The sequence below is a fragment of the Podarcis raffonei genome, chromosome 2 (assembly GCF_027172205.1).
Source record: "Podarcis raffonei isolate rPodRaf1 chromosome 2, rPodRaf1.pri, whole genome shotgun sequence".
NCBI classification, from domain to species: Eukaryota; Metazoa; Chordata; class Lepidosauria; order Squamata; family Lacertidae; genus Podarcis; species Podarcis raffonei.
Window position 1 is genome coordinate 94504099 of NC_070603.1, and position 72089 is coordinate 94576187.

A 72089-nucleotide genomic window follows, 5' to 3' on the forward strand; every position below is an offset into this window, starting at 1 on the left:
AGAAGAGGAAAAGGTTCCAAATGACTATAAAAAGAAAAGCATTTGGTTTCCTTACAAAAGAACCATGCAGTCTTTGTGTTAGCTAAGATGCAAGTGGTAAAAATCTCCCTTTAGATAAATTTTATTCACATGGTTTCCCTTCAAGATGGGAGCTGTTCCACATGGCCCTTTTCTTCAAAGAAATAGCAGAGAGAGAGAGAGAGAGAGAGGAGGAAAAGGAGGAGGAGGGAAGAATAGGCTTCTGGGAGCCTGCTAAGCTGCACCCACTGGCAACTTGAGCCGCGGGCTCAGGTTAACCCTTTCATGGATGCAAATGTGAGTCACTAACTGTACTTTACAACATTATTTACCATCAGTAATATACACTGTGGCCTTACAAAGCTCACTAGTCCCCATGGTATGGTCTCCATACCAAATACTGATTATCAGAAAACATGGCTATTTCATATTAAGAACATAAGAATGTAAGAAGAGCATGCTGGATCAAGCCAATGGCCCATCTCGCTCAACATCCTGCTCTCACAGTGGCTGACCAGAAGCCTGTGGGAAACCAGCAAGCAGGACAATAATACTCTTCCCTTCTCTTAAGTTTCCAGCAACTGGCATCCAGAAGGATTGTTGTCTCCAAATGTGGAGGCTGAGCATAGCCTTGATAACTATAGGTATTACTACTACTACTACTGTTACTCCTGCTACTGCAAATAATAATAATAATAATAATAATAATAATAATAATAATAATAATAACTTTTATTTGTATCCCACCCTCCCCGGCTGAGACCAGGCTCAGGGCGGCTAACATCAAATAGCAAATATTCACTGCAGCGCTGTATAAGTTTGGTTCTGTCAGTTCTTCAGCAGCTGTTTCAGGCATGTGTGAGTGTGTGGTAAGTGAATCCTAGCAATGATAGTAAATCCATATCTGAAAAGGGGTGTGAGAGATAGCAAAGGTACCAAACCACATTAGGCAATCCTTGTTGTTGTTGAGGAAATGATTTGAAAATTGAAAATAATGCCCTTTTGACAGGAAAGTGAATAAAAAGCACTATTTAACATTATTAAGATTAGTCAAATGCAGGTCACTTTAGGCTGAAGCTACCATTTCTGGCATTTGATCGATTGAATTTATATCCTTTTCTTCCTCCTCAAGAAGCCCAGAGTGGAAAACAGATAATATAATTTAAAACCAAAAAGAAAGCAAATTCTAAAATAGTTCAGAACTTTCTAAAACCAACACACACACACACACACACACACACAAACACAAACACACAAACACACACAGCACACACACACACACACACACAGCCACACACTATAGTGTAAAACATTCTAAAAGCAATTACAATCAATCACAAACTTGTATCCAGTGATCTTGAGCTTGTCAGGTACAATATTCTTCAATATTGTATTACCCATGTGGGAACTGTCCTTGGGGGACTACTGTGTTTTTCACTAAGTCTCTGTTTTTCTACAGGAAACTACAGCATCAATGAGACAGACCAGAAGTGTTTTCTGTCCAGAAAACTGATTAAACAGTGGCCAATCACAATTTCCAAGTGCATGGGTTGAATATAACAAAGTCATTGCATGAGCTTAACAAGGTTCTGTTTGCATATCCCTGGCTCTTCTTTGTCTTTGTGTCCCCTGACCCCCCCCATACACTCTTGGTGGTTGGGGGTACACCCAAAGCAGATTTCAGAGGATGCAGGTTGGAGGAGGGGGAGGGAATATTCTGTGACTTTCGCCTGCAGAATGACTTCATTGAACGCAACCCCATTTCTGTAACTAATATGACATTAAAGGGGGGTGTATAAAAAGCTTATTTAGCTTATTTACCATGAATACTTGTTCTGCCTAGAGGAAACATGGGCCAGCTTAACTTAACACCAAATCAATCATTAATGCTGTCTTGCAAGTCCTCCACACACCACTTTAAATAAGCTAGTTTATCATTATTCGGCCTCTTCAAGGGAAGTATTAAGGACTCTAGAGATGTGTCCAAAGTACTTTGCTTGTTATACATGCTTTCTTTTCCAGGGCATTGGAAAGCAGTTTCATAATATTGGCACAAAATCATCACTCATCTCATGCTTCAGGAACCAAAGTAGATGCTCAGGGAACGTTCTTTTAAATTTGAGCTTTATGAAGTTATGGACTAAAGTTAGGCATATTGTTCTGTAAATATCCCTTCTGGCTGTATTCCCTGCACATATTGTTGGACTACAAGTCCCATCTTCCCTGACAATTGGGCATGCCAGTCCAAAACATCTGAAGGGACCCAGATTGAGAAAGGCTGCTCTAGAAGAATATATGACCCACATTTTCAAGTGAGCAGAACTTTGACATCTGGAGGCACACAAGCCAGTTCTGTACTTTAACTGAAATTTGCATTCAGAAAGTCAGGCTTTTAAAAACTTCTTGTCAATAAATACAAGGGTTTCCTTTTAACAGGAAGATGAGGGCCGAGTCCTGGTATCAGTGCAAAAATCCAGGCTGAGACCTGGGATAAAAACCTCTTCCAGTTCCATTAAACTTTTAAGGTGTGGACATGTTGCCACCAAAAAGCCACCAAAAGAAATAATAATAATAATAATAATAATAATAATAATAATAATAATAATAATACTCTGGGTGGCTTCCAACAAAACACTGAAATACAATAACCTATTAAACATTAAAAGCTTCCCTAAACAGGGCTGCCTTCAGATGTCTTCTAAAAGTTTGGTAGTTAAAATTTGGTAGTTAAAATTCAGTTGCTTCATAGATGGATGCGTAAATAAAAGGCAAAATGAGCCCTTTTAACGCTTCACATACTAAGTTAGTCTCCACGCATTATAAAACTTCATGCTTACTGTGATTTCCTTCCCCTGTGTGAAGCAAGTATGCAGTGCAAGGACCAGAATGCTGCTCTGTGTGAGATGGGTGGATGAAGGTCCATACTGACCTTTCATGAGCTGAGCCAATTTTGTGGCTACTATTTGCCTTGCAGAAGTTGAACGCATAGAGCAGTTATGTTCAAGTGGGGGGAAAGCTAATCTGGCTCAATTCCATCCTTGATGGGTGGCACTGGTTGGCAGTTAAAGTTCAGCCATCTTAAGGTGGCAGCAGCTAGCCAGGTGGTGCACTGAAATTTAAAAGATGAGAGAAAGCTACCAGTGGGTGGTGACTTAGGAGGTTGGGGCACATGGTCTCCTTCTGGCAAAAGATGCCAGGGAATGGGGGAAGAAGTGATAGGCTGGAATCAGCACCTTGGAGAAGGCAACCACTTCCTGCCTTTTATCTCCCACTTCACCTGCTATCACTGGATTCAGGGCTGGCTTTCATAAGTGAGTATTGAAAAAAGCACATGGCTGCAGTCAAGAGTGTGAGCCTAACCATGCCTGCTCAAAAGTACTTCCTATGGAATTCAGTGGAGCTTACTCCCAGTTAAGTGACGTTAAAGCTTTCATCAGGTCCCTTAACTTCATGCATTTTCATGTTGTTGTTGTTGTTGTTGTTGTTGTTGTTGTTGTTGTTGTTGTTAGTACTCCTTCTTTTCCCCTGACAGGGACTCGAGGCAGCTTACAGATAAAAATAAGAGCTAAAAACTTATAGTGGGAAAGCAGTAATAAAAAACACACACTGATATAATTAAGACTAAACACACACACACACACACACACACACACACACACACACACACAGAGAGAGAGACACTGTCAGGATGCGGTCAGTGGCCCCCGGCTGGTTGCCCAGAAATGTATAAAGACAAGGAAAAGTTTCCTATAGTCCTTTTTTACTTCAAACTTTACAGAGAGAGGCTATAGAACTCAGCCTCTTGGATAATGGCATTATCCCAAGTGAATCTCCACCCCCCTTCTCTCCCACTTCCTCATTCCTCATCATCAGCACCTCCTCTATGGGTGCTGCTAAGTGCCCTCTGTCTTTGAGCTCTCCTACTTTTAAGGCTTACCAGGACCTGGGGGATGGTGGGTTTGGGATGCTTTCTATTGACGTGTCAGGCAGCTGCTGCTCCAGCTCTGCCTGCTCCCCCCACCATTATTTCCCAACTTTTCCCCTCATCTGAGCTGTGACCTCCCGCAAAAACACTGTTGTTATTCTAAACTGTCTTCCTCTTCCTCCTCCCTGGAAGGGTCAGGTTAGGGAAGTAGTCTCCACCACTCCTCCTCCTCTGCCCAGTCCGTGACATATACACACATTAAAAAAAAATTAAAATCATACAAATAACTACAATAAGAATAGCACATCCTAGCCCTTTCATTAAAAGCAGTCAGTTCCTGTTGGAACAAGAAAGTATTCATCTGCTGGCTGAAGGACAGCAAGGAGGGAGCCAGTCTAACTTTTCTAGGGAAGAAGTCCCAAAGTCTGTGTTAACTGTTTTTCACACATATGTCATATATTTCTAGGATAATGAGAGGGAAAACTAAGCCAGACATAGAAACACTGGAGGGTGAAGGCTGTCTTGGCATTCAGTTTTGAATCTGAAGGACCTGGGTGGCAGGTTGTACCCAAACAAGTGGTTTCAATTTCTGATTTCCTGGGCAGTAGTCAATTTGGGTAGACATTTAAGAGGGTGCTCATTCTGTGTGGGGAAAAATGAAGCCTGCTCTCTTTTAAGGGCTTGATCATTTACAAATAATATGTGTGGAGCATGCAGGAGCAGGCCGACACTCTCACAGATAGCACTTGTGTGTTTAGAGAAGCACCATTTCTGCCAGAAGCAATAGCATACTCCTGGAAACCCTTGGAGTCCTTCATGCCACACAACCATTAAATTCAGGCTACATTCAAAACTGCCAAAGTTTGCCATTCAGTTCTCACCCAAGTAGGGTGTGTGTGTGTGTGACCAGCAGGTAGAAGCTACTGCCCATCACGTTAGCCAAGCTTCAGCTAGGAAATTGGGTTTTTAAAGCTTTTGAGAGAATAGTATTTTGCATGTAGAAACAGGGTACAGTGGTACCTCGGGTTACAAACACTTCGGGTTACAGACTCCACTAACCCGGAAGTAGTATCTCGGGTTAAGAACTTTACCTCAGGATGAGAACAGAAATCATGCAGCGGCACGGCGGAAGCAGGAGGCCCCATTAGCTAAAGTGGTACCTCAGGTTAAGAATGTTTTCAGGTTAAGAACGGACCTCTGGAACATGTCCTGAAAATCCTCCCCCTCCCCCAATCATCTGTAGTGATAGATCTACTATATGGGCTTGCCAACATTTGGCGTCCAGTGGGCACATTTGGGATATTAAGGAAGTGTTTGCCAGTCACAAAATGGAGTTAGGACAGGCTGAGCCAGTGCAAAGAGGAAGTGAGAGCATTAGAACAAACAGACTCTAATGCATTGTGGATTTCTGAGGGACTTTTTCTGCAGGCACCACAGGGTGTGCTGGCAAGCATAATGTCTTCTATTTTGCCTTGCAACACTTTTGATGATGTCTTTCCTATCTCAAATTTACTATGTGAGGGCAGGGGAAACGTTTGGTGGTAAAATTCTAGAAATTGTAATTCCAGCGCGCATGTGTTTGTGTGTGCACGCACGCACGCACACACACACACGCACACACGAGTACATGGTATGATTTGAATAAAATATAGATATTATCTCTTTCAAGCAAAGCAATCAGCATTCCTGCATTTATTTTTCTTCCCCACAGTAAATATATTAAGAGGATATGGTTGTTTGGTACATGAGTAATTTCCCATTGAAATTCTTTTTATGACTTTCAATCCTAAGAGAGTAGGATATGATTGTGGGGTGGATGTAAATTTTTGAAAAAGAAAAGAAAGCTTTAGCTTCCTTACTGAATACTACCTGGCTTTCTTGCTGATTTACTCCAGTTATTCTTCATCCTATAAATCTTCACCTGACTTTCTTGCAAATGATCTTCTCCACTTGATGGAGGTTAGCAATTCAGAAAAGCCATCTACTTCCACTTCATTATTGTGACATATATTTCGGAAGCTCCGTTTTCTTTCCTGTAATTTACTTCACAGCTAACATTATTCTTAACCCTGAACCCATAAAGGAAGGCACCAATATCATTTGTGGCAATGCAAGATCCCTTGAATAATGACATTGTGCTGTTATAATTCCAGTCCAAATCACCCCACAATCCTCCCAGGCATATTAGAAGGAGGACTAATTTGGTCCCAGAAAGGGACACTCAGTGAAATGAGAGCTCAGTTTCACACTGATCTAAGCATCATTGACTGGGAAAGGTGTCAGTTATCTCACTCTTCTGCTTGAAGGCCAGAATGCTTTAGGACTACTTGAAGATTAGAATGCCCCTTCCCACCAGTTCTGCCCTTAAACCAAACCAAGTGAAGGCATTACCATGCATAACCATATTTTTCATATTTTCTCAGTTGGTTTCCCCCATTGAGACAGAATGGCTTTGACAGCGTTGGCTGGTTTTTGTTTTTCACTTTCCACTTTCCCAAATCTGTTTGGAAGTTTTGGATTCTTTTGCTATGATTTGTCACACCATAACTGGTTGCTGTTGAGGACAGGTTGTATGTACAGTGGAGTCTAAGGTTAACTGGATTGAATTGAGCTTGATGGGTGGCGTCAAATAAGAATGGTGGGTAAGTTTCAATTCTGAAAATGATTTGACAGAAGGCTGGTTCATCAGACCCAGGTGGCTTTGGGAAAGGATGGGAACAATGTTGTGGGACTTCCACATCCCACCACCCCCTAACTATGGGTCATGCTGCTTGCTGGAGCTGATGAGCAGTGGAATCTAATGCCATCAGGAAGGCCACGGGTTTTTCAGCCCCAGATTAGTATGTAACAGAAGCCAAATAGGGACATAGGAACTGCTTTATACTACCTTAAACTAGCCGAGTGTTATGTACTCTAAGCATGGCATCAGTTATCCAAAGTCAACAACACCTGCAAGCTGAGCCTTTCTTCACTGTAGATGCCAGGAGTAAACCTGAGACTTCCTGTATACAAAACATATGCTTAGCACTGAGCTGCCCATGGAAGCTAGATTCTCTTAAACAAGAGTGTCTCCAACTTAAGAATTTATTTTTTGTATGTATGTGTAAAGTTAAATTTGTAATGATATTAATGAATTTCAATAAAGTGAACTTTGTTTGCAAAAACAAAAAAACAAGAGTGTCTCAAGGAATCAGTGTCTAACTGTCATAATTGCAAGATATTATGGAAGCAGAAAGTGAGGTAAGGTGGAAAGATGGTTTCTCAGTTTCTTATTTTTCAGATTGTAGGTTCAGTTCCCCACATTTCTCCATCAGTTTATTTTAAGTGCTAATAAAAAATTGTCAGCATATTAGTGTGAATTTTGTGTAATATACACATTTTTGCAAACCAATTTTCCTAATTTTGTGTGTTCTACTACCACAAATATTTGCATTTTTATGAACACTTTATTGCAATATATACATTTTTGTACACATTACTTGCCTTGGGAACTGTATTGCACAATCCAGTGATGTGCTAATTTTTAAGGATGACTTCATTTCATTTCACATACTGTTTTTGGGAAGCGAAAATTCTGTAGGTTCACCTTTAAATGTAAATTGAATTGAATTTTCCCCCATCCCAAGAAGGGAAACAAGGATTGAATCAAGTCAAACTCTTTCCCTCATTGGCTAGGACCATTTACATTATGGAATCAAGTTGTTTTGTACAGTGGTACCTCGGATTACATACACTTTAGGTTACATACGCTTCAGGTTATAGACTCCCCGAACCCAGAAATATAAGGGACACGGGTGGCGCTGTGGGTTAAACCACAGAGCCTAGGACTTGCCGATAGAAGGTCGGCGGTTCGAATCCCCACGATGGGGTGAGCTCCCATTGCTCGGTCCCTGCTCCTGCCAACCTAGCAGTTTGAAAGCACGTCAAAGTGCAAGTAGGTAAATAGGTACCGCTCCGACGGGAAGGTAAACGGCGTTTCTATGCACTGCTCTGGTTCACCAGAAGTGGCTTAGTCATGCTGGCCACATGACCTGGAAGTTGTCTGTGGACAAACGCCGGCTCCCTTGGCCAATAAAGCAAGAAGAGCGCCGCAACCCCAGAGTCGGTCACAACTGGACCTAATGGTCAGGGGTCCCTTTACCTAACCCAGAAATTTTACCTCGGGTTAAGAACTTTGCTTCAGGATGAGAACAAAAATCATGCAGCGGCAGCGCAGCGGCAGCAGGAGGCCCCATTAGCTAAAGTGGTGCTTCAGGTTAAGAACAGTTTCAGGTTAAGAACATACCTTCAGAACGAATTAAGTTCTTAACCCGAGGTACCACTGTATATGCTAAGTCTTGTGGAATATTATTTAATTCTCAAAACACCCACATTAGCTCTTTTCTTGGGATTGGTATTATTTATTTTAAAACCAAATATTTTTGCTGTGTTCCTGAGATATTGCATTAAGTTGTCTGGTACCTTAATGGTTTTTAAATGATTAAACTGCCTCTAAGATTACCTTGTTTAATCAGAATTGTTAATTGGTCACACTAAGAGTGTCAAGGAGTAACTTCCGCTATTGTTAGCTTTGGTGTTGTGTGGTGATAAATCAGTCTTGGAAATGTTTGAATTTTGGACTTTGCAGCTTGGGAAGTAACAGAGGTAGAATACCCAAATCCCCTCTGGTACTTCATATGCCATCAGTTTCTCATTGTGCATTATACTGAATTATAGCTTGCCTAAAAATATTGAATCCCATCATATTTCACCACTTCTGTTGAAAAATATGTCACCAGTTATTTTGCCACCCATTAATCCACCTATGTTCAATCCGCTGAGTTGATTTATAAATGTGTATATTTCTTACTTCCTGCTTGCAGTCATTCCATCCAGCATTCTTCCTGGCTTTCTATTTTGTGTCCAATTTATTACTAAATTCTAGATGGGGAAATATGGTCATTCTGAAAGAAAAACTCCAGGGTCTTTTAGAAGCCCTTCACTTCTTGAGAGAGTCACAAGTCACTGAAAGTAACTGTATATGACCAACCCTGACCACACTGGTGGGTCCAGGAAAATCTGTTGACCTCAGGAAATGAGTTTTTCAAAATGAAAGGGACGGAAAGGCATTGAAGCAAGTGCAGCAAAACCTATATTGACTTCCCTTTTTACAGGTTTCTTATATAACCTCCTCAGATTGATATTAATAATGTTTCGGCAGGTGCCTTCTGCATTAATTTTTAAACCTTTGAAGAAAGCGTTTCTATGCCGCAAGGCTTATACAGACAATTAAAGAAAAAAAATCTTTTTGTAACAGATAGCCAGTGATCTGTGAACTGGATTTTTATGTAATTTTATTCTATTTATATTGGTTGTACACTGCTCTCATTTTTTTTAATGCAGTATATACGCATTCTCCTAAGTAAATAAAGAAACATTTATCCATCTCTTTTACACCAAAGTGACTCAGTCATTGATCATCCAATGAGTAGAGAGGAGGCAATTACCCTCCCTCCTCTGCTGATTTGCACCAATTAGGAGCGCAGGGGCTGAGTGTGTGTGCATGTATGTAAGGTGCCATTGGTTTTGAAGACACTCAAACTCAGGACGCAAGGGAGATATGTGCTAAGAGGAAGACACACTTGGCAAATCCACACCGTGATCAACTCCCACCCGGAAACCAATGTCCCCACAGTGGAAGGATGTGCGGATCCAGAATTGGCCTCCACAGTCACTTATGGACTCATTGTTAAAACTGTGTTTATGGAAGAAAACCTTACTTGGCTACGAGTGATCGCCAAAGAAGAAGAAGAAGATGCATGCCCACTTAGGGTTGATGCGGACTTCGAGCCAACAAGGTTGGTCACTGCTGCCATTGACCATCTTGTTCCATACAGTTAATCAGTTTTGAATGGGAACCACCCTGGATCAGAAACTGTACATGCAAACATGTGCTGTACGTGTGGTTCTCAGGACTGGACTGAATACATAAAGCCAGCAGCACCATCATCTTCCAAAGGAGAAATAATCCACTAAATTGTAGCTTTATTCTCCTCTGGGATGGTAGGCTCTCTAAAACTTTACTATGCTGATTGCTACACAAACACGCATCTTTGCAGTGTGCAGATATATGCTGGGAAATCTGGATTGGGCCCAATAATCTGAGTCAAATAAATTATCTTGACTGGTGTACGTACACCAAATGAAAGGCAAGCCCATTTGCAATTGCATGCACTTAACAGATGTGGCGAAGTAAAGCAGCTGTGCCTGTGGTGAACTTGCTATTTGGCATTATTCTTAATGCGGCAATTATATTTCTTACTGTGGCAATTTATGTAATGCATGGCTCATCCATGGACTCATTAAACCAGAGTGATGAGACTCTGCTAAAATTTGTGACAATATAGTATTGCTGGCATCACTATTTGTCTTTTAAACTGCACCATCAATACTTAAGAGTGTTTCATGGAACAAACCAAGGGTGCTTTCAGATGCCTGTGATATATCCAAGTTTGCAGCCTGGCTGAGTGAACTGTCTGGAGTTGGGGAGCTTTAGACACAGCTACACTTTCAGAAATGAGCCTAAAAATTCAGACTGGACTAAGCTTGCATTGTTTCCAGGGCCACTGGAAGCCACATAATTGTACAAAAATTGAAAGGTTGAATCCTGTCTAAATTAGTTGAATTTTAGGTCAATGGGACAAGTCAGTCATGGCTTACTTCACATTGAAATCAATGGAGCATGAGTGCAAGTAAGTTATTCTGAATCCAGTCCAATAAAGGCATCAGCAGCAAGGAGCATATTTTAAAAATGTGGGTGAATAAAAGAGCCATCATCATGTGTTTAAAATATATTAGGCTTTGCACCAAATGAATGTCAATGGTGAAATGTTCCACAGCCAGGGCACCGTGGACCACATGGTAGCATGGACACTTCTGCAAATAGTGTTTGTCTTGGACACTGATCATTGCATAGAGGCAGTAGACACAATCTTGCTCTTCCATTCTACACAGATGGGTCCATAAAGGAGTGCAACTCCCTTGCAAGAGTAAGAGTTGGCACCCCATGTGAAATCAGAACAAAAGTGTGATGTATGTTACTCAAATATAGCATGTTAAATATTAGTTGCAGGGTATTAAATGTTGTATGGCAAGTATTAGCGCATTCCACTATCAGAAGCTGCATGTCACATACCATAAAATGCAACTATAGAAACCTCCAAACACTCAAGTCATGAGGGAAGAATAAATATGTCATCACTTTCCCACTATTATTTTTAAAGCTAACAAGTCAAAACTCAAAGGTATTCTTGGGGGGAAAATGTGTATGCTGTTTTTTGTTGATCATGCTGTCTATGTGTGCGCATGCACGTGCGCATGAACACACACACATCCCTTCTCCTTTCTTCCTTTACTGACTACCTTCACTATGTTTTCCTTCCAGTTTGTCCTGGAAATTACTTCATATTATGCCATTTCTTCACTATATGGAAAAAAGAGTATAAAATGATGGGATTGGGTTGGGTTGGGGACAGCATCAGAATTCATTTGCCTTTGCTAATTCAGTTAATCTCCATCTAAGTCATGCTGCAAGCTACTGAGTGATTTATCCACAAATCTGCTCACAGCTAATGAACGTATTGCCACCAAATTAGAATTAAACCCCTTGATCACTCAAATTTAATTATTTCCTGCTGTGCCCTTTCTGTTGCTTAGAATTGGCCTTCTCGGAAACATATTTGGCAGTCTAACTCTCCATCCTGTTTTTCCTCTACTAAATATTTCCTCCATTCTTGTAAAACATGAGTTCCATGTTGAAAATCCAGTTCTATACCTAGTTCTCAAAAACAATATGCTTTACAACAATGGATAATTTACTAGAAAAATAAAAATGCATATGTAAACCAATAGGGCTGTCGGCCATTTTGTTTGGGGGTTTGGGCTGTAAAATGTGGGCTGTAAGAATGCTTTCTTTTTGTTTTTCAGGCTCCTGACAGTGGCAGACTTTGGGTTGTCAAAGTTCAGTGATGCCCTGTGCAACACTAAAATTCAGCTCCCCCACCTCTCATGCTTTGTTCTACAGCATTGTTTTGGCACCCCCTACAGGGTGGCACCCAACGCGACTGCAGTGGTCACAATACCCTAAAACCACCTCTGCTCCCCAGAAAAGATTATTCACATATGTGACGACAGCAGTGCAGATACTACTGGCCCAGAGATGGAAAGAAGATAAAGTCCTGACCAGAGACGAATGGTTGATAAAGATGATGGACTATGCCAAAATGGCGAAAATGACTGGGAAAACTAGAAACCAAGAAGATCGAAACTTTAATAAGGAATGGAAAAAATGTATAAGTTACTTAAGAGAACACTGTAAACAACTAAACACTTTGGCAGGATTATAACAACACATGTAATGTAACAAAAACTAAGGTAAAACAAATAGGGAATCCTATATGTTTATGGTTATGACTATTGCTTGAATTCAAATGTATAATGTAAAATTGAATAAAATAATTATTTTAAAAACCCCACCTCTTCTCCCAATCAGAACTGAGGAGGGTCCAAAGTTCACAGGCGGTTAAAAACACAATGGGATGTTTTGCTCAGAAAGTTGTTCACCGGAGAGGCAAATATTTAATAGAAGTTATGCACAGGAGGGACAAAGTTTCATCCTAGGAACCTGGCAATTAAGTATATAAGTCAAGCTATATGTGGAGTCAGTAACTTGAAGAGCTAGAGAGAAAGAGAAATGGCTGAAACACTTCAACATTTTTCAGAGTTATTAATACTTGCTGTTGTTGTTGCCGTCTATCTATCGATCTATCTATCTATCATCTATCTGTCTTGACTGTCCTTCATCTGCTGATCTCAGGGCAGTTCACAACATAAAAACACAATATAAAAGCACACACACACACACAAACAAGAACAAAACCCCCTCCCACAAACCAATAACTCCCCTCAGCCACCTCCTCCCACAAACACATTTAAAAATACCAAACGATACCAAAATAGCCTTCTAAGCAGTACAAAGAATAAAAAGTTTCATGAACATTAAAATATAAATATTCATACTCAAAAACATAATAAAACAGTACCATTAAAACAATATAGTGATTAAAACAGGACACTCAATTAAAAAAAAGAAAGAAACCCAAGAAAGTGCCTCTGTAAACAGGTGTGTGTCTTCATAAATTGGTGGAAAGTCACAACAAACGTGTCACAAGGATAGACAAAAATCCTCCAGAGATTGTTCTAAAGTACAAGTCAAGCTTCTTTATTGATTGCAGAGTGCAGCTTTTTCCAGCTCGCTTCATCCTTAGCAGCAGAGCAATATTCCAAGCAGTTTATTAACATCTTCGCAATGCAATATACATTATTTGTGCATTGCTATATCAATAGCATAGATAAATGGCAGTGCCACTTGAAAAGTACTCTTTGAGAGAGGTAAAAATATAGGGTCATTATTACAAAAATTTGATCCATTCAAAGACTACAGCTGTAGTTGTTTAGTAGTCATTAAGTTAATCCAAGCATTTATGTATAAAACTGCTGAAGTGTATACATGAGTATTTATCAAGATGGTTTAGGTATGGTGGGAGAAGTGTTTATTTGCACTGGTTCGATATAAATGTTACATAGAATAAAGATTAAAAATCTATCACTTTTTTATTATACTGAACCAACGTGTGCATTTAAACACTGTATCAAATGCAACAGAAAATAAAAACAGTGGTACAATAAAATTGTATAAAGAAGGTTGTCTGTTTGGAGCCGGGTTTCACTCCCTTTGAAGGATCAAGTGCATAGTCTGGGGGTAGTCATCTATCCATCATTATCACTGGAGCTTCATGTGACCACTGCAGCTAGGAACACCTTTTACTGGCTTTGACTGGTGCACCAGTATTGACTGTTAATGCCCATTTACTACCAAGCCAAATGTAAGGTTGTTTTGTTGACTTATAATGCTCTACATAACATGGGATATGGATTCCTGAAGAAATACCTTGTTCTGTACAGGCCTACCAATGTTCCAAGATCCTCTTTTGCTTGTACTACAGTCAGCTGAAGTCCATCTTTCAAACCCAGAGACTCATCCCCCTTCTGATGTCCCCCTTCTGATGTCCACCATATGGACCTACCTCCTTTCCAGAGTAAGGCGAGCACCAACTTTGATGTGCTTCCACTGCTTGCTAAAGACTCATCTGATTCCCCAGACATCGTTGGCTATCAATATGCAGGGCCTGGGAGATATCTGGCCCATCTACTGTTGACTGTGATGAGTTTCATTGTATCAGCAGGATGTTTGTTCTTTGGAGCTGTTTTTATTGTAATGTTGTTGGCTTTTAATTTGGGGTTGCAAGCCACCTTGAGCCTTGGAAAGGTGGGGCAGTTAAATTATGAGATGCACATTTTGTTAACAGATAAGCTATGGAAAGAAAGAAGGGAGGAAGTCGTCTCGCTGAAGAGCCGTGTTCGTTCAATTTTGGCATTCAAGCATATTATATTGTGAGCTGAAAGTAACATACATTAGTTGTGAAAACCCAAGAATGACAGTGTAATCGGTTCCAGCCTGACAATGCTTATCAGATGATACTGAAGCCAGATATTCAGACCATTCTGACATATTTGCTGAAAGATAAAATAGCCTTCATAATCTTGCCATCATTTGTTGGACACATAAAAATAGCTCAGAATCTAATCTGAGGAGTTCAAAATGAGAACAATGGTAGACCTGCCTGAAACAACTTTCTTTCAAAGTGAGGGTATGGAACACCTTTTGAGTTTTCTTCTCTTTAAAGTTGAAAGGTCGTAAGAATATAGCTTGTGAAATGTACAGCAATAAAAATTCCAAGTTGGGATGAGTCTTTAGCCATCTGATGGCACCATTTACTTTCTCTTTGTGGGTAAGGTGAACATTGGCCCTGTTTTGTGATGCAACCAATCTAACCTTGCCAACACACCATGGAAGAAGACTTGAGAGACAGAGTAACTGTGGAAAGGTCATGCCTTATTTATTCAAATATAACAATCAAAGACCAGCCAAACAATGATCAAATTATGTATGCAGGTGGGTTTAATTGACACACATGAGGGAACCACCCCTTCACACCCAGACATGTAAATAGCTACATCCATGGGTCCCCAGCCAATATCAACAATCACAAACATCTTTCACCATCCATTTATTTAATGCTGTTTTGAAATGTGCATGCTTCTGGGATGCTGTAACTCAGCAATCCTTTTCTGAACTTCTTTTAGGAGTTAAAAACTGCCTGATCTCTATTCTAAATGCATTAATGTACAATTTGTAGTTATTACCGCTTCTTTCCATAGTCTTTAATTCAGATAATTTTCTCCCCTCTGCTAGGTTAACACCTCTAATGTATTAATGGAGTGCAATCATGCTCCCTTTCAACCTCTTACTAAACTTAAGACGCACAGCTCTTTCAGCCTCTTCTCTGATATTTCATCCTGTCAATCGTTCTAGCTGATCTTAATTTCAGGATCCCTGAGACTGACTGGTAGCTGCTCAGTGTCACACATTGGGAATCAGATGTTCTGGGGAACTATCACAGTTCAGTACTAAATGTGGCATTTTGTATTACTTATGTGATAGCTGAGACATCATGTTTTGCTAACCTACTGTCCTGAACAAAAGAAAAGGGGCACGGGAGATAATCAAGTGTCTTGTTTTCTGGGGCAATGATTTTTTTTTTCCTTTTTAAAAGAATGATGCTGACTTATATCCATTTTACCACAAGTTTTAGACAATGCAGCAATCCAATATTTTCAGAAGAGTCATACTAAATCATTTGTTGGCACTGAAGGAAGATACCTTGTTGTACTGACAAAATCCTGAGCTTAGTGCAAAAGTAGGATTTTGTAGCATCCCTGGCATCCTTCTGAGAAACATGTACAGCAAATATATTGGGATCAGAGGGACATGGAAAGCTGCCTTATACTGGGTCAGGCCATTGGTCATCTAGCTCAGATTGTCTACACTAGCTGCTGTACCTCTTCAGAATTTCAGACAGAGGTCTCCAAAAGCTATCTAGAGATACTGATAATTGAACCTGTGACCTCCTGCATGCAAAGCAGATGTTGTCTTGTTGAGCTTCAGCCCTTTCCTTTATCATCCCAAATAAATAACCTAACCCAAAAGTTGAGCCTCTTAAAAAGAATTGGGATTAGGAAAATTGCAAGGATGTCATAAACTGATATTGATGAGATATGCCAGGAGCAGTGAATCCTGGCAAACCCCAGAGATAGCTGAGAACTAGGATACTTCACAGCCCATCAACCCTTCCATAACTGTTCACTAGTTGCAACTGGTCCCAACTAGGAGCTAAAAGGGGCTTTGCAGTCCCTCTTTCATGAGTCCAACTGTACTGCAATGACTGGAGGCATGTTGTATCCATCCCACCTTTGCATGAGGGAATGAAACATACTATTCAGCTGCAGCTACATTAAAATCCTGGATTTCACCCCCCCCACACACACACGAAGAACCATGCTAGCATGGGGTTTATAGCAGAACTGGAAATTAGGCATAGCATGTTGGTCTGGCATTGAGTCTAATAATCAAGTCAATAGGTGAGGGTGGTTGAGCCATGGGAGTTGGGAATAACATTTCAGTCTGGTGGTGAGTCTAAAAATTAAGTGCAGGCTTGAGAGTGGTAGAGCCATAGAATGGTGAATAATTTCATTAAGGGAGGGGGGAGAGAGAGAATTTGCTGCTTTAGCATATTATGTCTGAGGTGTGAGCAGTAACTGAACCAGGAAAATGCACCCCATAGTGTTAAAATAAAAACAAAAACTCCCTGTGATATAGCCTGTTCCTGACAATATAGCGATGAAATGCTGGGGTTCAGGGCTAGCAACCCCGAAGCTTTTAACTGTGTACAGCTCAGCTGGGAAAGGTTTCAGGAGGTTGGAAAAGACTCAATACATTATCTGCCAGACAGCAGGTTGAAGCCCTGAATAAGGAGCTCTCCTGTTAGGGCTTGGGAATGGTCCCCACTTATTCTTTCAAATATTAAATTCTGTTCATGGCACTTGAACTGTGATAGCTCATTTACTCACTCAGGTAATGAAGTCCCGGGGTATGGGCTGAAGCTAAACAAATCTGGGTCTGATCAATGCCTGGATTTGTGACTGTGTAGAAACAAACTGTATACTCACTTGTGTTCCAGAATGCAGGAAAGGGGATGGAGAGAGAGAGAGAGAGAGAGAGAAATGATGTAGCTAGAGGAAGGGATTCATTTGATCTGATTTTCACACTGGTCTAAGCTGAGCTGATGCTCCTGAAATTACATGGAGGCCAGGACACAGCTATCAGTCAGATTACGCATTCCTCTGAATTTTGCATTGCATTTTCGATGTGGTAAAATGTGTGGACCAAATTGTGTCTTTTATTTTACTGGTGAATGTGTTGAAAACTGTGCATTTTACATTAAAGTGCATGTATTATGTAGAAAGAAACGTGTTACAGTGGAAAGGCATGCAACAGAACGGAATAGGATTCAGCGGCATGCAACGGGGTGGAATGGAAAATGACGGACCCAGCAAGACCAAAACAGGGTGGAATTAGCTGCTTAGTGATTTAGTGATGAACACTTCTGTATGAAATGGTTTCCACAGAGGATCCTTCACATAAAGAGAACAACAACATGTTGCTGTTTTCACAGGCATGCTTTATTTATGGGAAAATTTGAGGGCTGCCTTGGGGTATACACATCTGCTGGGCTATTACTGATCCCCTCCTCCTCCTCCTCCTTGAATTCTATAATCTTAGATTATAATATTAGATTCAATATTTAACAAAATGGCACTTAAAAATGAGGATACCAGGAACTTGGCTCTGTTTCCCCCCTATTAAGATGAACTTGATTTTCCCACCCTAAGCAATGAGGTAGTTATTCTAGTATGAGTCTGTTAATGGCTATCCAGGGAGACATAAAGCCTTGCAGTGAACCATTCCCTGTCAAAATTAGACCTGACCTGCATATTTCTGCAATTCGTAGATATATTAAGCAGTCAGCTCAGGTTGTTCCTTGACCAGTTGTTCACCCCTATCAATTGCATTAGCATTTAACCTGTCACTTTAAATTACAAAGGTAAGAAAGGTTGAGGGAGGTGGCAACAGATTCGATGGGATACAAAATGGGGAAAAGAATAATCTTAAATTACCTACCAAAGGGAATGTAAGGAGTGTTTTTTATACTGACATACATCTTTTCATCTTCTAGGAATGTCACTATTTTACATCATCCTTACACTTACTACCTACCATGTATAGCAGGCATGGTCAAACTTGGACCTCCAGCTGTTTTGGGACTACAACTCCCATCATCCCTAGCTAACAGAACCAGTGGTCAGGGATGATGGGAATTGTAGTCCCAAAACAGATGGAGGGCCATGTTTGGCCATGCCTGATGTATAGATAGTGCAGTGAAATTTTTGAGGTCCAGGAAGTAAGAGGAAATTGCTATTATATTTCTCTCTTTCGCTCCTTGCTAAATAGTCATATTTTGTTTGTATTTCATTGCTACAAAAGACAGTGTTATTTGTATAGATGAAAAAGAAATATTTCGCATGGTTCCCACATCCATTCATACCCTGTGCTCCGAGAACAGGGAATCTCTTTCATGCCAAGGGTTTGTTCCCTTTGGGACAAAATTCCAGGCTCAGAAGCCAGTATGGGACAGGAGATGGGGCAGAATGTCAAGGTGAGAGTCAGGAGCTGGTCAGCAATAATTCACAAGGTGTCAGTGAAGTTAACTCTTTATTCAAAGAAACAAAACCAGTCATCGCGATCTTGCCAACTGAAGCTGGTAAAAGGCACTCCTAGCCACCTGTGCCAAAGATGAATCTAGTAGCACCCCCAGACTATATGCCAGTTCTTTCAGAGGAAGTGAGCCCCATCCACAACAGGTAAGTGACCCACCTCCCAGCAGTGGCATAAAGGGGGCTGGAGCTGGGTGTGTTTGGCCCCAAGCAATTCTGGCTTAGGCATGTGAGGGAGCTGTAGAGACAGCTTCCTTGTGGGATAGCCCAATGCCACAAGCCACAGCTTCACTCCCAGGGGCAGAGAGGAGGAGAGTTGGCAGCAACAATGGTGCCCATCTCATCGGCTGGGCTGAGGCTCACAAGGAAACTGCCAAGGTGGCTTTTTCATGCCCGGCCGTAGCTCCACTCTAGGATCTGACCTGACCCTGGGGTGCAGTGGCCTCCCTCCTCACCCCACCCCCTAGGGTAACCCTGCATGCCTTCCCTGGATGGCAGTAGCATGCGCTCCACTGCTGTCTCCCAGACATGGAAACCAGTCACCCACATGGTCACTCTTTTTCCAGAGCTTCAATTCAAATTATTGGCTCTTGTCCAGGTCATGGCTATGGGCAGACTGTGGTCCAGAACCAGCGCAGCCACACTTGATTCAGATGTTTTGGATAAACAGAGATTTAATACCCCCCCCAATAACCATTTCCAATGGCTTCGTGTAATTAAATAGCGACGGGGACAAAATAGTGCCCTGTGGCATCCAGATGCAAAGGGACTGAGGAGCATTGCCCCAGTGCCACTCTCTGGAACTGACTCTACAGGTAGAACCAGAACCACTGCAAATCAGCGCTCCTCCTAAGCTGGACCAGGAGGACACAATGGTATCAAACGCTGTAGAGAGAGGGGGAGCAAAAGAAGCAAGTTTGCACTCCCCTTGTCCCTTTCCCGACAGAGGTCATCCATCATGATGATCAAGGCCAATTCAGTCCTGAAACCAGCTCTGAAACAAGGCTAAATTGGGGGTAGAGATGATCAGTTTCATCCAAGAATGCAAACAATATTTAGTCAATTAAGGAGTTTTTATGGATCAGTTGAAGATGCCAAAGAGAGAGAAAATGCTTTCATTAATAGTTTCACAGAAGTACAAAGGTTTTCATTTAATAAACACCCTCTTCTCACATGAGATGTTTCTAAGTATCAGTCGATTCCCAAGAAGTGTTTCTCAAAGTGCAAGTGTCAAGATGGAAAATATTTCCAGTGACAAGACCCATTCAGAGCTCATTGATGAAACACATAATATTACTGCTGCTGAGCAGAGACAGATTGCTCTAAAGTTGCATGTCAGACTTTATTAAAAAGTGCAATTGGAATTGTCAAACATCTTTGCACCCATCAGGGATTCTTCTTGCCCAGCTTTTAAAGACACTTAAGATAAAGCTGGGTAAGGAATGGAGGTTTAAGGGGTTTTTCTTTTCGCTGCATTGTCAGAATTGGGTACCTGCTTTTGTGTACACTATCCTTCCCCAACCTGAATCTGCCCAAAAACTTGCTCCGACCATAACCCAGTAAAAATGGTAATGAAACAAACAACAACTGGCACTTTTAGATGGAGAATGAATGACAACTTGTTTAGAGATCAAGAGGTATATAAAAAGGCCCAAAAAACCCTGAGAGATTATTTTGAAATAAACATGAATACTAATGTGGAGAAAAGAGTAATTTGGGACGCAAGCAAAGCCGTAATGAGAGGATTCTTGATACAACAAAATGCAATCCAAAAGAGAATGCAGAATGAAAAAAAAGACAAGATTCTGGAGAAGATAAAGGATGGAGAAAAAAGATTAAGATCAAAACCAAACTCCCAAGAGATTTTGAGAGAAATTAAACTTTATCAAACACAATATATGGAATTGATGAATCAAGAAATAGAGTGGAAAATCAAACAAATGAAACAAAAGACATTTGAATCAGCTGATAAATGCGGTAAACTTCTGGCTTGGCAATTACGTAAAAGACAAAAATTAAATATGGTCTCAAGTCTAGAAGTGGAAGGAAAGAGTATTCATAAGCCCAATGAGATTAGAAATTGTTTTCAAAGATATTTTAAACAACTATACTCACAAGGGCCGCAGAAAGAAGAGGACATAGACCAATTTATTGAAAAGTATGGATTACAAAAAATCTCTCAGGAACATAAAATTGTGTTGAACCAGAAAATAACTGAACAAGAAATAGAAGGGGCCATTCAAAAGATGCAATTGGGCAAATCTCCAGGACCAGACGGACTTACTTCCAAGTACTATAAGATGTTGAAGGAGTGGATTATACAACCAATGAAGGAAGTTTGTAACGAAATTTTGGAGGGAAAAAGGGCACCGGATTCGTGGAAAGAGGCCTATATTACACTAATACCAAAGACGGAGACAGAAAAGACTCAGCTTAAGAACTACCGTCCCATCTCGCTATTGAATGTGGATTACAAAATATTTGCTGATATTTTAGCTAACAGACTGAAGAAGGTTTTGACAGAGGTGATTCATGGGGACCAAGCGGGCTTTCTCCCGAGAAGACATTTGTCAGCTAATGTAAGGAACATTATAGACATTTTGGAAATGTTAGAAGTGAACATAAACACTAAAGCTGTCCTTATATTTGTTGATGCGGAGAAAGCTTTTGACAATATTTCTTGGAGTTTCATGAAGAAAAATCTTCAGGGGATGGGGGTAGGCCAAGGATTTGAAAATGGTATTGGTGCAATATATTCAGAACAGAAAGCTAAACTAATTGTGAACAATGTGGTTACAGAGGAATTTAAGATAGAAAAAGGAACACGTCAGGGGTGCCCAATCTCTCCATTACTTTTTATATCGGTCCTGGAGGTTTTGCTAAATAGGATTAGAAGTGATCAGTTGGTTAGGGGGATTCAGGTCGGAGTTAAACAATATAAACTGAGAGCATTTGCAGATGACTTAGTACTTACTTTACAAGAGCCAGAATCTAGTACAAAAAGGGTTTTAGAACTAATTCAAGAGTTTGGTCAAGTAGCAGGATTTAAACTGAATAAAACTAAAACTAAGGTTTTGGAGAAAAACTTAACACCTATGGAAAGGGATAAGTTTCAGAATGAGACAGGTTTAACGGTGGCTAAGAAAGTGAAATATCTGGGGATAAATATGACAACAAAAAATTTGAACTTATTTAAAGACAATTATGAAAAATGCTGGATAGAAGTGAAAAAAGATTTGGAAATTTGGACGAAATTGAAGCTTTCCTTGTTGGGTCGAATTGCAGCTATAAAAATGAATGTATTGCCTAGAATGTTATTTTTGTTCCAAACTTTGCAGATTGTGGATAAGATGGATTGTTTCAAGAAGTGGCAAAGAGATATTTCTAAATTTGTCTGGCAGGGCAAAAAGCCCAGAATAAAATTTAAGATATTAACTGATGTAAAAGAAAGAGGGGGATTTGCCCTGCCAGACTTAAAACTTTATTATGAATCAGCAGCTTTCTGCTGGTTGAAGGAATGGCTACTACTTGAGAAGACAGATATTTTGGACTTAGAAGGATTTAATAACATTTTTGGGTGGCATGCATATTTGTGGTACGACAAGGTTAAAGCCCATAAAGCTTTTAAAAACCATATTGTCAGGAAAGCATTATATAATGTCTGGACAAAATATAAGGATTTGCTGGAAAATAAAACTCCTAGGTGGTTATCGCCTATGGAGGCAAAGGCTGTGAAAAAACTTAATATGGGGCTGAAATGGCCGAAATATTGGGAAATTGTGGAACAGGAGGGGGACAAATGGAAATTGCAGAGTTATGAGAAACTAAAAGATAAAGTGCGGGACTGGCTTCATTATTATCAAATAATGGAGGTCTTTAAGTCAGACAGGAAAAATGGCTTCCAGGTGGAAAAATCAAAACTTGAGACAGAATTGTTAGAGTCCAAAACTAAGAATTTGTCAAAAATGTATAACTTGCTGCTGAAATGGAATACACAGGATGAAACAGTTAAATCAGCCATGATTAAGTGGGCACAAGACATTGGTCATAACATTATGTTTGAAGACTGGGAACGGTTGTGGACCACCGGCATAAAGTTCACGGCATGTAACGCCTTAAAAGAAAATATTATGAAAATGATTTATAGGTGGTACATGACCCCAGTCAAACTTGCTAAGATTTACCACTTGTCTGACAATAAGTGTTGGAAATGTAAAGAGAATGAAGGTACATTCTTTCACCTCTGGTGGACGTGCCCAAAGATTAAGGCTTTCTGGGAGAAGATTTATAATGAAATAAAAAAGGTATTTAAATATACCTTTCTGAAGAAACCAGAGGCCTTTCTCTTGGGGATGGTCGGCCAGTTGGTGCTAAAGAAGGACAGGACATTCTTTATGTATGCTACAACAGCAGCAAGAATACTCATCGCGAAGTATTGGAAGACAGAAGAACTACCCACCGTGGAAGAATGGCAGATGAAAGTTATAGACTATATGAGACTGACAGAGATGACCGGCAGAATCCGAGACCAGGGAAAAGAGACATCGGAAGAAGAATGGAAGAAATTTAAAGACTATCTTAAGAAACATTGTAAAATTGTGGAATGCTGAGACGTCTGTGGATTTGGAAAATATGAGGTTGAATGCTGTAACCATTATGTTATATGAAAAGAAAGGTTAAAATTTATTTACTAGAAAATAGGGAAGGATTTGTTGATCATAACTAATTAAGGATTGGAATGCAGTAAGGGGAGGTATGAGGAGGTCGGGAAAATCTTTTATGAAAAAAGGGTTTGAAATTATACATGTGGTGTTTTTTGTGTTTTGTGTGTGTTTATGCTTTTGTTTTGTTGTGATTTGTGTTTTTATAATCTGTGAAAAATTAATAAATATTTATTAAAAAACAACAACCTGATGCCCTCCAGCATGGCTGTGCTGACTGGGACTGATGGAAGACTAAAACCAGTTTGAGAAAGTTTAGTCCTACATGAAGATGTTGTAGCTGGGCTTTTGTTTTGTTTGTTTCATTTTTGCCTTGGATTTAATGCTTGCTTACAGGGACAGCAGAACTAACGTACTGTGCTTGGGAAGTCTCTCAATGCACAGTAAACACCTGTTTTGTTACACAATCAGGCATCATGCTTGCAGGTATGGCATGTGATTAGAGTACCACTGCTTTCCTTTTCTCCAGCCTTCCTCTATAATCTGCTATAGCCTGGTGGGAAGTTGCTCAATCCATATGTCTGCATGAAAGCATGCCAGCACAGGTATATTTTGATTCCTTCCCAACTTGCGAAACAAAGATACCCACTGTTTTAGATGATGTACTTGATTTGATAACACCAAGTTCCTTATTTAATAAGTTCCTGGCATCCCCCAAAAGAACAACCCCCCCCCCGAAGCCTTAGAGAAGATAAAAACCACCAGGTAATTGATTAAAAAACAAACAGATAAACACTGACTGGGTAATAGTTGCAATTTTATAAAGCCTTCCAAACACTTTCTCTGAAAGTTTAAATGTTTTCATGTTTACTCGGGAGGTTTGAAAAAGTGAGAGAAAGAGACAAGCTTGCAAAATGGCATGTATTAGCTTACTTGTCTTTTAAGATTCTTACCCTATCAGGCAGTTTATAGATACTGAGTTGAAACAGTAAGATTTTGGAAATGCTAGTGCAAATGCAGTTATTAATTCAAGAAAGAATGAGAGAGAGAAAGATCAACTCAAAATCTATCCTGCCATCTCACTGCATCCCTCCCTCAGTTCTTCTCCCATATAAAATTTGTAAAAACACAATGCCATTTATCTCCTATGAAATAAACCCTCTATTATCAATCAATATCCAATGTTTGTGGGCATAGCAGCAGAGGCACTGAAAGCAAAATCTTTATGCTGACAAGACCCATTCAGGCTTCCTTGACATAATGTGTAATATTACTTCTCTTGAGCAAAGACAGATTGCTCCAAAGCTATATGTCATGCTTTATTAAAAAGTGCAATGGGAATTGTCAGACTTCTGAAGTTTAACATGACATCCAAGACCCCAGAAGGCTCTTGTTCTCATTCAGAAGCTCAGGAATCTCTTCTGTGGAATGGAATTAAGAAAATAGCAAAAGATAAATCCCACTTTCATTTTCAGTGCAGGACTGAGTATGCCATTTCCATCTTATGCAACATGGGCAATGTTTTTGGATCTTATTGTTAGTGGTAAAGAATTATAGGGCCTATCTTGCAGTAGGGAACCAAATGTTGTACTCTTGTCCCCATCAGCCCCAGTCAGTGTGCCCAGTGATGATGGGAAATTTGGTCTAACATTGTCTGGAGGCTCACATGTTCTCTACCACTGTCATAATGCCTGCAGCCCATTGGGACTAGTAGGGATGGAGCAATCAGTGCACCCAGAGCCCATCTCAGGCAGAGCCACCCCCTGACTGCTTGTAAGTAAGATGGCAGGCAGGTGGGGGCTGGCTAAGGGAGCACTGGAGTTGGTGTGACAATGCCCCATTGTCCCTAACAGAACAGCTTGCACTGCTTACAGGCAGCCTCTAAGCCATGGGTAGGCAACCTAAGGCCTGGGGGCCGAAGCCAGCCCAATCGCCTTCTCAAACCAGCCTGCTGATGGTCTGGGAATCAGCGTGTTTTTACATAGAATGTGTCCTTTTACTTAAAATGCATCTCTGGGTTATTTGTGGGGCCTGCCTGGTGTTTTTACATGAGTAGAATGTGTGCTTTTATTTAAAATGAATATTTGTGGGGCATAGGAATTCGTTCATATTTTTTTCTAAAATATAGTCTGGCCCACCACATGGTCTGAGGGACGGTGGACCGGCCCATGACTGAAAAAGGTTGCTGACCCCTGAGTCTAAGCTGTGGAAATCCCTCTATACACTTTTACTTCCAGGTTTTTGGAGTTTGGAAACCAAAATGTTTGGCTTCTGAGACACTCGAAAACTGAGTTACCACTGTACCATTAGACATCACAATGGCCAAACCTTTTCTCCTCCTCCTCTTGAGAGACACCTGGCAGCATGTGGTGCCAACGCAATGTGGGACACTGCTGCTCCCAACTTGCCCAGCATGTTTGTTTGCCATGGCAACAAACCCACCTTTGTCAGGTGCAAGTGTAGAGGTGTGGAGGTCAAGATAACTGGTCCAGGGTTTGGGGGTGTTATGTATTGAAGTTCTCACCCTGGGCCAGCAGGGGGATACTGTAGATAGTTATGCAAATGAAGGATCAAAAGTGACGTTCGGTGATTGGATAGTTTGTATGCAAATGAAGGATCGAAAGTGACGTTCAGTGATTGGATAGTTTTAGAAAGTTGCTACAGTTACGTTGTTCTGGAGCTCTATATAAGCAGGCTGACTGAGCTCTTCAGTTCAGTTCTGTTCTGGCCTCTGAATAAACAAGAGCTGTTTGAAGAATCGCTGTGTTGTCTGATATGTCTGCCCACAACTTAACAGGAGGAAGCCTCCTGAATATATTCAAAATAAGCAAGATGAAAGGAACTGAGTAGACATATTGCACATGCTGGTCTTAAGGAAGTGTGGGTCTTTCCAAAACAATGTCACATCTAGCCTTAACTACTACAGAATTAGAGCGGTATGGGATATTATGAGACAATCACAATAAAACAGAAGTCAAAGAATAAAAATGTAAGTTGTTTTAACTGTTCTTATATACATAACAGGTTTTTTAAATATTTCATTGTGTTGTAATGCTTTGAGATGCCTCATGGCAAGTGATTCATAAATGAAATAAAGGATGATGATGATGATTAGTTATCAGCTGAAATTAGAGAGCTGCATTTGGCTAATGTCACCTTCAATCTATGTGTTGTTGTTATTGTTGTTGTTAATTTGTATACCACCCTATATACCCACAGGTTTCAGGGCGGTTAGAACATAATGAAGGCACCAGCCAAACTTCCCTGGGGAGAGCATTCCCACAAATGGGGAGCCACTGCGAAAAAGGCCCATTCTCATGTTGCCACCCGCTGGATCTCACGGGGAGGAGGCACATGAAGAAGGGCCTCAGAAGATGATCTTAGGATCTGGGGAGGTTCATCTGGGAAGAAGCAGTTCTTGAGGCATTGCAGTCCTGAGCCGTTTAAGGCTTTATAGGTCTAAACAATGCTTTGTATCTTTAGTACTTTATGCTTAGTTTTGTTTCCTATGGTAGCTGACACAAAAGCATGGTGGCAATGCAAATGCTTATACATTCCTTTTGGAATATGATAAATGAATATCTATCGAGAAGATAGCTCAGGGTAAGCAAAATAGGATGGGCGGTGGCTTTGAAGTTCCAAATAATAAGATGTTTGGGGTTTTGCACCCCGAACATTTATTTTCAGTGGCAAAATGATAATACAGATAGATATTTGAGACCTGCCATCATGTGTCAAGGTAGGCAAGTCTGAAAAGAACTAGATTCATTCATTGATGGTAGGAAAGAAATAGCTCTTGGATTGTGCTTTCTCATTCTTTAATTCTCCCTAGAGTTTTGAATAGTATAAAGACATTTATTGCTGCACTATTCTGTCTCTGTAGCATTTTATCTGTTCATTCACAGAGACAGGATTATCAGGTTAAATAAGGTACTAATGTGTGTTGGTGGGCATTCTGGACTCTTTTCTTATGATTTTTTTAAATATAAAAACCCCCGCTAATGCAGTTCATACACGGATGGAGAGTCTGTGCATGTGGTTTTATACTCTCTGGTCATTGTTCAGTCATCATATCAAAATTCATCAGAAGTGCTTCAATGAATTCATAGGCAAATGTACTTCAGTTCATTAGATGCAGGCACTGTGGATAATATTGTGTAGTCATATGCAGTCAAATACTTCTTCATTATCTACTGTCATGTTTTCCCTCATTATTATTATTATTATTTTGAGCTTCTTCTTCCCAAAGCAGTGGAAAGCTGTAGGCAGCCTTTTACTGGGTCAGTTTTCTTTTGGAAAGGGTGAAGACTGGACCATACATAAAAGCATCAGAAATAATATTGCTTCAATATTAGCCTTGAGCAATTAGCACTTATTGTCCTGTATTACCATAATGTTTACTTATTATATTATTTTACCACAATATGAAACCCATTGGCACGTGCTCCTTGAATTAAGAAATACAAAAACATATTGTGTCAGGATATCCATATCTACTATTTTTTTTTGGGGGGGGGGGCTTTTTAAATTAAAAAAATCATTAAACTAATGTTTTCTTATTTTTGCCATGGAAGGAAACATCTTTTTTTAAATAGACAAATCTCCAAAGTCCTCTTTACAGAAAGAAACTCATGCCCAAAGGAAAACAAATTCCTCTAGAACTACCAACCTGTTTTCTTCATATGATATTCACTACTATATTTGTACAAAATTCATACATTTTCAAGCTCCAGTGAACACTGAGAGGCACTGTGTGCTTCCACAGACATGGTGTAATTGAGGGATCCTGCCTGCTGAAGTGAGATTTGTTGTGACTTTTCAAAGCAAAAAGCTAAAATCACTGAAGTTCTCCAGAGAAAAACTCTGGCTAAGGTCTTCAAATTAATCTCAAAACGGACATACTTTTAATTGGATACATTTGCATATTTTATTTTTAATGGCACTAGAGAAACTAGAGGAGTTTTCTAACCTCTAACAAGTTCCTCTGGGGCGGATTCTGATGTCATTCACAGTGGTGTAAAGCTGATAGGAATAACTTTCTATAACAGCACAGATAGCTAAGATCAGAATATATCCCTCTGTCTCCAGTGTCACTGAGAAATCCCATGATATTAATCATCTTTTTGCTCTCCGAAGAGAAGTCAGAGGTTCGAACACAAGTCAGTATATGCTCCTTTTCTCTATCTGGCATGTTTATGTAGTTGAAGAAGACAGTTAATAACATTAAGCACAGCAGGAATTGAATAATATATCTGATGTGTGGGTTTGCATATATACAGTTTCATTATAGCTGTAAGGAAAAGAGATTTAAACAAGAGACAATCTTCATGTTTAGTATTTAATTATGCCCTGTCAATGGCTGCCAAGAATGTTACTCTTAAATAATGCAGGCATGCAATCATTCTGTTAGAAATATACAATGGAATCTTCAATTTTAAAACATATTCGGCTGATCCAGACTAAGTTAGTTGCACTTAAATTCCACTGAAATAAATAGGACCAAAGTGACCCATGGCACCAGCTTTTCACATTGATCTCAATGGGAAAGTAATGAGATTTATACATTTCTTTTTTCTCAATTTGAACTATAAAATGGAGATTTTCCTGAGTCAAAATGAGAGTACCCCTAAACATTTTTTTAAAAAATAAAAAAGCACTGGATTTATATAGTCTGGATCAAGCCTATTGTGTCAACCACACTGAGATTCTGGGTTGTGTAATGGTTTTAACCATTCAGAAATCTGGTGGCCCATGTATTAAAAACAAAAAACCTTTCAAAATGCATGAAAATTGTGCAGTGGCAGCAGTGGCGTAGCGTGGGGGGTGCAGGGGGGGCCGCCGCACCGGGCACAACATCTGGGGGTTAGGGGCGCAAATCCATGGGTTAGGGGGCGCAAATTACTTGCTTTGCCCCAGGTGCTGACAACCCACGCTACGCCACTGAGTGGCAGCAACCCAAATAAGGTTCAAGGGAGAGTTACGAAGCTACCCAAATATTTTTATTCTCCTAGAATACTTAAACAGCAGCATGATTGTTCAATTGTTTCGACTGAATGTGGAGGGGGAAGTACATAGAAAAGACTCTAATTAGCATGCAATGAAAACATCTTAAGGTTGTTAGAAAAGGAAACACTTTTGTGCAAATGTGCCTTTCCACAGTACTCTTGAAATCTAAGCCAGACTGTCGAAGTCACAATCTCACGTGATCCCCGGAGAAGGAGGTACATAGACAACCAACACTACATATATTGCTGCCTGTATCTCAATCTCTGAGCAGCGAGGAAATCTAGGGGTTCCGTGTTTTGCCCAAAGTCCTAATTCCTTGGAATGAAGGTCAATGTAGAGACTGTGGTGTAGGTAATATGGTTTTATTGACACACATATATAACTTGAGCGTAGGATGGAGTAGCACACAGGATTAACACCCCAACAGATCTTGCCTCTGCATTAGGTTTCCAGGGAAACCCCAAGCCAAACCTTTGGGTTCAGCACAGAGAAAGCAAGCCTCTGTGTTTCCAGCTTCCAGCACCAGCCAAAACTTACACAGAGACTCAGGGCTACTGTTCTTCTACTTTGCAAGTAGATGTTGCTTCCAACCAGGTGCGTGGAGAGGAGAGCTACCCACAGTTGTCTCTATGTTAAGAAGACAACTTATTTGGACATGTAAAAGCTGGTGCCAGCTAACTAGCCAGCTAAGGTCATTATTTTACAAAGAAACTGGTCTGACTTGTTCATTGACCTCTACTACTACTACTACTACTACTACTACTACTACTACTACTAACAATAATTTATTATTTCTACCCCACCCATCTGGCTGGGTTTCCCCAGCCACTTTGGACGGCTTCCAACAAAAGATGAAAAATACATTAAAATATCAATCATGAAAAATTTCCCTAAACAGGGCTGCCTTCTACTAGGTTCTAAACCTCATTGATTCAGAATCACAGGCCTGGAAGGAATCCATGGATATAATCCAGACTGAGCCACAAATCTAGAAAAACCCGTATTCGCAGGCAGGGAAGTTTTTAATAAGGGGAAGCAAGGAATAAAGTTGTCAGAAAACTCTTTTTTTTTTTTAATGAGAGAAAGAAACTTTTAGCCGAGCATCCCAGCTGAATCAGTGCTTATGAAAACATTTGTCACCAAAGTTCAAACATAAAGACATTGTTATTGGGCTCCCTATTATATGTAAACCTGGATGTTTCAGGCTTCAGAACATTAGCCCAAGAGTCAAGCAATCCAAGGCTACAGTTCTATTATCATGCCTTGCACACTGCAGTTTGTTAAGCCATCAAATCTACCCACAAAATACACGATGTGCCGTCACCTACAAATGGCCCCAAATGGAGTTATTTTAGGAAGGAAACGTTTCATCATTATAAGGTAACAATCATTTGAATTGTTCTGAGAATAGCTTCTTATTGATGGTCACTCAACTGGAAAAAAACCTCACCAACCCTATTGAGGCCATTACTGCTAGCTGCGCTGTGAACATTTGCCACAGCAGTATAGCATAACTGTAATGATTCCGTGCTGCTGCAGATATTAAAATTGGGGGGGGGAGGGCTTGCCTGTACTAGAGCCCAGAGTTATAACTTATACTTTATTTATAGCTTGTAAGTTTTAAGATGTGGGGGGAGGGAATGACAAATTCTAAACTACAAGTAGAGTTTAAAACATATAAGGAACTGTGTGTGTGCATGTGTGTTTGTACTTTTTAGCTAATTCTTTTTTGTTTTTACTTTTAATAGCTAAATACAACTGTGGTGGCAGTATAAAGGTTAAATGGATTGCCTCCCAGCCCTGTGAGTAGCAGTGGGAACCACCAGGAGAGATGCTTCTCCACCCCACCCGGTTCATGTGCTGTCTATTTACTGCAAAAATGAAAGGTGGAAGACCATTCTGCAGTTGATGTGTGCCTGTACTGTATCAAGGACCATCTCTTGTGTCCTTGATTGGTTTCTAATGGCCAGTGATGGCCAGTTGATATTTCTGGAGATGCTCCTTGCTAACTTTTCTAGCTGGCAGATGTAGAGCCAGTGGTGACTGTCTTAGGCACACCTCACATGTTTGGGCAGAGGCTGGAGAAAGAATAATGTAAGAGTTGCAGTGGAGGGGGCAGTGGACAAGAAAGAGTTTGGAGTTTTGCAGTGGGCTGAAATAAAGAGTCACAGTGGTGGTTGGGGGCTCCAAGTTGCTTCTGTTTTCTTTGGGGGAACTGATGCTCAGGGAGTATATCTGGAAATGAACATTTGTTATGAAAAGGTGCTGTGATCAGGGCCAGATTTAGGTTTGATGAGGCCCTAAGCTACTGAAGGTATATGTCCAGCTGTCCTTTGTCAACAACAAACTGCCGCTGCTTTTTGTGTTGAATGTATGCTATATGGTAATGTATGGACCTAATAGGCATCTGAAGCCATTTGCACATAACAAAATATGTATTTTATCAAAGTACAATTAAGAAGAAGTATATTAATAGTGAGGGACGCGGGTGGCGCTGTGGGTTAAACCACAGAGCCTAGGACTTGCTGATCAGAAGGTCGGGGGTTCAAATCCCCGTGATGGGGTGAGCTCCTGTTGCTTGGTCCCTGCTCCTGCTATCCTAGCAGTTCGAAAGCATGTCAAAGTGCAAGTAGATAAATAGGTACCGCTCCGGCGGGAAGGTAAACGGCGTTTCTGTGCGCTGCTCTGGTTCTCCAGAAGCAGCTTAGTCATGCTGGCCACATGACCTGGAAGCTGTACGCCGGCTCCCTTGGCCAGTAAAGCGAGATGAGCGCTGCAACCCCAGAGTCGGTCACGACTGGACCTAATGGTCAGGGGTCCCTTTACCTTTACCTTTTATATTAATAGTGAAATAATTATTAAGCTCTAACTTAAAATTTTGGAAAAGTACATCCAGGTTTTTTTCCTTTAATTTTTTTTGGGCCCCCCCAAGAGAGTGGGGCCCTAAGCTACAGCTTGTTTAGCTTGTACATAAATCTGGCACTGGCTGTGATAACTGACAAACACAAGGCCACTTTTTAATGCTATTAAACTAAAAGAATTTTCTTTTAACTTTAATATAATTACAATAACTTTGCATGTCTGAGGCTACCTCAATTTATATTCTGTTAGTGTTGCCCCAGTTCCATGCTCAGGGTTCACTGGGGAACCACTAAGGCTGCAATCCTATTCTCTCTTACCTGGGAGTAAATTCCATTGAACTCCATGGTGCTTACTCAAGCAGAGCAGTATTCCCCAAACTTACAATAGTCACGTACCCCCTTACAATAATCATGTGCTCCTGTAGTCTTACTGGCATGCCCCTTCTCAGGTGAAGATAATCTGGAGGTGCTTTTAACAATACTATTTGATCTATTATAAAGTAAAAAAAACAAACAAAAAACGTGCACAACTTGAAACCCTTTCATGTATTCCTGGGGGTACGCATACCACACTTTGGGAAACACTAGTGTAGCGGATTGCACTCTAAGTGTCACAAATCCTGAATCTCAGTTTCCTATCCTTTAAAAATGGGACTAGCCATAGGTGATTAACCAAATGCATATTAAAACCAATGAAAGGACTCAAACTAAATTCAACAGGAATAAGATCAAGCCTTTAATGTTCTTTTACTTGATTTGTCTTTCAGGTTTACCATGCATGCATCATTTTGATTATATTCGTGGAGTCTGACAGGATAGCACCTGTCTCTTCCGCTCAGATGATAGGTGCCTCAGGCGATCCATGTGTTCAATTAGAGATGGAAATAAGAGTTCCTTGGCTCTATACTCTGGCACATTAAAAAAAAAGAGACTTCTACCCTTGCTCTAGTCAACACTCTTAACACTCTGGAGGTTCAGGACATATTTGTTGCAAACATATTGCATGGCACATGGTAGCTGTACAGAAGAAGGGAGAGAGACAGGGCAGTGACAGCCTACAGCTCTTTGGCTGAAAAGAAACCCAGCCAGAAATATGTATTTGCATCAGACAGATGGATGGATGTTTCCAACGCTGCTCTTAAGGCCTCAATCAAACAATACTTCCTGTCAACATTTGTTTTACAGATGGTAGGACAGACCTGAAAAAAATGTACACTTTCCTGATACAGGGTGACAGGCAGATAGATGCCTCTTTACTGCTTCATGTATCTATCAAATATAACATGACCTCACAATGACACCTGAATACCATCCCATCCATTTAGCCAGCTCAGTATTCTTTGGGCAGATCTACACAATCACGCTATCCACAGGATGATTGCAGTTAGCGAGTGATAGGCTATTAATCTGAGAGGCTCATCATGTGCCTTCAGTAGACGGTGATGAAAGAAACATTCTCTGCAGTGTATAACTCTTAGAATGGGTCTGCATGGGTCATATGAATATAATGCAGGGCTGGTTACGCACACAGACCCCACCGGGTTTTGCAATACCATGGTGATAAGTCACTTCTCCAGAAGCCTTGTTTCTGGGTGCACTCCATGTGGGGCAACTTTGCCAGGTGGCGTGTGGCCCACAGAGTGGCAATAAGGGCTCCTGCGAGAGGGGGAGAGGGCAGAGGCCTTTAAAAGGCCTCACCTGCAGGTGGCGGAGAGGCTATTTTGCCCTATGAGCTTCCCACCCAACCTCAGCTTGGGGCCTTCACTGAGTTACTCTACTTGGGTTCTGGTTGACTCGGCTGGAAAGGCTTTTTCCCCCTCCTCTCAAGCTTAATTGACTCTAGGCTGGGATTATTTCACCTTTCCCTCATAGAAGTTACTGTTTACAGTGGTACCTTAATTCGTTCTGGAGGCCTGTTCTTAACCTGAAACTGTTCTTAACCTGAAGCACCACTTTAGCTAATGGGGCCTCCTGCTACTGCCGTGCCGCCGGAGCACGATTTTTATTCTCATCCTGAAGCAAAGTTCTTAACCCAAGGTACTATTTCTGGGTTAGTGGAGTCTGTAACCTGAAGCATCTGTCACCTGAAGCGTCTGTAACCCGAGGTACCACTGTACTTATGATGTTTGGCATCATAACATTTATTATATCTGGAGGCAGAAATGGCATTGGGCCCAAGGGAGGCATTGGGCCCAGAAGAGGCTGGAGGAGAGGATTAGCTATGGCATACCCTAAGCTCAGGTTGGATGCTTGGCTTGCAACACAACAGGGTTCAGTGCTGAGCAACTCCCATGGAAGGGGCTTGGCCCTTCCCAACCCCAATAGATTCCATCTCAACAGCAAGGGCTCCTTGTTTCATGTCCCTGTCATTTTGCTGCTTTCCCAGGTTAGAGAATATGCCTGCCAGGGCACTATGGAGCATGCCATTGTATTAGTATCTATTGCCATTCCTTGTTTTAGTAGCAGTATTGAACAGTAATCCAACAAGTCTTTATTTACAGATAAGATATAGCAGTTACTTACCCTCTCGACTCTGTTCCTAGAGCCAGGTGTTGGGGCTTTCTCAGTATGTGGCATTTGAGAGTGGATTGACTGCTTCAGAAGATTCCAGTGGTCCATCCTGGCCCAGGAAGACAGAGGCTGCTCAAGACAAGTTGGGAAAGCCTGCAAATGATGCTTAGAGGCCTGCTTTTGATGATTTTCAGGACAAGTGGGAAGAGGGAAGACCAGTTTCTTCAAAGGACATCAGGTCCAAAGTATTGTGAGCCATATCAGTTAGACTTTGTCTTTATTCTTTTGTGCATCCTAAGATGGCTGAAGATATATGTAATCTCTTATATAGAGAATAGGTTTGTTGAGTATAAAGCAGTAGCAAAGGAAATGGTTGAAAAGTACAGAGAATTATTAATATCTCTTACTTCTTTGGTTATCCGACTATTACTTAAAATATATAAGTTTCAGATCTGTCCTTATTTTCTTTCTTTATTATTGCAAGTCAGGTTTGCACTGGTTTTAACAGTGAATGGGAATTACACTGTTAATAGAAACTGAACCCAAACACTCCGGCAGATATATGGATGCTAGAGGGTTATATCTCCAGATGAATAGCTTACTGCATTGAGATGCTTGCCAACCTAGCATACATTTCAGAAGGAAAAAAGAAGCAAATGAAAAAATCCTAAGTGAGAGAAAAGGACAATGGATTAAATTTGAACTTCTGCAATTTTTTTATATTTTCAGTGTGGAATTTCAGATTCAAAATTTCAAATTCTGAATGTTTCAGACTTGAATGCTCTTGGTTCCTAAGCAATGGAAGATTTTTCTAATTATGGTAAGCAACATATATAAAATCTCAAAATCTGCCTACAGTCACATTCTGTCAAATCTAAAATGCCATTGCACAGTCCCTACAAGATGCAGCCAAATAAAAGTATCCTAGTCTTGGCAAGTAAAACAACCCTTCTAAGAAGAGAGACAACAATCTCATACAATATTAACCTGCATACTAATTAACTTTTGTTGCTGTTTTATCAGCTTCTCCACAAGAAGGTGGAGGACTTTGTCAAAAGCCTTGCTGAGATCAATATATACTACACCCACAACATTCCCCTGATTCACCAAGCTTGTAACATTATCAAATAAAGAAATGAGGTTTGTCTGGCATGACTTGGTTTGTAGAAACCCATGCTGGGTTTTTGTAATCACTTACATTTGTTTACCCTATAAGCCCCATTCTGTGCCCAGTAAGCAGGGGACACCTGCACCCTGGTCCCCCAGTGAAACCTTGCTTGCTTGGCTTGCACCAGTGCAAGGTTCAACACTGGCCAACTCCCAACTTACAGGTTTGGAGAAATCCAAACCCAGTGGATCCTTTCCATCAACATGGGGCTTGTGGAATGATGAACTGATCCTGGAACCCAGTGCCATGCCAACCCATGCCCTGCCTGCTGCTATCTATAAAGATTTGGCCTGATTTTATCCCATCACCATTGTGCAGTCTGGTTATTTTGCTGCTCTCATGGGTCACATAATGTGCCTGCCTGGACAAAAACTATATTGTTATTTTCCTGTCCTTAAGGTTAAAACCCTTTTATACAAATTATGTAGTTTTATTCTGACATCAAAATAAATGCTTAGATTTCAGTAAGAAATGTACATTGCAGAATGGCAAGAAACCATGCAAGACAAAGCAATTAGTGAATTCACTAACGTGGGGAAACTCAATTATGGGCATAGTAATGAACAGATTTCCAAACAGAAGTGTCAAAGATTTAGACTACATCATCAGCTTCTATATAGTAACATGTGGCACATGAAGGCATGCAAAGAGACTGTGCGTAACTGCATGACATTCAGACAGGTTTTGCAAACTGCCACCACATATGTTCTGTGTATTCCACAGAAATCACTAATATCTTTTCCCAAGAACTGAGGTATCTTTCTCTTTTGGTTCAGAAAAGCCTTATAAACAGGAGCTCTCATTAGTTGTAATATCAATGCCACTTACAGAAGTTGAAGAACACCCAAAGCACTGATTTCTCTGTTCATTTCAAGCTTTCTTCAATGTGCATATAACACCTATGTGAATAAAGTAGGGCAGGCCCCACCCAGCCCCAGTACTGCTGCAGATGAGAGGTTCTGCTTGGAAGAAGGCTTGAGTTTGGGAAATTCTGTGGATTTTGAGGGCTCTTCAGTTAGAGCCTTAAAAGCCTTTATTGCACAAAGTTTGAAACTTTGATCCCAGACAGTTCAAGCCTATGTGCCTGGAGGCCAAATATAAGGGTTGATTTAAGAATCACATTAGATATAAGACAATACTTGCCAGGGACACCTTGATTACCTTTAAGGGAGCCCAATGACTTGCTAACCACTTAATGTGTGTTATGCACGATGAAGGACCTGATACTGAATTACCAGCCCTGCCTGCCTGCCAAATTTGGCCTGTGAGGCTGATCTTCATAGGGATCTGGCTCATGGAACCAAAAAGTTCCCCATTCCTGTGTTAAGGCATGAGCCTTAGCTTTGAATTTCTCAGGTTTGTGGAGCATGCTAATTAATATCTATATAGATATACACAATGCTTTTTTTCTAAATAAAAATAAAAAATGTTTAGGGGTACTCTCATTTTCCTACTCATATTGAAATACTGCCCCTCAATGAGGCCAAACTTAGATTCACAAAATGTTTAGGGGTATGCGTACCCCTGCGTACCCCCAGGAAAAAAGCACTGGATATACAGAAATATAGCCCATCAATTAGTCAATACTTGTTTTGTGTGTATATATATAGATACACGCACACGCACATGCACATGCACACGCACACACATGCATATAAACATGAGAGAGACTAATCTAACATATCAGTTTATTTGAAATGTATTCTTTGAGAATAAAAATAACTCTCCTTTTATCTCAAGAAAACTTTCAGATTCTGGAAGGTTTCGACAGCTGACCTTATTTTACCAAGCCATCCATCATCAAACCAACACAGGAGTTGTAGTATATTACAGTGGTACAGATGAAGTATTCCACTAATATATAATAAAAGTAGTGTCATTTTTATGATATATTTTCTGTAATATAAGCTGCCCAGCAGAAATACCTTCAAGAGGCTTGAATCCTTCAAGGTTAATCTAAAAGAAATAGTTATGTTGTGATTCTCTTTGGAAAAGAGGAGAGACAAATTTAGTAACATTATATCTTAAAGGGAAGCCATTGTGTTCCAGCAAATGTTAAGAATTTTAAAGTGCTATTGAATTTTATAACAACAACAACAACAACAAACAACAATATGCGGCCATTTGACTGGGTTGACCCAGCCACTCTAGGCGACTTCCAAAAAAAATTAAAGCACAAAAACCCTACAAGCATCATTGGATCTAGTGAGGTATGGCCACCTGGGTTTCTCCTAGCTACCTCCAAACAGGAAACTTTGTTGAATGGCACACTACAGGAACATTACAGATGGTTCTTGGCCAGGGAGAAGTGCAGTATGCTGCTGCTGCATGATTTTGTACTGGAAAGGGGGCCTGCAACAAAACCTTACTGGGTAGAGTGCTCATATTCAGAATTTCAGCCATACCTTTTCCAGGATACATGATTCCCACTTCTTCCTTGATTTTCCTTTACTACCACCAAGAGTCACTGTACTCGTTGAGTATTCTCGGTCAGCACTGGGCTGGTTTTGAGGTTCCCACCCCTCAGAATCTTCTTTTAATGGATATATATGTGTGTGTGTTGCAGTTCTTCCAAGCTTGCTGATACATCCTTGTCGTACGTAGATAGTCTCCTTTTGATAATTTAAGAATAGGAACCACCTCCAGGTGGTGTTCAAATAAATAGTTGCACTAGTGCAAGAATTAGCACTAGCACAGTGGGATCTTCACGCCTCTGTGTACTGTGCTCTCCCCAAATCTGCTCCAGAGGTTTGGGGAAAACCCCAGAACAAATTTAGGGGAATAGAGAGGGAGAGCATTCCATTGCAATCTGCTACACGGAATACAGCCCTGTGAGTTAATTATGCTTTTATCTGTTTGCAGAAAAGCAATGCCTCAGCAGCAGTAAAGAGCTTGTGTGTGGGATCAGATATATTGCAGACATTGGGAAGTCATGACATGAGCAGAAGGTGGCAGAGAAGATCATGAGAGAATTTGTTGTGATCAGAGGAGAACCCAGATTCAAAGAGACAGGAGAAATTCCAGTGCTTAAATGGAAGATCAGGCACAAATAATGGGGTAGACCAAAGGAGGTAACCTCAAATTCAGAGAAGCCAGAAAAGAAACAAACACTAAACAAGACCAAGAGTCACTATTTTCCAGCCATGAAAAGAAAAGTCATGTACAGGGTGAAGGGAGTATTTCAACAAAGGAAGTGTAAAGGGAGAAATGGGGAAACAGAATCATCTGAAAAGACTCGCAAGCCAAAACAGTCACCATCCTCAACACTAAGAGTGTGCAAGAGAGCAGGCTATTTACCTGTGCCAGCACAATATTGAAAATTCAACCATATTAGTAGAATAAATGAGGTACGAAGATCTCAGTAATTAATTTAATGATACAAAGTAGTTCTATAGAAAGCAAGGGACAAGGCAGTTTATGAAAATGGGCATTTGTATAAGAGTGCTAAAGGCTGAAAAGTAGATGTGGAGAAGATATGGGAGCCCATCTATGGACCAGATGCCCTGTCTTATTAAGCAAGCAATTGAGGAGAGAAAGGTGGAGGGTACTTATTTTTCTTCATGAGTGCAGGACACAGTGAGGTTAGAGTGAAAGAACAGAAGAAAAGTAGAATCGGAAAACAAAGCTAGAAATTATCCAAGTTGCTAGGGATAACAGACAAGATTCAAACACAGGTTATGCCGCTTTGTTTGTTTACCACATAAACTGTTGCAGTAAAGGAACAGTGCACAAAAACTAACCTTTCCGGAGAATGTTTACAACAAATTCCATTTGCAGACATAAAAATAATGGCAACTGATGATGCCTGAAAAGCATACAAATATGATGACACAAACTCTTTGTTCGTTGTCTGATTATGATACACAAATACTAACATTAATGATATTTTTAATATAATGAACATAAAATTACAGTTGGCAGTCAAGCGCATTCTAGCAGATAAGTAAGGCAATTTTCCTCATCATTTTTCTCTTTGTTGTCAATCTTGTCGCATAGTCCATTGCCTTTTCAATGAGCTGTAATGTGAATATTCAAGCCCCTGCCGCTTCCTGGTATATAAATTCTGGTTGAAATAGTTCTGTTTAATGCCTTCTGTTTTTAATAGGCTTTATCAGATAAACGGTGTGTTCCTAGGGTTTCACCAGTGATATACAAGTATTTACGTCCAGACATGAGGAATGATAGCATTTTAATTTCAAAGACTTTAGCAATTAGCAAACATGAACAGACAAGACAGCTTTGCTTTGCAAATTTACTTTCGGCTGGCTTCTGTTTTGCTTCCTTAATACCTGCCATTCAGCCTTATTTGCCCAAAGCAATTACAATTAACGGGGCTTGTATTAAAAGGTCAAAGAAGCAACATGTGCCACGCCCCTTTATCTGGTGATAGGACAACACTTCACTTTTCAGTAATGTCATTATCATCTATTATTATCCATGCCTATGACTATACTATCCTTATGTGTGGTGTTCCCAGCATTAAGTGACTAGTGCAGTGGTTCAACATGAGAGGTCCAAAGTGTCTTGGTAAATCCTGGGATATGCTGCTGTAGGCTGCAGAGAGGCCAGACATAGCCTCTGACACTGATCCAGTACCTCATAGTGTGGAACCACCTTAGAAAGAGATGCTGCCAGGACAATAGAAATATAAGAAGGCAACCGTTTTGTCTGCCTCTCAGTGCAGACCCAGGTCATCGAGCCTGAGCTTCCACCTGCCATGAACCACAATTGGCAGGACTGGCAGCAGCAGCAGCAGATATGTTCTATGCTTATGATAGTCTTTTATTCTCTTGCTGATTATACTGTTTTAAATGTGCCTTTGACATTTGACTTCCTTTAGTAATGTTTTCTTTTGAAATGTTACGGGGGGTGGGGTTTGTTAGCTTTGCTGCATTAAATGTGCATTCTGTACTTGACCTCCTTTGTAATGTTTTCTTTTGAAATCTTTAAGATAATGTTTAAGTTTCCTGTAAGTTGTGTTGATTTGAATGTATACTTTAGTTTTGACTTTATTCTGTAATGTTTTATTCTGGATTGTTTGATTTAATGTCTGTAGGTTGTAAACTGCTTTGAGATTTTTTTCTTAAAAATATAAATCAGTATAGAAATGAAATGAATAATAGTAATGCTTTTCTGCTCTGCCCTGTGTTTGTTGCATGCCGAACTGTCTCTGTTCTACTGCAATTTATCTTCCACCAAAAACGACATTACTCCCCTCTCTGTCAACTGTGATGAAATTATGAAACTTACATAATGTATGCAATTAATTATGTAAATTATATAAATTATTTCTTCACTACATCATTTCACCCTATTCATATCAGTTCAAAGGAAACACAACGCAAATTGCTGGAGGTGGGTGGGGAATAACCAATTATTGATCATGTATGGACTGAAAGCAACAGCATTGAATACCTATCTTATTCACTGGGTTGATTTGTGTTCTGGACATGGGATGAAGAAGCAAGCACTGGCAATTTCTACTCCCATTTCGGAATTCTCTGACATCTCTATAGGACAGGACCTCCTTTAGTGGCACCACTGAGCTGAAACACCTTGAGGACCCTCTTCCCTGAGGAATTCTTGTTTTCCATGCCCTGTCTGTCAAAGCTGACAATGCAATGAGTAAGCGCAAGCTCTAAACAGGAAGGCTGCCCTTTAAAAGTCTCTACTCATCTAAGAAGTAGAGTCTGGGATGGATAACCAGGCAAGGGCAGATATAAGAGTTCAGTTTAGCACCAGATCTTGTTGGCAGTAGTTGCCAGTTTCTGAGAATTACCAAGCTCCAGTAGCTCCGGTAAATTGTAATAGGACCCCATGCTTTCTACTTTCTGTTGGCCTGACTGAATGACAGCTATAGTTCCACTGAGCCTCTTTCAACCAATGAACTTCATGAATCTGGATCCATGAACATCCTTCTGCAGTCAGCTTCTTGTGGTCAGGTCAGGGCAATGTGTCTTCCATATAGGAATAGTGAGGATTATGCTGCTGCAATTATGGAAACATGTGGTGGTCCTTCAGAGATTCATCTGTGCTCCTTTGACCAGTGGCTCCTACCCATTCCAAAGTTCATACCAGCAGAGCCAGTTCAACAGCAGCGGCAACACTTTTAGGGAATCCAGTGAAGCTTTGAAGCTCTGCAACAACGTGTGTCACTTTTTTCATTGTCAGCCATCTTGAGTATTTTATTTTTTTTGAAAGGTGGAATATACAGTAAGCCCACAACTTTCATGGGGGTTACATTCTGGGGATCACACCTAAAGCCAAAATCATGCATAGTCCAAACACATGGGGTGTAATGGCAGGTGAGATTGCCAGAGTCTTTTTCCCCAGATGCCCTCCTTATTTCTGCTCCCACTTTTTATTTTTTTCCCAAGCACGTAAAGCTAAATGTGTGTAAGTTGTGGGTTTACTGTAAACGTAACAAACAAAGGAGTAATGCTTTCAGCGCTGTAGAATTTCTGTGCACCTTTCCATAGATGCATAGGAGTGAATGCACATGCATTTGTTTGCCCAGGTGTCATGTCAGTGGATAGCATGCATATGCAAATAATTTACCCAATAAGACATGAGGTGTTTGTAGGTATATTGCAGAGCTTCTAATGAACCTCGCTTAGAAACCAACTCCAGGGTTTCAGAAGGCTCTTCTCAAAAATGTGGGCCCTTCCCAAACTCATTCTCCTCACTTGTATTATGAGCCCCAAACTGGATGCTGTCAGCAACTTTTGTTGCCCCTGCCATGCTATGTTGTCACCAACCAACTTCCCATAATCACACACTTTCCAAGCAATCCACAACTCTTTAAAACACCCTCTCCTCTCCTCTTCTTCATTTTTCTTGAAAGGAGCAGCATCAGTAACAGTGAAATAAAAGACAGGAGGAAGCTATTGTTTCTCTTCTCCCATCTAAATGACCATATGCAGCATTTTATGGGAAATGTAGTCATTTCAGGTGAACTTGCAAAGCCTCTAATATCCCCCCCTTCTACTTTTCTTACAACTGCCACCTTTGCTCCTCTTCGGGACAAGGAAAAAAGGCATAGGGCATAATGGGGTTTGTTTTTGGCCGGGTGGCAATAAATTTGGGGTGGGTAGGGGATGTCAATTTCTTCAACCCGCTTAGATTCCCCCTACTCATTTTATTATTATTATTTCTTGAAAATTAGGATCAATCCAAAAAGAACCTCAGAGGATTGAGAAGATATGAAAGTATCAAAGTTATCACTTGTAGAGTTTAGTGAGATTATGATTCAGAGATGTGCAAGCATTTAACAATCAACTGGGAATGCTGGGCAATGAAAGGAAAGGAAATCTATAAGCTTTGAAACAGTTACAGAAAGGTCATTCAGAAAGTAACATTTTAAGAGCTCACAAAGCTTTGACATTACTATAAGCCAAGTGTCAAACATGTTGTCCAGGATTTCCTAATACCTTGATATTTAGGTATACTTTTCTCTTTTTTTCAATTTCTCCTAATGTTCTTTCTATATCATTTCCATGGTTTTCTGCCTGCGCTCTCAGCCTGCTCAACAGATTACAATATAGCTGCTCTCGCCTCTGTGTACAGAAAATACGGCAGTTTGCGAGAACACAACAAAGCCATGAAATATCTGCATTCATGTAAAGGTGACTCTTCTGCCTTTGGAAGCTTCCCTTCAGAAATGTGCAAGGTATCCACTCTATGAATCAAAATCTCGATTGTTCCAATCTGATTTCCTTCCTTCTGTGTGTAATTCAGAAAAGGATAAGTTATCATTATGTGTCATTATCTTTTGTCAGTAGTTTGGCATGCTATGAGAAATAAAGGGCCATAAAAGGGAGAAATTTATGACGGAGTATTTCACCCTACAGAAGACGACCCTTTTCCTACTCTCGTTGTCCGTCAAAGTCTGAAGCATACTACTGACCACTGAGAAAATGCCACTGCAAGAGCGATTTAGTTTCCCCGCAAGCTTTCAGACTAATTAGGTATTTTAGACAGAGAGACAGATACTTAACCAAACCAGCTTGCCATTTACTGACAAAAGAACTTTGTGTGGTCATAGGAAACAAAGTTGGTTCCTTCAGGTGCAGTACAATGCGATGCACATCAGAAGGAAGTCCCACTGTGTTATTTCCAAAAGGGCAGAGAAATCTACAGGGATGGGAGAGGGAGCCTCCTCCTCTTCCTCTTTGTCACCCTCCTCCTAATTTGTATACCACTCTTCATCCATAGATCTCAGGGCAGTTCACAACATAAAAATACAATATGTGGCAAAGGAACCAACAGATCAAAAGCTCTACTGGGTTCATGCTACCATGGGATAAAGTGCTTCCTCCCCAGACTCCCCACCCCTTTCTGGTTCCAATGCAGGGGGAAATATTTCTCTACCCTTCTGGGGGCAAGTCTGGGGTGGAAAGGAATTTGAATCAAAGACCTTAATTGAGCCACCCAGAATATCTCCTTTAGGCTCTTACTGCTGTTGGGTGGTGTTGGAGTGATGGCTGTTGGAGTAAGGATCTTCCTCTCTGCCCAAAAAAGGACGAAGTTCACTATAACCCTGGAACACCCACCTGGGGAATCGCAGGATTGTGCATAGAAATCAAAATGAGTAAAATTTCACCTCAGCATTAGGTTGCTTGTATTATTATCTCATTAAGTACGTTAACCAGTACATTTCCGAGCACAATTGAAAGTGTTGGTGCTGACCTTTAAAGCCCTAAACAGCCTCAGTCCAGTATACCTGAAGGAGTGTCTCCACACTCATCGTTCAGCCCGGACACTGAGGTCCAGCACCGAGGGCCTTCTGGTGGTTCCCTCACTGCAAGAAGCAAAACTACAGGGAACTAGGCAGAGGGCCTTCTCGGTAGTGGCGGAAAAAAACAACTACCAGACTTTTAGAAGACATCTGAAGGCAGCCCTGTTTAGGAAAGCTTTTAATATCTGAAGGACTATTGTATTATTATTATTATTATTATTATTATTATTATTATTATTATTATATGCTTTACATGGTGTTGGCTACCTCTCTGCGCTATATATATTCATAGAAATGTAGGATATACATTATCTCAATAAATAGATAATAAATATAGGGCAGCATCTAACATTGGTAAGTGGACTTCCACCCCTTGCCTCCTTCCCTTCTGCACTCCTCCACCTCCCAAATCTTCCCAAGAAGGTACCCAGCTCTGCAGAGGAGATTTTGGTGGTCCACAGAGAAAGAAGGAAATCCACTGTGCCAATGGTTTCTGTTCTGCCATTGGAGGTACCCTGTGGAATTTCACCCATATGTAGAGTGGTTTCAGTGTTCTATTGTGTTTGTTGCTAAAACTGTTCTTTGAAGTAGAACATGTACAGATAAGGAATTGGGCCCAAGGCCACAGACAAATTCCATAGCAGAGGTGGTATTTAAACCTAAGGTTCTCTGCTTCCACTTTCTACCCATGAATTGTACTTACTAGGTGTCCGTTCCTGAACATGACTTATTGATACTTGCCCATCTATCTTTCACATAAACAGTCGTGTAATATGGGCAACGAAGACTCTGAAAGAAACTCTAGATTTGAGAAATGAAGAGTGTCAGTTTGCAGTGAGATAATGTGGCAGAAGGTCAAGGCTGACAAATCAATGCCTGGCTAATACCTTGAACATGTTCCCTACAGTGATAGTCCAGGAGAGATAAATGAGGAATCTGTCATCCAACTCTATTCTAAACAATGGAACAATTTAAAGTAGAGGGCATCATAATTGGAAGCAATTTGTTTTAGACTGTACAATCACAATACTTCAAATCTCTATTTTTGGTAAGCACACTGGGGATGGAGTTTTACTTTTAAGGCGGGAAATTGCAGGAGGTATTTTCTAGCATCACTAAATCATGTTCTATATAACCAGTTGACTTGGAGTGAAGATCTCTCCTCCTTCCCAGGAAAATATTTCTGTCAGTATCAGAGCCTAGTTTGGCTTAACGTTCCTTGCTTGCAGTCAAACCTGTGGTGGAGCATTCCACATTTTTACAGGACATTTTTATATGAATGGGGGTTGATTTATAGAGGGATTCTTTAAAGCAGGGTGTGGGGATCAGTGGGTTAACTTATGAAGGAAGCAGCTGGAGCTGAGAGTTCAATGAGATGGCCTTCAGATCTGTTCCTGCTCTACAGTCATTGGCCATAACTTTAGATCGCTCATATGCTATGTGGTATGATTTTTTATACTATGGAAAGAACTCTTTTATTTTCACTGCTTGAAGAAGCTCACAGATGTGCTGCTTTTATGTTCAGAATACTATATTTGGATAAGACCTTTAGGGGCATTCCCCTCTGCTGGGCTGTTATTTCAGGGAGTGCTGCCTGACTCACCTCATACATTTGTGCTGGTGATTTTCTTCTATGTCTCTTTTTAAAAAATGTTTAACTTGGGTGGCAGTAGTAATGATATCTACAGTAGCAGAGTTATGACCATGTTTCATCAGAAGTAAGTCCCATTGAATCCAATGGAGCTTACTCTCAGGTAAGTGGGGCTAGGATTGCAGCTTGTCTTGCTAGCTTAACCACACATAAGCCATTTTTGTATTGTAACAATTTATTTCAAAAATGTAGATTTTATACAGAGAATGGATGTGTCTATGCGGCTGCTGAAACATAACACTTAATCAAGTTGATCTTTCAAGTATTTGTAATAAACATAATTTTGTGCTTGACAGTTTTAAATCCTTGTGTCAATGTGAAAACAACAATAATGAAATATATGTGCCATTCTGTTTTTACCCCTTAATTCAAGTGGGATTTATCTGGGGGTGGGGCAAAGACACTTTTAAAACAACAATTTAGGGAGTGTATGGTCAATAATGAGCAGTCATGTACTGTTGGTTTTCCCCACTTTAAAAAAGAGACTGCTAACATGCTGACCAATGAAAGATGATCAAAATGTGGGAACAGAAGTAGATTGGGTAAGGTTAAGGTACGTTTGCCAGGGCAAGGGGGGGGCAGGGGTTTGATGATGTGGAGGTTTGTGAACTTAGCGAAGGTAATTAAGATATAGTGAGAAAGCCTACTTTTAAGGCAAGAACATCATTTTATACCTGAAAGGTCTGTGTGGTCAGCTATACTTAAAGGTAATTATCTTTCTGAAATAGTCCTTTGAATGGGATAGACACAATAGTTCACAATAGTTCTGCACACTGCTTCCTGGTCTGATAGGACGTGGGATGAGAGTCTATTGTTCTGCTTTAAAAAAATAAATAAATGCCTGAATGATACCCAGATTGGTCAGAAGAGAATTTACATCTTTGGGTCAAATACACATTTAGCGATCTTGTGCAGCTCAATGGTTTCGTTAGTATCATTCTTACAACTAAATCCTAGTGATTCCTGTCATGCCTGCCTAGCTTGAAGGCAAGTCAGAAAAGGTAAGAGCACTGAGAGATAGTTACTGCTAATCCAATTATTTTGTTGTGGCAGCAGAGTAGTGAAACAAAGTGTAGGCTTCACCAACAGCATCATGATAGCAACAAGCGTCCATTGAATGGGTATGCCTGAAGACAGTCTGGGAGAAAGCCACTTCCGACCTCAGGAGGAGGTAGTGTTGTGGGCTTAACGCCCCCAACATGTGTGCAGGGGCTGGCTCCCAGCCCCTGAGCAATCTGGGGAATCCTCAGGCCACGTCATCCCCTGGCCAGCCAATCGGCTGGCTCAGGAGGTATGGCTTGCCTCATTTAAGGCAAGTGCTGCCAGAGATTGGTTGAAAATTGAAAGAGGGAAATAGTCCCCCATGCGCACACTGTATCTCCTCCAAAATAAAAACTCAGAGAGAGAGAAACTGTGTGTGTGTGTGTGAGAGAGAGAGAGAGAGAGAGAGAGACCTGACACCAGTGGCTGGGGAATCTGCAGTGCTTGCTTGCTCACTAGAAGGAATTCCCCAGGGCTATTGTGAAGTCATATTCCAAAGAAAGATCAAGATATTCCTAAAAATCAAGGGTGGTATCTTCTAAGATATTACGAATGTAATGGAAAGTAATGAGGCACTTATATTTAGCGCTGATCCTTCATATTTTCATAAACTGTTATAGCTCATTGTTGCTGTCAATTGATATTTTTAATCTCTACCGTAGATCTCTCAATGTGTCCTAAGAACACAAATAATTTGATCAAAGAAACTCCCTACATTCACAGGGGCACTGACAACCAACAGTTCCCCATCAGATTTCCCAAGGTAAGTATTTTTGGCCTTTGGGGATTCAAGGAAATTACAGCAATGATTAGTGGGAGGTTTTTTTCTTGATCTAGGGAGTTACTGGAATGGGTTTTGGGGTGGAATAAGGAGCATAAATTGGTGACCTGTGAATTTGAGGGATCTGTTTTTGAATGGAAATAGGCAGCGTAACTTGATAATGTTTCCCCTGCCTGCAAATTTGCAAGTTTGTGTGGCTGTGTCCCATTTACTCTGCATCAAGTGTCCCACCACCAGCTTCATGTATATCCTTCATCTAGCTTGTTATTTCTTTTGAAACTCTGAACTTTGATGTATTTTCTCCCAAGCCAGCTTTGTTATGAATTGAGAAGAAGAAATTAGATGCATTTTAAGCCGAGAGTAGGAAACTAGTCTACTGTACAAAGGTAAAACTTACATTCACTGCCCTGCTCACTTCCCCCCCACTCTCATCCACCATTGGTATGTAGCCAAAAAGAATGCGGTCATTGGAAAGGGTTGTTTATTCCTAACTAATTGGATTGCCAATCTTTTCTGAGTTGTATTTGACTATTGCTGGTTTGGTGGACTTAGGAAAGGACAACAACTTGGTGGTAAAGTAATTCCAATGTAAAGAGAGGCAGTTAGCATCCAACATTTTGCATTTGAGGCTAATAGGACATTTTTGTGTCACTCTGGGTTACAACTTGTTTTGGGAGTCTGTGTGCTGTAGTTTGATTAAAGGATTTTTGAATGCCTTTATATGTCCTTAGTTAAGCCATTCTCCATTCAGCTTTGAGATGGTGGTGGTGAGGAACGATGGTGCAAAGTCTTTAGAAGTTCAAAATGGTCTCATGTATCAAATTGGGTTTTGTAGGAACTTTGCCATCGATGCAGTTTAAAGACGTGCCAAGCTCTCTTCGGTGACGAGATTAGACTGCTTTGCAATCCTTTCGTTGACAATTTTGTAGTTCAAAGGTTTGTTAGACACTTGGGACTTAAAACACTAGATGCAGTGTATTCTTGTCAAATTCTGTTGCCCTGAATGACCTTTTTCACTTTAGCCAAGGCCAATCAATCTCCTCTTTCCCCTTTCTTCTTCAGTGGGAGCTGAGGTCAGCTTCCCCAGTGTAAATCTAAGCTCCGTTAGAAAAATACTGTGTGTGTGGACTGTGGCCCATCCTTTGGAAGGAAGATGAATTCCCTTCCAGGTAAACATGGCTTAAGATACAGCAGCATGGCTTCTATCCTAAGTATAAACGTTCAAAGATTGTTTAGGTAAACCTATTCCAAAATGAATTTTTATTATGTATTTTTCTTTTTTAAAAAACCCTTGATTTTACCTATATTATAATAATTGCGTTAGTCATACTGTTTTTAATGTTTGTTTTTAATTCCTCTTTTTAATGAATGCCTTATACTATTTTATATAATCCACTTTAAGCTCTATGTTTTCTTCATTAAGTGGATTGTAAATCTTTCTAATCAAATGAAAAAACGGAGTAGAAAATATCAGCACTAAATCTACAAGGATTCTTAAATTTACCAATCTATTCATAGGTGACAAAGGTGACAAACAGGAGGTGTGCAGGTTGCATAGCTGTCAACGTTTTCCTTTTTTAAAGATAAATTCACTTATTCCGAATAGGATTCCTTGCAAGAAAAGGGAAAAGTTGACAGCTATGGCAGGTTGATGTTCAGGGGTAAGGCCAATCATTATTCAGAGTGTTTACCATAGAGGAAAAGGCCAGCATTGGTTACACACACACACACACCCCACACCCCCAAAAATGGTTTTATATGTAGTGTGGTGTGTGTGTGTAGATGTAGTATATTGTGTGTAAGATTTCGCCATCAAAACCCACATGGAAATAGGATGGGACAGACTTAGTCCCACCCTCCTGCATAATTCTGTTGGGCAGCTCTCAACAGAATATTAAAAACATGATAAAAGATCAAACATTAAAACGTCCCTAAACAGGGCTGTCTTCAGATGTTTTCTAAAAGTCAGATAGTTGTTTATTTCCTTGACATCTGATGGGAGGGCATTCCACAGGGCAGGCACCACTACCGAGAAGGCCCTCTGCCTGGTTCCCTGTAGCTTCACTTCTCGCAGTGAGACAGATGAGGACAGGTCCATTCATCCCTATTGGAGAACCCTACTTCTGTGCAATGTCTCATGACTAAGAGTGGAGAGATGACTGGGATATGATAGCTAATCATTCCTCTGAGCTTCCACGGCAGAATGTGCCTGGTTATGAATAAATTGCATGCTGCTTTTGCCCCCACAAACAACAATGCTAGAAACTCCTGAATTCCTACAAAGCCTAGCAATTAATTTTCCAGTCACCGTGAAGATTGGATGCATTGTAGCAGTGTTTTGGAGTGTTGCTATAACCTATTGGAAAGGTTGTGCCTGCTCTAGCAATTAATATGGATGGGTAAAGAGAGAAAATGATTGATATTACTAGATTAGTCTACGATAGTCCTGGACAAGAGAAAGTGAAGCTGAAAGTTTATTCCATTCAGTGTTGGATCAGTGCCCTCTACTGTTTATTTCTTATATTTAGTTCGCTTCACAAAAGCTCTGTGCTTGGAATTTCTTGTGCAGGCTGACAGAGTTCATATTTGTAGTCAGACCCAATACATTTCAAGGTTTTTTTTTGGAAGCAACATACTTGCAGAACATTATCAGAAAGGAAGCAATAATCAGTCCTTCCTGAAGGTATTTAGAAATTAGAGTTAAATCAATTTTATTCATAAAAAGGAGGAATGGATGAATATGCCAATTTCAGTTTCCCTCAATTTCTCAGTTTTCCAAAGTTCAATTCATTTGTGATTTTCTTTAAAAAGTCATCATGAAAATTCATCAGTGAATTTATCCTAATATAGACAATTTGATTGCAATTTTGCCTGATGGATTTTTTTGCAAAGGATTTTCCCTAATATAATGCAATTATGTATGTTATTTTTCTAATATTTTTATGCTGTATATACATTTTTGTTCACATCAGTTGGATAGACAACTTCATGACAAAATTCAGAGAAATGTGGATTTCAAAGGATGGCTATGGTTCAGTCTGTGTATTGTTTTAGAAAGTGGTAGGTAAGGTCACCTTTAAATATAAAATGAATTGAAATTCTCCCCCCTTTCTAATGAGAAGTACCTTGACTGGAAATAAAAGATTTCTAATTTCCGGCTCATTGCATTATGAGAAATAGATTTGACTCCCTAAGCTTAGACCACAATATATTCAATGCCAACAGTTTTCCTGTGTCCAGTCAGAATGCTTGTAGTATCATTTAGGAAGGGGTCTCCATAGCTCATAGTCCAGATAACACACAATCATATTTCAGTAAAGAAAACATTTTTTAAAAAACCATTTATTTATTTATTTATTTCCACTTAGAAATCACTTCCCATAAAACATTTCAAAGCAATTTAGCAACAAATACATCATCAACAACCGAAGTGCCTCTAGCTGCTGGAATAAACACATTAAGCGTAATAGACAAAGTAAATGTCTATGAAAATAGGTAGCAAAGCCTTGCTTTTAAAAAGACAACTTCTCTTGCTGCAATAAATATGGACTGTAGCTGAGTGTTTGGGGTTGATGTGTCTTGGGTTATTATATCTATTATTCCACTTTGCACCATCAGAAAATCCAATACCATGAAGCATTTTTGCTGTGATATCTGCAGTCTTATTACACCATTCAAAGCCAAGTCTCATACACAAAACCAGCTAAATACTCCTCACTATCCCCAGTGGTATTTAGGTTATATTTTAGCTAGATGGTGCAAATAATTGAGTGACAGCACAATCTGTTGCATTTCTATTCAGAATTAAGTCTCATTGAGTTCAGTGAGACTTACTCTCAGGTAAGCCTGTATAGGATTGAATTTGGAGCATCCAAAATATTCATGAGTAATTTCGATTATCCACAGTCATGCTTATATGGTATTCTTCGAAGTTCAGAACAATCCTTTAACTTTTGTTAAAATCCAGAGACACTTGAAAATGTGTCTCACATCTATCATCACATCTGTCTTACTAATGGGGAACATGGACAGAAAATTGAGTGTTTCAAATGTTACCTGTTTAGAGCAATGAATGTAAGATTGGGGGGGGGGTGTCACTTGGCTTGCCAGTAGTGCATGTGAAAAGGATCTAGGGGTCTTTGTAGACCACAAGCTTAACTGTGGGATACAGCAGCAAAAAAGTAAATGCTATTCTAGGCTGCATCAACAGAAGTCTAGTGTCCAGAGCAAGGGAAGTAATAGTACCACTCTATTTTGCCTTGGTCAGACCATTGCTAGAGTACTGTATCCAATTCTGGGCACCACAATTTAAGAAGGATATTGACAAGCTGGAATGTGTGAAAAGACCAAGGTGATCAAGGGTGTAGAAACTAAGCAAGTATGAGGAGTGGTTGAGGGAGCTGGGTATGTTTAGCCTGGCAAAGAGGTGACTGGGAGGAGATATGATATCCATCTTCAAATATCTCAAGGGCTATCACATGGAGGAGGGAGCAAGCTTGTTTTCTCCTGCTCTAGAAGGTAGGACCCAACCTTTCGAATTACAAGAAAGAAGATTCTTACTAAACATTAGGAGGAACTTTCTGACAGTAAGAGCTGTTTGACAGACTCCCACGAGAAATGGAGGACTCTCCTTCCTTGGAGGTTTTTAAGCAGAGGTTGCATGGCCATCTGTCATGTATGATCTAGTTGAGATCCCTGCATTGCAGGGGATTGGACTCGATGAATTTCGGGGCCCTTTTCAACACTAGAGTTCTAGGATGCTATGTTCTTAAGCTGTCTACAGCCTCCTGACCCAACAGAAAAGAAAAGAAAAATCTAGGAGAGCGTAATGAAGGAGCGTCTCCATCCCCATCGTTCTGCCCGAATGCTGAGGTCCAGCGCCGAGGGCATTCTGGCAGTTCCCTCACTGCGAGAAGCCAAGTTACAGGGAACCAGGGAGAGGGCCTTCTTGGTAGTGGCACCTGCCCTGTGGAATGCACTCCCACCAGATGTCAAAGAGAAGAACAACTACCAGACTTTTAGAAGACATCGGAAGGCAGCCCTGTTTAGGGAAGCTTTTAATGTTTAACAGACCACTGTTTTGGAAGCCGCCCAGAGGGGCTGGGGAAACCCAGCCAGATGATTGGGGTATAAATAATAGATTATTATTATTATTATTATTATTATTATTATTATTATTATTATTATGTCCAGAAGAAGCCCACTTTTAAGGAGCTACTGGTCATGCTTTACTTTGAGCCTACAATCCTAAACTTTCCTATTAGGAAGTAAGACTTCAATCCCAACCATGTCTACTTAGAAATAAGTGTGGCAGGGCCTACACCCAGCTAAGTGAGGCTAATATTGCAGCCTAAATTGCATTGAATTCGAACGGGACTTATTTCCACATTAACATGGTTAAGTTCAGACCGTATCTCCCTCCCTGAAAGACTATCCACTCATAATGTACAAGAACAAACTTCACTTCTGAAGATGTCCTTCACTTTTTTTTCTCAGGTTAACAGTACAAGTGCTGACTCAGTTCCACTGGAAGCGTATATATTTTTTCCTCCTGTCACTTCTGGGAGGTAATATTTAAGCACCAGTTTTCAGCTGTCAGTGTATGTCTTTGCAGAAAGATACAGATCAGTTTGCTGCTGAAGGGTAGATCTGATGACCAACCATTCTTTTTTAACGCTGGCCTATCTGTAATGGTAAATGAGCATCTGCATGAGAAGAAATATGGTCACTGAGGTCTGAACCATTAGGCCATAAATTCACTGCTCTTTAGTTAATATTTGCACATTGGTTATTGGTGTTGTGTGCTATATGCGATAATATACAGTTTTCTTTCTCTTCGTTATTTCTTGCCCTCTGTATTCAGTGGTTTCTGTTATGCTATTCTGCTAATAATCAGTGCAAAGGGCTGAAGGACACAATCTCTCATATTCTGCTTGAGACCTACACCTTTCTGTTTCACTATTTGGATGCAGCTCAAATAGTTCTACTCGCTTCTGTTTGCTTGAACACCAAGGGTGATAAATGGGATGCTGTCTTGAGTCCGTGGAAATCAATATTTGGTTTGTGTGTTTGTGGACATTCTGCACAGTAAGGTAAAGGTAAAGGGACCCCTGACCATTAGGTCCAGTCGTGACTGACTCTGGGGTTGCGGCGCTCATCTTGCTTTATTGGCCGAGGGAGCCGGCGTACAGCTTCCGGGTCATGTGGCCAGCATGACTAAGCCACTTCTGGCGAACCAGAGCAGCGCACAGAAACGCCTTTTACCTTCCTGCCGGAGCGGTACCTATTTATCTATTTGCACTTTTTGTGTGCTTTCGAACTGCTAGGTTGGCAGGAGCAGGGACCGAGCAATGGGAGCTCACCCCGTCGTGGGGATTCGAACCACCGACCTTCTAATCAGCAAGTCCTAGGCTCTGTGATTTAACCCACAGCGCCACCCACATCCCTCTTCCTGCACAGTACTTGTCCCTTAAAGATAACTCAGACCCTGACCTTTCTGCAACACCTGGAAGCACCTCCAACTCTATTGCTAACTCTCAATGATAATCAGCTGAAATTTCTCCCACCCTAAGGGTGCACCCGTAAAATAATGTGGAGTTTCCATACCCTCTGTGGATATGTATAATCAGGCATGGGAGCCCGCCTTAGAACCATCGCATGTGATTTTCTTTCTTTTTGTCTTTTTAGCATTCTCAGACTGTTTACTCCACCCATCTCACTAGTAACCTAGAAACTCCTTTCACAATGCCTAATACTGGGGTCACGAATGAGAGTTGCAAATGCTGTTCCATGGTGCTTCTCAATTACTTGTGATATCCATTGTGCTGTCTGCAAGCACCATGCATGGATTCATTTGCAGCCTCCTGGTTGTGTGCAGTTCCTGCTGCTGCTATTCTGCTTTCAGTGTGCTATTAGCTGTTGTACTTTCATTGAGAGGTGCCAGGCAAAGGACATCCCAGGGAAGGAATGTGTGGCCATAGCTCAGTGCTAGAGTTTATGCCTTACATGCAGAAGATCTCAGGTCCCAGGTTCAACCCCTGGCATCTTCAGGTACCCAGAAGAGCTGCTGCCAGTCAGTGAAAGCAGCACTGAGGTAGATCAACCAATGTGTCTGATGCAATATTGGGCAGTTTCTCATGTCCCTATAAATGGGTGACAGGACTAGTTGAGCTTGGCAAGTGGGAGCAAGAATGCCATCCATGAGAATAACATTGAGGAGAGTGTGTTTGAATGGGTGAGAGTAGTGGGCTAGACAGAGCAATCTTGCACAGTGGGACTTGCTCCCGTGCAGGCAGGCATAGTATTGCAATCATAGGAAGGAAGGCAGTAATTGTTGTGTGAGTGAGAGAACAAGGAAGGGAGGCAATGGTGGATGGCACTCTGGGGTAAGACTGCCTCTTATCCTATTCAGTTTGTCTGATGAGCAGTGGGTATTTTGTTCTGCTAACTGCGGTCAAATATTCTGTTTGACATTTTGGGCTGAATGCCTTGCACTCAGTTTCTTAGGCAAGTTTGTGATTAGCCTTGACAGCCCATGAGAACTGCCAAATGTGCCCACAGACCCAGAAGTGTTGGCCCCTGGTTCAAAAACCAAAAACACAAGCTTGATTATGGATGTCCTGTTTTGTTTTGTATTATGGGACTCCCCACCATGCCGGTTAACTTCTGGGTGTACAGCTAACAGCACTCTGACGTGCTGAAGTCTATCACTCCAAACAGGGAATCCTCAAAATAATGTGTGGCTGCTGCATTTTCCATTCTCTGCCTCAAGCACCATTCCAAAAATTAAATGGAGTGTCTCATCAGAAGAGCCTTGCCCAAGCAGAATTCACCTTCAAATGCAAATCCCAACAGATCAAAGTCATTGTGATGCACAGGCAAAAACTTGAAGGGAGATTTTACGTCGCACTTGGCCAAAAGAGCTCTGGGGTCCTTTTGCACCATGGTCAAAAGATGCATGCTCAACTGAGCATAATTCTGGAGCATAATTAACAGATGCTCCCTTCAGATAAGACAGATGAGATGTGAGTCTGTTCTTACCCAGGGCATTCTTGGGCACCAGTCCCAAAGTATGGCATTGGCAGAGCCTGATGCAGCCCCTCCTTTACTGTCATCCAGAACGTCTCCTTTCACACAACATTCTTCATCCTGAGTCCCTGACTTCAAATTCAGAGCCATGCTGCGAACTCTTGCTGCTACCTATGCATTCTTAAAGCCAAAGCCAAAAAAACCCATTAAATCATCTTCATTGCCTCTATGTTTCAGTGACAAGCCAGGCACTCAGTGCAACCAGCTTCTTCAGTTGGCACTTTCCTCTTCCTTGCAAGCCACATCTGCTTCTACTTCTTCTATGCTTTCGACAGTTTTGGCAGGGCACATTCATGCTCTTGGTTTGTTTATTGCCTTTCCATTTCCAAGGAAACATCAACAACAATAATGAATGCTAATTTCACTAGGGGTTTGGCATAAATTTACCTGGTTCCTACTGTTCTCTGGAAGTCTTGGGTGACCTTGGGCTAATCCATGGGTTTTCAACCACTTCAGGCTAAAGCCACTGAAGTTTCTTGTCTGTACAGTGGTACCTCGGGTTAAGTACTTAATTCGTTCTGGAGGTCTGTACTTAACCTGAAACTGTTCTTAACCTGAAGCGCCACTTTAGCTAATGGGGCCTCCCACTGCTGCTGCGCCACGGGAGCACGATTTCTGTTCTCATCCTGAAGCAAAGTTCTTAACCCGAGGTACTATTTCTGGGTTAGCGGAGTCTGTAACCTGAAGTGTATGTAACCTGAAGGGTATGTAACCCGAGGTACCACTGTACAAAGTTTCATTCCAATGCTATTATTTCACTTTCCCTCCCTCCAGTCTCCTTAAGAACATGGGAAGCTGCCTTATACTGAGTCAGACCAATGGCCTATCTAGGTCACTGCTGTCTGCACTGACTGACATTTGCAGCCCTACGTGGAGATAGCGGGGATTGAACTTGGGATATTCTGCATGCAAAGCAGATACTCTGCCACCGAACTATGATTATTCCTTCAGCCCTCAGGTAACTTCTACACAGGGTGGTGTGGGGCTCATATTACTTGCTACATTTCCCCCACCCGTGTCAATCCTAGCAAAGGTGATGGAGGAGACAATTATACACATGGCATTCAGAACAGCCTTCTATTTCTGAACAGCTCTGAAATTTAAACTTTTATAACTTTGGACTCAGCCAATAAAGGTGCTGAACTACATATAATGCTGAGAGAGTGAGCAGATTGTGAGGTGTGAGCCAGCTCATTTAGAGCATGAATTTTGCTTTTCTGCAGGAATATGTGAGGTGAGCCTCAGGCAGGACTGACAGTAATCAGTCTCTGCACCAAAATTACTGAGGCGCTGAGAGAATGAGAAAAAGGAGAGGAGGGCACAGGAGCCAAAGCGTGAATCCAGAACTAAGTTTTTTAAAAAAACAAAAACACAAAATCCCTGGACAGCCCAGCATGCCAAATAGATCTCATCCTGAAAGAGAAAGAAAAGTAAAGTTCATGAAGAGCTGCAGAAAAGGCCGCCAGAGTTCACTTGGCAGATGTTTCTTTAAGTCATTTGAATCACAAGAGAAATCCTTGGAGTGAGCAGGTAATCAAAGAGTAACTGGACACACAAATGCCGCAATGTAGCATATTGTCAATTGACTTAACAAACATGGGATTCAGCAAGGGCCTCAAGAGATGGTGGTGTGCCAGATTGTCTTTAAACCGTTGAACTAGGGTTTTTTGCTTTCACCCTGGGAAGGAAGTGGAAGAGGCACAGTTTGTTTTCAAGTGAGAAGGAAACGGTGTTCAGTGAACTACTGAAGATGGGTGGACACCGTTTTTTTCTTGCTCCCCTCATGCGCACCACACTCTTTCCATAGGCTAGACACTCCCATGTAGCCATGAAAGATCTGTACAGACCTAATTGCATTCCCTTCTGAAAACAGAAGGGAGAGCTGTAGCTCAGTTGTAGAGCATCTATGATTTCTGGCATCACCATGTGGGCTGAAAGTTTTCCCTGTCAGAAACCCTGGAGCATCATTGGCTATTAGAGTGGACAATACTGAGATTACTGGACCAATGATTTGATAGAAGGTGGTTTCCTATATTCTCAACATAATCAGTCTGCTTGAGAATACCTCTGTGCACCTTCCTGTTTCCCTAGAGTGCAATCATAAAATCTTAGAGTTGCAAGGGGCCCTAAGGGTGATCTAGCCCAACTGCCCGCAATGCAGGAATCTCAGCTAAAGCATCCATGACAGATGGCCATCCAACCTCTGCTTAAAAACCTCCAAGGAAGGAGAGCCCATCCCCTCTCGTGGGAGTCTGTTCCACTTCTGAGCAGTTCTTACTGTCAGAAAGTATTTCCAAATGTTCAGTCAGAATCTTGTTTCTTGCAACTTGAAGCCATTGGTTCAATCCTACCCTCCAGAGCAAGAGAAAACAAGCATGCTCCCTCCTCCATGTGACAGCCCTTAAGATATTTGAAGATGTGTATCATATCTCCTCTCAGTCTCCTCTCTTCCAGGTTAAACATACCCAGCTCCTTTAAGCACTCCTCATAAGGCTTAGTTTCCAGACCCCATGTCCTTGCAGGGTACTTGCAGTGTTGAGCAATGAAACTTTGAACTTCATCGAGTGGCACTGGACAACCTTAGTGCTTAGAGTGTTCCAAGTCACATCTTTCCATGCGTTAAAGCTGATTCTGAAGACTAATATCTTCCTCGCTACTTTTGTGGCTTGATTTTAATTGAGCAGCAGAAATGTTGGCACTGTATTATGTGTTCATATCTATGAGAGCTGATCATTGTTTATGTGTGGGCTATTTTAAGGATCTGTGGTATTTAAAATGCTTAAAATTGTATTTATGGCATTGGTCTTGGTTGTTTCTTTGTGCACTCTGCCACTTTGTGGGGCTATTTAAAGGCAGGATGCAGCTCCTTAAAATGAAAATAAATAGATAATAAAACAAAGCGCAGCTTCTCTATTTACTTGGTATCTTACAATCACCATGTGAGGCAGCTCCGTATCATTATTTCCATATTGCTCATCTTGGGTGGCTTGCTTGTGGATACAAACTGAAGCAATAATAGAGGTCACATTTGAACAAAAGACACCTCAAAGGACAGCTCTAGTTCTTAACATCTTTGACATAGGTGTGCACGTATGTGTTGCTTTCAGGCTGTTAATGTACCACAAATGTCTGACACAGATACATTTTGGAACACAAGTTAATACAGTGGTACCTCAGTTTAAGAACAGCCCTGTTTACAAACTATTCGGTTTACGAACTCCCCAAAACCAGAAGTAGTGTAGGTTTGTGAACTTTACCTCAGTCTAAGAACAGAACTCAAACACAACTATCCTTTGAAATTCACATTTATCGAAATTTTGCGCTGCAGATGCCCAACCACATCACGTGTTCAAAAATGTATATACTATGGTTCAGTGGGCATAAACATGCATATATTATTGAAAACAACTTAAGAAAATGCATTATATTAGTGGAAATTGCTTTGCAAAAATGTGTATATCATGCACACAGAGACAAAAGGAGAAATTTGTACTAAAATGCTAATGGGACAGACTGAAAACCCTGGAAAGCTTCTTCCAGTTGGTGTAAATACTGAGTTATGTGGACCAGTGATCTGACTCACTATAATGCAGCTTCCTATCTCTTCTGCTCTGTCTGGCAAATTCTTTCCAGGATTTTAGGCAGAAAACTTCCCTATCACATACTACCTGACGTTTTTCCTCGAAGAGGCCAATGAATAAATTGAGAACCTTCTGAATGTAGTACATGTGTCCTTTCACTAAACTGTGCCCCCCTCCCCTGAAGAACTAGGGTTGACTTGTTTGTATTTTGAAGAGCCTTGTGAACTCCGTTGACCAGAAAAACATGACCAAGACTACAGCTAATCATGTCCTGACAAAAAACTAGTTTCCCAAGTTTCACTTGGGCCTTGTGGCTGTGCTGTACCCAAAGTTATGGTGGCTACACTTCAAGACAATCACAGGAAAAATGTTCACGTGAACTGTAGCTCAAACTTGATATTAAGAAATAGTTTAAGAAAGTGAACCTTGCATGGTATTTAAAACTTTGTTGGGGGTGTGGTGAGGTGGCCCTGGATATATTAAATATGCAAAGTCTGTTTTATGTCTGAGATGCATTGCATCCTCCTTATTCCTTATAAATGGCATATGGAAATTGGATTGCTATCTGGGAAAGATCTGCCAAAGAAGTCAGAACCTATAATCCTCCCTATTATAGCAATTTTAAGACAGCATCCCCTCAAGGAAGATGTGGTATGAAATTGGGAGCATTTTTCCTTCTCACAGAGACAAGGTTGACACACACTGTAGTTATTTAAGAAATGCCAAAGCAAACAGCATTAGTCACACATCATCCCCTGTGACTTTTTATAAAGTACAATGGGTGCACTTCTAAAGTCTCTAGAGAGAGCAATCACGACATTAATTTCATCTTAAATGGCAACTCAGGGTGAGGTGGACAAGAGCCAGTGCAGTGAAAGAACTCAACTTCCTTTGATTGTTACTAATAAGGCTCTCCTGTTTGGACAACATGCCTGCAAAAAAACAGATATTCTGAAATCGGTTCCCTGGAAGAGCCCAAGGTGTTGAAATAATACATTTCTGCGGTAATGACTGTGTAATCCTTTAAGCCTGTTGGATTCAGGTACCATCTGGATTACACATATAAAACACTGTGATACTGCTTTAAACAGTCTCTGCTTTCCCCAAAGAATCCTGGGTACTGTAGTTTGTTAAGAGTGCTGATAGTTGGTAGGAGACTTATAGTCCCCTCGTGGCGGTAGAAATTCCCACAGTTCCCATAGCAGAGCTACCTGAAAGCCCAGTGCACACAAAGTATGCATGTGGGATCTGAAGTTTGTCCCAGTGGCAACTAGTCCATGGAATGGGTCTCCATAGATCTAATAAATGTTCCTCTTTTCCCCAGAAGCCATTGCGAGAATGATGATGGTGGGAGTACAGGGCCCCTTGTGCGTAGCAGAGATCTGTCAATGTCAGTTCCTCTAAGTTCTCATTTTCCCAGTTTTCTCCACATTTCTGCATCAGTGTGAGGTTTTGGTGTTTTTTAAAATTTGTATTTGTTTTAAATCTTCATGAAGATTCATCAGCACTCCAGTGCAAATTTATCATAAGAAGTGTGCAGTTTTGCCTAATATCCCCTTTTTTGCAAGCAATTTCAACTAATATAATGCCCCTCTGCATGTTATTTTCCCTCATATAATGCACACGTTCCTCTAATGTATGCATTCTGCATACAACATTTGGCTGGGGATCTGCAACACAAAATGTGGAAAAGTATAAAGCATTTCTGCCAGCAGTGAGCCTTAACTGCAGACCAAGCACATGCAGCCACCAACTAAGGGCCTATTGATGGATTATTGCAGATCCGACATGCCTTAAAAATAAACCTCTATATTGCCAACGCAAGTATGTGCAAAAGCCCATAGGGTTTGTTTGCTTTCCGGGAAGTGATATTTCTGCTTATCTTGGAACCTTTTTTAGGCCACGGAGAGTCGTCTCTTGTTGCTACTCTGCTATAAAACAACAAAAGTCAACAAGTTAACTCAGTAACCAGCTTCAACCTTTAATGTTTGCATCGAGCTTTGGGGAAGATATGTGTGATCCAAATGCCATCCCTTCCTAAGATGCCCCATCTCCCATCCCTGCCCTGTGCTGAAATGTATCAGAGCAATGAGAGGAGAGGGAGCCATATGCTTTAAGTTGTTCCCTTCATTAAATCTGTTATCGCCCAGAATCCTTTTAAAGGAGGATGCTGCATTAAGCTCACACAACACTATATTTGGGATTGTTTAGAGAGAATCCCATTAAACACTTCTTCCTGCACACTCGGAAAAGGAGTAGAGGCCAACCTTTTGAGAATCAGCATGACACTTAAATGAATTATTCATGCACAGCTCTGCAAGATGGGCAAATTCCCTGCCAAGACTAGCACAGCGAGGGGTGTTATAAAACTGAAATTGGTGTGTGTGGGAAGCTGATGGAGACGATTTCAAGGAGATGATCTCAGCTGAGAAACTTTAGACCTTTAAAACCATCTTCTTTGCAAGTCAGAGCTTTCTTTTGATGCCTTGGCTGACCCCTGACTCCCTTCCCCCCTGCTTCTTAAGCAAACAATATGCTAATGGAAATTACGTCTTCTTCTTTGGCGATCACTCGTAGCCAAATAAGATTGTCTTCCATAAACACGGTTTTAACAATGAGTCTGTAAGTGACTGTGGAAGCCAATTCTGGATCCACATGTCCTTCCACAGTGGGGACACTGGTTTCCAGGCAGGAGTTGATCACGGTGTGGATTTGCTAAGCATGCCTTCCTCTTAGCATGTTTCTCCTTTGAGTCCTGAGCTTGTGTGTCTTCAAAGCCCATGACACCTTTGGTAAAGGCTGTTCTCCAACTGGAGCGCTCGCAGGGCAGTGTTTCCCAGTTGTCAGTGTTTATACTACATTTTTTAAGATTTGCCTTGAGACAGTTTTTAAACCTCTTTTGTTGACCACCAGCATTACACTTTACATTTTTAAGTTGGGAATAGAGTAGTTGCTTTGGAAGACGGTCATCAGGCATCTGCACAACATGACCAGTCCAACGAAGTTGATGTTGAAAAAATCATTGCTTCAACACTGGTGATCTTTGCTTCTTCCAGTACACTGATATTAGTTCGCCTGTCTTCCCAAGTGATGTGTAAAATTTTTCAGAGACACCGTTGATGGAATCTTTTGAGTTGGAGATGACATTTATAAGTGGTCCATGTTTCAGAAGCATATAGTAAGGTTGGTAGTACAGTAGCTTTGTAAACAAGCATTTTGGTTTCCCTACGAATGTCCCAGTCCTCAAACACTCTGCACTTCAATTGGGAGAAAGCCGCACTCGCAGAGCTCAGGCGATGCTGGATTTCGGCATCAGTGTTGGTCCTTGTGGAAAGAAAACTGCCTAGGTAGGAAAGGTGATTGACATTTTCCAATGTTACACCATTGAATGATTTGAGGGGTTATATTGTACTTGTTTGTGCAGCACTTTGGTTTTTTGGATATTGTGTGATAGGCCAAGCTTTTCATAAGCTTCTGCAAAGATATTTAGGATGGTTTGGAGGTCATCCTCTGAGTGTGCATACATTAGGGGTTACAGGAATGCCTAACAGAACAGATGTGAAGAATGAATTTCTGTTAGCTATACCTGTAATTTTGGGGGAATGTAACCACAAACACATGTACAGAAACACTGTTGTTGCATAGGTTTCCCTGGAGGTGGGGTGTTTTACACTTGATCTGAACAGTGCACCATGGAAGAATGCGAACCACCAAGCAGGAGGGAGGGCCTCCGGAATCTGTGCTCTTTGGAGTGGTTTCTGCAGAGCTGAGAGGATGTTGACGCTGGATGTTGTGAGGTTTGAGGGGGGAAAGGTTACTCATACTATATGGGATTGCTTGTGGTGTACACAATATGGGCGATCCAGAGAGTCTCTCCATCAGTTTAGTGATTCAGGTCTTACAAATTTGTCTGTGGAGTCTGCCCTTCAGGACAAGAATATCTGGGCCTTGGTATTGGGGATTTTATGGTGGTTTGTGAAAGATATGAGGCTTTATCAAAGGTTTCAATTGACATATGATCATAATGTCGCCAGTAGGAGGTGGTAATAGGGCCTTGTGTTGCCCTTGTTATGCCATTCAATCCCCCAAAGGAGAAGAGTGAGGGTCAGCTCACAGATTACAGACATTCAGCAGTTTCATATGTAAGGTGATTCAGCTCATGGCCTGTTGCCCCGGCAAGGAGTTTCCATGCCATCACAAGGAATTTGCTGTGATTTTTATAGAAATTGTTGACACAATATGGGCGATCCAGTTGTAAGCCACCATACAGCTCAGGTGATACCACAGATCCAAAAGTTTATTTATGAAACAATTTTATTGAAGGTTTTAAAGATTCTTTATGGATGTTTGTAACATTAAGACAGATCAATCTTTCCTTAACCTCAGTGTTGCCTTTCACATCTTTTAGAATTTGTAGACTTTTCCTGTTGTTGCCTTATATCAGTGGGGTCTTCTCTGTTTATAATGTTTTTGTGGTCTTTTGCTGTTTTGTCGCATGCCATTCTGGGTGCAGTTTGGGGGATCTGGATGAACAATGCTAATCACAAATATAAATAGGTGAACTCCCCATGTGCTAGTAGGATGATTGGATGCCACACATGACTGGACTGCGGTTCAACTAATAGCTGTGAGGGAAAAGGAAAAGTTCTACCTGCTGAAGTTCCACTTCATTAATAACACATTTGGTTTTAATGTCCAAATGTTTGGCTCAGAACACATCCAGCGGATACTTGAGTTATCAACAGGATACTGAATCTCCTTGGTGGAGAGGCACCATAGCTCCATGGCAGATGAAACACTGTCCGTGCCTGGCATGTCCTCCTGAAAAGGATCAGTAGAGCTCTGAAATGCTCTTGCCGGAGAACCACTGTTGCATGATACCTCAATTTCCAAGTGGTGCGAGATTCCAGGGGAGCCAGGTGTTTACCCACGGTTCATGCTTCCTTTAGAATGCGGTACAACAGGGACTGCAGTGTCTTTATGATATATGGTTTATTTACACAAATATACAACCTGAGCATATAATGAAGGGGTTCACAGCATGAACACCCCAAGAGGGTCTTGCTTCCTCCATAGCCACAGCTATGAAATCAGGCATGGCTCTGTCTCTCTGGCTTCCCAGCCTACTTCCCAGTTTGCTTCCAGTTTCCAGCTTCTAGCTCACATAACTCCACTCTCAACTCTGCCCTTTGTCTTTCTAACTACCAAACAGTTGAGGGAAGGGGGGCATTCATTTGCACAGTAGCACAGAGCCTTGTAGGACCCCAGGTTTCTGCACATTGGACCAACTTCTTCTTTCTCTGAAGAACAATGAGCATGAACGCCTGCAGGGAGATTATAACTGTGTTAACTGAAAATAGCTAGAATCCTCACTTGGATCGTGAACTCTAGCTCTTGATGGGCATCATCATGTACACAGATGTATGTTGTTGCATGAACCCTCTCAACTCTTCACGTGGTCGTGTTGAACTTCTGCAGCAGGGAGTCTTTTGTACCCATTGAGGTTTCCAAGTTAATAGAGAACTCTGATCTTCCAAGCCAGTATCTTACAGGTGTGAACTCCTCAATTCTATCGTATTTAAATACAGAGAAGCACTTTTCTCTTTTGTATCTGGTTGTTCGATGTAGTATTCTTGCCATTTGGAAGGAATGCTCTTGCCATTTAGAAGTTGTGGGGATGACGTGTAAACATACTTATTCATTTTCTATTGAAAGCCATGATTGCTCATTGTCAGAGACATGGACCAGGCTAGGTGGCCTTTGGAATCTTCTAGCAAGAAAATTCTTACAAGCCTCCTCCTCTTCCTTGCAGGTTTGCAAGAAAATGTGGGGGTTCTTGAGGCATAGGATATTTTGCACTGGGGCATCACTGGACAGCAAGCTATCAGAATAAAGACTGGTGCATTTTTTAAAAAACCAAATGATATAAGCAGTGCAATTCTATGCATGTCAACTCAGAAGTAAGACCCACAGAGTTCAATTGAGGTTATTACTTCCATGTAAGTGTACATAGGACTGCACCCTAAAGCTTCTGAATGCTCAGAAATGCTGCTTTCAAAATCAAGTCAAACTAGCAAACTATGATGAAACCTCAGCCCTCTTTGCCAGGTCAAACCCCGTCTCTGCTATCCAGGAAAGAAAGAACAATGAAAATTGACAGCTGTATGGATTAAAACCTTTGAGTTCTACCCATATTTATGGGGATTTGATGCTTTCAAGCAGTATTCCACAAATGAATAAAGCTTATGCCATTGGTGGTCCACCCCACTGAGTATGGAGACTAATACTGAAGCAAAGATGTATTTTTATTTTTTAAAAAAGCAAGGACCTGAGTGAGTAGTCAATAAGAATGAATAAACGCAAACCTGAAATTATGTTATCTGGTCATACACTACAGGTTCCCATTCCTGACCTCACTCAGTGCTGAGGGAGGAGGGAACTCACAGAGCAGACAATATGAATAATGCAAAAGGTTTAAGGATGAAAATAACGATTAACACAAAACCCCTGAAAATTGTACAGTGGCATTAAAAAAGAAAAGCCGGAAAACAATTGGGTATACCAGTGATGATTGCTGGGGATTCTTTAATAATTGATTCTACAATTAATTGAAAACGATTTTAATTTTGCCTAAAGCAGCCATTCCCTTGCACTATTTCATCGTTTCCTCTCCACGGTCGCCGTTGTCATTGTTTTGAATGCACTGACACTTTGGAAACATTGCCAAAACAGCAGGAAAGTAATGAAAAATATATATAGTGCTGAGATCTTCTAGGCTTTTCAAATAGCTCTTTTAAAAGATCTTGCAAATCATCTCGAGAGAATATTCCCAACTGGTTCGCTTATGCATGCTACGTTAAACTCTGCAGCAACCTGCTGTGTCGCAACAGTCATGACCCCAAACCCTTGAACAGTTTGATTGGACGTGGGTTCAGTGCCAGTTCTTAAGAAATCTGAACAGAGAAACAGATTTTCTTCACACAAAAAAAAGAAAGAAAGAAAGAAAGAAAGAAAGAAATCCCAGCAGGATTATCATCCTTCTGCAGTTTCGGAATGGAACATAATGTGATAATTTAATTGTATATTTAAATGCAATTGGAGTATCACATATGTTGATCTCAGAACCAATATGCCCATGACATTCAATCTAATCTGACAAAAGCAACTAATTGATACAAGAAAGAACAGATTTTCTAGCTTAGATGTAAAAGTGGCCACTAAGCCAATCAGCGGTTTGGCATGCCCTCAAGTTCATTCCGTCTTGCTAAAATGGATTCCCCATTCCCATTAGGATTCTTTCACTGGAACCAGTTTCTTGGCATAGCAGACACTCCCTGTCTTTAGGGCAGCCCTGCCATGATGCAGGATGAGGTAGCCTCTGACAGGTAGGGACAACTGAGGTGTCTTTTAAAGGCCAGACTCTGTGCTGCATGACTTGCACAGCACCTCTTAAGCAAGCCTGCTGCCCACAGGTAGCGACAGATGCTGCCCTGGTGCCAGTGCTGGAATATGATTCATCTGTCAGTCCAATTAGCTCCACCTCACACAATTGTAATTGTATTAGTGTGAACACCCAACTAGGGCTTGGTTGGCACCATTTTGTTGCTGTGCTGGTGTTGGGGGTAAATGTGTCTTGAATGTTTTTCCATTCTCCTTTAAATTCCTTCCAATTCTGCATGAGATATAGACCTCTTGAGCAAATTTTCTGTTTCTTGGGCCGTATAAAACATGGCGTCATGCAGACATACATTTCTTTTATAGACTTACATGCAGATTAGAAGCAGAACTGGATCTCACATTGCCTTTCCCTTGTTACATGTAGTGTGCTTTTCTTCTTCTTTGGTGATGACTTGTAGCTGAGTAAGATCGTCTTCGATGAACACGGTCTTAATGGTGTGTCCATGACTGTGGAGGCCAATTCTGGATCCACACATCCTTCCACAGTGGAGACATAGGTTTCTGGGTGGGAGTTGATCTCGGTGAAGATTCGCCAAACAGGCCTTCCTCTCAGCTTGTTTCTCCCTTTCATCCTGAGTTCGTGTTTCTTCAAAGTCCATGATTCCTTTGGTAGATGCCATTCTCCAGTTGGAGTGCTTGCAGCCCAGTGTTTCCCAGTTGTCGGTGTTTATACTACTTTTTTTTCATTTGCTTTGAGAGCATCTTTAAACCTGTTTTGCTGTCCACCGGCATTACACCTTCCATTCTTAAGTTGGGAATAGAGCAGTTGCATTGGAAGATGGTAATCAGCCAGGCATTCAAACCACATGACCAATCCAACAAAGTTGATGTTGAAGAATCATTGCTTCTACACTGGTGATATTTGCTTCTTCCAGCACACTGGCATTAATTTGCCTGTCTTCCCAAGAGATGTGTACAATTTTTCAGAGACACCATTGATGGAATCTTTTGAGGAGTTGACATTTATAAGTGGTCCATGTTTCACAAGCATACAGTAAAGCTGGTAGTACAATAGTAAATAAGCTTTTCGGTTTCCCTACGACTGCCCGCTCCTCAAACACCCTGTGCTTCAAGCAGATGTGCATTCCCAATAGTACTTCCTTTTGCAAAAAATAAAAAAAATAAAAATAGTTATGTGAAAATTATTCATTAGAGAGGTTTTCTGAAAGTGAATTTCATTGTCGATAAGATCATGCATGCTGGTCAGATACTCCAAGCAAAAATGATTATTGTAAGTTATTACCCACCCTTCACCCGAAGGTTCCAAGGTGGGTTACAACAATTAACGCATTATGGTTGGGCGGCCTTCCATGTCACATATCTACGCAGCCAAGTTAGATTCTGAGTGACCTGCAATCTGGAGTGAAATCCACTCATTCCCAATCTATGTAATGATGCCTTTGTTGAAAGATTTGGTAATGTTATTTCTAGTGATGTACTAGGTCATGAATTTTAAAGGTACATCTATTTTTATATTTCAGCTGTTTACTTGACTTCACTAAAATTCATGCAGTAGGCGCTGTAAAGTAATCAGTATATCTATCTGAGAGGGAGGGAGGGAGAGTTTCCCCCAAATAACAAACATAATAAAAATCCCTAGCATCTCTGGCAAACAGAACAAAAAGAAACTTGGGAAACATATGCTTTAAAATTGACTTAATATACTGTAACAGATAAAACTTTTATGTCTGCAGAGGATGGTTGCTAACCTGAAATACTGCAATATAACATTATACCTAGGCTGCACTAGACACCTCTACAACTTCTCAGAGATATGTGAGGGCCTTGTGGCATTTGCCAGACAACATGTCAAACAGAAATAGGAGATTATATATGCACGCTTACTGCTTTCTCTTGGACAGAACGTGTTTCAGGACCCTGCATGAGATTTCAGAAAGCTTTAATCCTATAAACCGTCAGAAATGTCTGCACATAGAAATGTTTCTTATTTAGCTTAATAAGTTTTAATTGATTGACTCTCTTGCTTTTTGCTTGACTAATTAACCAATTAAAAATGAGCATGCCAGTATCACAGTGCAGAAGATATTTGAGGCTAGTTAATGATGATAACAGTTTCTCTGAACAAATACCAGAGACAAATCATTCATTGTTTGAAGACTCATTTTAAGTGCAGCTGAATGAAAAGATTATGTTGTTTTCAACTGTGCCATCATTATTCCAATTCAAGTTTACATTTTAGATCTTACATTAGTAAACTAATCAATTAGTTATACCGGGGGAATTACAAATGCTTTCTTTTCTACTTAACACTATCATATATTTTGAGAAAGCTGGGTATTGCTAAGAGCTTTGTCATCATTCAAACATTTTTAAATGAATTCCTATGTAGTTCTGATGCAATACAGTAGCAAAGTATCAATTACAGAGTTGGAGGAGGCCTTGTAGATATCTGGACTATGTTCTGATCGATGCAGAAATCAATGCTACATACTTGCAAACGAATGTAAGGAAAGGAAAGGAAATGTAAATATAGAGAAATAATAAACTGGAACAAATGTCAACGTCATATAGAGAGAGAAAATGTAGATATTTGAACTTCAGTATTTAAATTTTCATTTTTTAAAATCTGTTCTCCACATTACGCGGGACCCAAGACTTTTGATTAGTGTTATCAACAAGCTCAAATGACTGCTGGCATTTATAGGTTCAAAAAGAAAAGTAGCTATTGCTTTGCAGTCACAGTATGTTGTAGTCCCACTTGCAATTTTCCTCCTCCTCCAGTCAGTCTAACCTAATCAGTCTATAAAAAAATATTCTTTATGACTGCATCATACTGCACATGGGGCTTCCACCTTGCCCTCTACCAGGAACATTGTGTTCTTTCTCCCTCATGCTTTTCGTTGACATGCAGGCAAAGTGGTCCTGAGCCTCTCTCAGAAATAACTTTAAGGGGATCGTTTAAAAACACACACATTAAAACTGAAGAAAGCTGATTTCCCCACTCTTTGGATTTTTGGGGGATAATTCCTGCCTTCCCTCCTGCATCCATCCATCAACATTCCTGGCTTCCCAACCCTCGCTCCATCCACTCAAACCATCCCACTCACCAAGCAAATTCTTCCTGTGGAACTCCCTTCCACCAGATGTCAAGGAAATAAACAACTATCTGACTTTTAGAAGATATCTGAAGGCAGCCCTATTTAGGGAAGTTTTTAATGTCTGATATTTTATCATCATCATCATAATATTCTGTTGGGAGCCACCCAGAGTGGCTCAGGAAACCCAGCCAGATGGGTGCGGTATTGTTGTAGTTGTTTAGTCATTTAGTCGTGTCCGACTCTTCGTGACCCCATGGACCAGAGCATGCCAGGCACTCCTGTCTTCCACTGCCTCCCGCAGTTTGGTCAGACTCATGTTAGTAGCTTTGAGAACATTGTCCAACCATCTTGTCCTCTGTCATCCCCTTCTCCTTGTGCCCTCCATCTTTCCCAACATCAGGGTCTTTTCCAGGGAGTCTTTTCTTCTCATGAGGTGGCCAAAGTATTGGAGCCTCAGCTTCAGGATCTGTCCTTCCAGTGAGCAGTCAGGGCTGATTTCCTTAAGAATGGATAGGTTTGATCTTCTTGCAGTCCATGGGACTCTCAAGAGTCTCCTCCAGCACCATAATTCAAAAGCATCAATTCTTTGGCGATCAGCCTTCTTTATGGTCCAGCTCTCACTTCCATACATCATTACTGGGAAAACCATAGCTTTAACTATATAGACCTTTGTCGGCAAGGTGATGTCTCTACTTTTTAAGGTGCTGTCTAGGTTTGTCATTGCTTTTCTCCCAAGAAGCAGGCGTCTTTTAATTTTATGATTGCTGTCACCATCTGCAGTGATCAAGTCTAAATTACTACTACTACTACTACTACTATTACTATTCCTCAGTCTTTCCTTACATCCTTAGTGAGAATGGCAACAGGGAGAAAGGTTGGGGTTTTCCCCTTTTCTTTCCATTACTATAATGCTTGTCACTGACAGCAGGAGTCCATGAGAAACATAGTTATCCAAAGGGCTCTTTAGGAGGAATACACTTGTTCACCTTCCCTGCTGCTTCTGCCACCATCAAATTAAGGGAAGGAAGGGGGATTCATCTTGGGGTTGGAAGGAATGGTGGAGAAGAGTGGAGACAATATATTGCCCCTTAATTTGGCTTGGGAACTTTTTTCTTCCTTTCAGGTCTCTGCTCCTCACATGAATTCCCAGAAAAGTAACAAACCATGGTGTCAGGGACTGGGCAGAGGAGGAATGGTGAAGACTGAGCCTTCCAGAGAAGAGGAAGACAGTTCAGATTTACAACAGTGGTTTGTAGGAGGTCACAGCCCAGAGACAGATGAGGGAGAAAGTTGGGAAATAATGGGAGAGGAGGAGGAGGAACAGGAAGCACTAGGGGGGCGACAGCTGATGGACACAGTGTCTTTAGAAAGCATTCCAGACCAGTCCCCTTTCCCAGAACCCGGCGAGCCTTGAAAGTAGGAGAGCAAAGAGCTCAAAGGCAGAGGGCGCTTGTCAGGCACCCATAGGGGTGACACGTGAGGGAGTGGGGGGGGTGGAGATTCACTTGGGACAATGCCATTATCCAAGAGGCTGTGTTCCAAAGCCTCTCTCTTTAAATACTGAATAAAAAGTGGATGGTAAGAAACTTTTCCTTGTCTTTGTATGTTCCTAGGCAACTGGCCATGGGAGTTGCTTGCAGCCACCTGACACATGGATATCTTAAGAGGACTCACTCCTCTCTCTGGTTAATAATTACTGTTTTATATCAAACCTAAATAAAAGTTTGGTGAAAACCAAAAGCTTTTTCAGTGCTTTGGGACTTTTTGGTGG

At 40.9% G+C, this 72089-nt stretch overlaps 1 long non-coding RNA gene across 1 annotated transcript; it reads left to right on the forward strand.

The window, feature by feature from the left end:
* Positions 1-774: 774 nt before the first annotated feature.
* Positions 775-1618, forward strand: LOC128409613 (uncharacterized). The gene is made up of 2 exons (XR_008329276.1): positions 775-887; positions 1478-1618. It is a non-coding gene; the product is annotated as an uncharacterized LOC128409613 (long non-coding RNA).
* The last annotated feature ends 70471 nt before the right edge of the window (positions 1619-72089 follow it).